Raw genomic sequence first — 72,089 nt, forward strand, 5'->3', positions numbered from 1 at the left:
TTAAAATTTCCTATTTTAAGATAATTCTATTCCTCAACATCATACATTATAGACTTTCGATAAATATTCGTTGAATGAATAAGTGACTCTATTAGTATTTATAAAATGGTGAATCTTTTTTCCTTAAAATGAGATTGAATTGCTTTTTCTTTCCAAATAAACATTCAACTAAGACTTTATTAAGGAAATGATTTGATACACTCCATCCACACATGACATTATATTAATTAGTATCAATACAGCAGCCAGAATTGGCATATTATTAACTTGGCTAATGTGTCTTGATATTTACTTATTGGAAGTAATCAGGCACTCCTTTAATTTGCTGAAGAAGTAAACTTTCACGTTTAGAAGATGCACTCATACACTTATCTTTAGAGGCACATACATTTATATTACCAGGTCTTAAAAAATTTGTTTTGGTTACCCCCTTTTTCAGTTCTTAAGTTATGTATTTCACTGGAAAACTTTCAAAAGTAGCATAACAATTAGAATTTATATAAAGGTCCACTTATTTACTTATTCAATACAATTTTTGGGTGTTCAATAAATGCAGTCTTACAAAAGACCATATATCCCAACCCACACATTTTGAGATAAAGAAACGGATCTAAAGAGTTTAAGTGACTTGTCTAAAGTCTCACTAAAAACTTATGGCAAAACTGGTGCTGGAACCCAAGTCTTTTGAACTAATTCTGTAACTTTTCCACATCATTATCTTTCATTCCCCTTAATTTGTTTTCTGACATTATTGTGGATGAAACTCTCAACTTTGGTATATTCATTCTTCTAATAACAATGAAAGGTCATTCTCTGCCATTATATTTGAGCTATATAATCTTGACTAAGTAGCTTGCTCTTTCTGGGTTCTATATTCTTCATTAATAAAATGAGCAACTAGGCTAGGAAAACTCTGAGGTTCCAGTTTATATATATATATATATATATTTCACCTTTATTGAAATATAGAAAATTAGTTGCTTGTATTTACATTGTACAATTTAATGATTTTTTCACTTATACTTTGCATACAATAATATACAAGTTTCAGTTGTATAGCATATGTTATGTGATCAGAGATCCACATAACTCACAAAGCGATCATCCCACTAAATCTAGTACACTTCTTCCCCCTTACATATTTATTATATTATTAACCATCATCTTCATGCTACACTATACACCTCCATGTCAATTCTGCAACTATCCATTTATACCTCTTAATCTCTTTGCCTTTTTATGTCTCCCAACCCCCTCCCATTTAGTATCCCTCTAAATATTCTCTGTATGAGTTTATTTCAGCATTTGTTGTTGTTGATAATGTTCTTTATGTTTCACATGTATGTGAAATCATGCAATATTTGGCTTTCACTATTTGACCCATTTCATTCAGCACAATAACTTCTAGGTCTATCAAGGCAATATCTTTTTTCTATCCATTCCTTTTAGTCTGTGCGTGTCTTTTAATCTGAAGACAGCATATGTAGGGGTCTTGTTTTCTTATCCATTCAGCCACTCTAACTTTTGATTGGAGCACTTAATTCTTTTCCATTTGAGGTACTTGTTGATAGAATGTAGTTAATACCATTATTTAATTCTGTCTTTGATACATGTTTTTTTCTTCTTGAAGAAGTCTCTCCAACATTTCCTGTAATACTGGCTTGGTGGTGATAAATTCCTTTAGCTTCTTTTTGTCTGGGAAGCTCTTTATCTGTCCTTCAACTCTAAATGATAGCTGGATAAAGTATTCTTGGTTGTGGATCCTAGGTTTTCATCACATCAGAAATTTTGTGCCAAACCCTTCTGTCCTGCATAGTTTCTTTTGAGAAATCAGCTACCAGTCTTATGGGTGTCCCAGTAGGTAATTAACTATATTTCTCTTGTTACTTTTAACGGTCTCTCTGTGTTTTTAACCTTTGGCATTTTAATTATGAAATGTCTTGGTGTGGACCTCTTTGGGTTCCTGGTTTTTGGGAATCGCTGAGCTTCCTGGGTTGTATGTTTATTTCTTTTACCAGGTTAGGAAAGTTTTCCATAATTATTCCTTCAAATAGCTCTTCAATATCTTGTTTTCCTTCAGGTACCCATATGACACAGGTATTTTTACCTTTAACAGTGTCCCATAGGCTCCTTATATTATTATTATAGTCTTGGCTTCTTTTTTATTACCATTCTGATTGAGTGTTGTTGACTCCACCATTCCCTGTGTTGGTAGTTCAATCTTCTTCTTTATTCACTCTGTTTATTTCATTTAATATACTTCTCATCTCAGATAATGTATTCTTCATTTCTGACTGGCTCCCTTTTATAATTTATATTTCCATTTTTATGTTTTTTATTAAAGTTTTCACTGAATTTATTTACACTTACCATAAGTTCATTGAGCATCTTTATAACCAGTGTTTTAGATAGCTCGATTCCATTATATCTGGATCTCTGTTCTGTTCTCTCATATGGTTTCTGCTTCTTTGTCTTCCCATTTGACTGCCTTTTGGTGTCTGTTTCTATGTACTAAGCAAAGCTCTTAAGTCCCCCAGTCTTATTGGTGTGGCTTTGTGTAGTAGATGTCCAGTGGCACAATCTTGAGAGGAGTACAGCTGCAGGACAAATTTAGCTGAAGCCTGTGCCTCTCTGAGGTGAACTATTAAGATCCAGGAAGCAATCCACAGATGCTGTGCTTATAGTTGCCTCAAAAAGCCACACCAGAAGCCGAGGCCTACTGCCTTTAGTGTGAGTCTAGACGCTGCTCAGCAAGGGGTACCTGACTTCCTGAGAATACACCTGGGTATGGCTTGGGTGGGGCTGAGAGTTAGGGGAGGTGGAGTTTCAAGGAATCCTCTGAGCAGAGTGACCTCCGTTATCCAGTTTGATGACGTCTCCACTGTGGCAGCACTGAGTCCATGCAGTGGGAGGAAAGAGGGCTCAACAGAGAAATAATGGATACCTCCAGCAGTTCAGTACAGAGTGAATCTTATCTCATGCCCTCATTCCGACAACTCAATGTCCCCCTGTAAATCTCTGGTGCCTCCTGCACAGATGAACTGCACTGGTACTCAGAGCGAGGAGGTCCATCACCACAAAAGTCTGCTTGTGGACATGGCCCCTTTAAGAGGCAACTGCAACTGCTAGCTGCCGCTGCCACTGATGCAGCCTCTTCCCCACTCAGCTGCTCAGTATCGGACAGCCTCGTGTCTTGCTGTGTCCTACCTTCTGCCGTTGCAGGGTGATTTCTTAGATTTTTCCCTAGTTGTATGGGTTGCTCATCCAGATCCCAGTTGATTTTTTTCTTGCTGTTTGCTCCTTGTTTCTGTCACCACTTTGATTTGGTTGCCAGAGGGATGACCAGAGCCTCTATTATCTATGACATTTTTTTGCCGCTCCTCTTTCCAGTTTTGAGATCTAACTTCCCATGTCTCTATGAGTCAAACCTATACATAGATAACTAATCATTCTTAATATCTGATGGGGGAATGCCGAAAGAGCAAATTTCTGTAGTTCCATGTAGTTCTAACCTACTCTGTTCTTTCAGCCCCACAGTGTCAGAAATTTCATATTTGATCTCTGCAAGGCACTAAGAACCATTGAGGCAAAAGCATGGAAGGAATATTTCCCAAACTTTTTAACTACCATAAAGCAAAAAGAGAAAGAAAGATCAGGTGAAGGAATCCAGGTATGTCACATTTAATCTTATGATATTTGACAAAGCACTCAACATCTCTTCCATCAACAGGACAAGTAATAACAAATGCTGGAGAGGATGTGGAGAAAAAGGAACCCTCATACACTGCTAGTGGGACTGCTAACAACTACAGCCACTATGGAAAACAGTATGCAAGTTCTTCAAAAAACTAATAATCTATCATATTATCCAGCAATCCCTTTACTGGGTATTTACCCCAAAGACTTGAAAACCCATATTTGAAAAGATTTTTGAACACCAGTGTTCATAGCAACCTTATTCACAGTGGCCAGGACCTGGAAGCAACTGAAGTGTCCTATAATAGATGACTGGATAAAGAAGCACTGGTACATATATACAATGGAATAATACTCAGCCATAAAAAGAGAGGAAATACTGCCATTTGCAACAACATGGATGGACCTCGAGATAATTATGCTAAGTGAAATAAGTCAGTCAATTCCATTATTTAAAGTAGAAATAATATCCTGAAAATTTACCGAATTTGTTTATTGCTTCTAATAGTTTTTAGTAGGGTCTTTAGAGTTTTCTATATAAAGAACTATGTCCAAGGGGGAAAAATGGCATAGGTGATAGAGGCTCTGATCATCTCTCTGGCAAACAAATCAAAGTTATAACAGAAACAAGGAGCAAACAGCCAGGAAAATCACCTAGGATCTAGATGAACAAGGCATACAACTGGGAGAAATCTAACGAATCACCCTACAATGGCAGAAGGTAGGACAGGGTGAGGAAATGAGGCTGCCCTGCCTGGAGTGGTTGAGTGGGACAGAGGCTGAGGCAGCCAGCAGCTGCAGACGCCTCTTAAAGGGGCTGTGTCCATGAACAGATTTCTGCAGTGATGGACCTGATTGCTCTGAGCACCAGCTCTGGTTCAGCTGTGCATGGAGCACAAAGGACTTAAAGGGAAATGCTGAGTTGTGAGTAGGGCACGAGACGAGACTAGCTCTGTACAGAACTGCTAACAGTATCCATTGTTCCTCTGTTGAGCCCTCCCCCGTCACAATTCATGGACTCAGTGACACCATAGGGGAGACATCAATAAACTAGATAACAGAGGTTACTCTAACCAGAGGATTCCCTGAAACCCCGCCTCCCCCAACTCACGGCTCCACCCAAGCCACATCCGGGTATATCTTCAGTGAGTCAGGTGCTGCTTGCTGAGCAGCACCTAGACTCACACTAGTCATAGCTGTCCTCGGTTTCTGGTGTAGCCTTTTGAGGCAACTTTAAGCACAGCATTTGTGGATTGCTTGCTGAATCTTAACAGGTGGCTCTAGAGGGGTAGAGGCTTGGGCTAAGTTTGGCCTGTAGCTGAACACATCTCAGGACTGTGTCACTGGATAGACATCTACTTCAGAAAGCCACACTAATGAGACAGAGAGACTTAGGAGCTTTGCTTAGTACATAGAAACAGACACAGAAAGACAGACAAAATGGAAAGAAAAAGAAGCAGAAGCCATATGAGAGATCAGAACAGAGATCCAGATATAATGTATTCAAGTAATCTAACAGATGCAGAGTTTAAAACACTGGTTATAAAGATGCTCAATGAACTTTTGGGAAGTGTAGAGAACACACAAAAAAAGAGATAAAAAACATAAAAATGGAACTGTAAATTATAAAAGGGAACAAGTCTGAAATGAAGAACACATTGCCTGAGATGAAAAGTATATTCAATGGAATAAACAAAGGAATAAACAAAGTGAATACAGAAAAAGATCAACTGCTCAATCTAGAGGATAAGAAAGCCAGGGACACACAATCAGAATGGCAAGAGATAAGATGCCAAGACTATAAAAATAATTCAAGAAGCTTATGGGACACTATTACGGGTCCAAATATCCATCTGATCAGCATAACTGAAGAAAATCAGAATGTTGAAAAGAAGTCCTAAGAAATAATGATGGAAAACTTGCCTAACCTGGTGAAAGAAATGGATATAAAATCCCAGGAAGCTCAGGGAATTTCAAAAATCAGGGATCCAAAGAGACTCACACCAAGACACATCATAATTTAAAAGCCAAAGTTTAAAGAAAGAATATTAAAAGCAGCAAGAGCAAAACATAATTATTTATAATGGAACAACCAAAAGACTGGCAGCTGATTTCTCACAACAAACTATGCAGGACAGAAGGGCTTGGGAAAAAAATATTCAACAGGGTGAAGACCCAAGATCTACAACCAAGGATACTTTATTCAGCAAAGCTATCATTTAGAATTGAAGGACAGATAAAGAGCTTCCCAGACAAAAATAAACTAAAGGAATTTATAACCACCAAGCTGGTATTACAGGAAATGTTGGAGGGACATCTTTAAGAAGAAAAATTACAAAAGATTGACTTCAGATTAAAAGACACACAGAAACTAAAAGAAAGAAGATAGAAAGATATTGCTTTGATGGACCTAGAAGGTATTTAAGTCAGACAGAGAAAGATAAACACTATATGATTTCACTTATATGAGGAATTTAAGGAAATAAAAAGAACAAACTAATCAAAAACAGACTCACAAATATAGTGGACAATTTGGTGATAGACAGAGGGGAGGTGGGTTTGGGGGGCTGGGAGAATGGGGTGAAGGGTTAAAGAAGTACACATTAGTAGCTGATGTATGATCATGAGGATGGGGACCACAGCATAGGGAATGCAGTTAGCAGTAATACATTGGCTAGGCGAAGGGTCAGGGAAGGGAGGGAGCAATTGTGAGGGATTGTTTTACGAACTATATAGATGTCTAACCAATGTACTATATACCTGAAACAACTTAAAAAAGCAAATTTAATAATTAAATAAATAAAGTAAAGAACGATATTGATGGACACTTCATAATGATATAGAGAATCATGAACCAAGAAGAAATAACACTTATTAATATCTATGTTCCAAATCAAGGAGCCCCAATTATGTAAAGCAATTACTAATAGAACTTAAGGGAGAAACAGACCAAAACCCTATTATAGTACGGGACATAAATATCCCACTGTCGGATATAGACAGATCATCCAAACAGAATATCAATAAGGAAATAACATCCTTAAAGACACATTAGATCAAATGGACATAATTGACATTTACAGAGCCTTTCATCCCCAAAGAGCTGCTTATACATTCTTTTCTAGTACACATGAAACATTCTTAAGGATGGACCACATACTGTGACACAGAGATAGCCTCAACAAATATAAGAGGGTTGAAATCATACCAACCATGTTCTCTGATCATAATGCTTTGAAACTAGAGATCAACTATAAAAAGAAAGTGGAAGGAACCACAAATACATGCAGATTAAACAAAATACCCCTAAAGAATAGCTGGCTCAGAGAAAAAATAAAAAGAGATCAGGAGATACATAGAAACATATGATAATAACAGTGCAACATATCAAAACTTTGGGGACATGGAAAAAGCGGTCATAAGAGGAAAGATCATATCATTACAGGCCTACTTCCATAAGCAAGAACAAGCCCAAATAAACAACCTAACACTTCATCTTAAAAAATTAAAAAAGGACGAACAAATGAAGCTTAAAATCAGCAGAAGAAATGAAATAATCAAAATAAGAGCAGAAATAAATAAAATTGAAAACAAAATAACAACAGCAAAAAAAAAATAGAAAAAGTAAATGCAACACAGAGTTTTTTTTTTTTTTTTTTTTTTTTAGAAGGTTAAGAAAACTGTCAAACCCCTGGCTAGAAGCAATAAAGAAGAAGAAGAAGAAAAAAAATATAAACTAAATCAGGAATGAAAGAGGGAGGGGAAATTATGACATACACCACAGAAACTCAAAGGAGCATATAAGAACACTATGAAAAAGTATATAAAAACAAAATTAATAACCTAGAATAAATGGATCAGTGCTTAGAATAATACAACCTCCCTAGACTGAATCAAGAAGAACTGGGAAATCTAAATAGAGAGATCAGCAGTATAGCAATTGAAACAAACATCAAAAACTTACCAAAAAGTAAAAGTCCATGACCAGATGACTTCACCAGTGAATTCTACCAATCATTCAAAGAAAATTTAATACCTATTCTCCTCAAACTCTTTCAAAAAATCGAAGAGGAGACAATACTTTCCAATACATTTTATAAGGCCAATAGTACCATGATACTAAGACCTGGTAAAGATAACACAAAAAGAAGAAAACTACAGACTGATATCTCTCATGAGCACAGATGAAAAAATCTTAAATAGGATACTAGCGAACCAAATACAGCAACATATTGAAAACATTATACACGATCAAATGGACTTCATCCCAGAGGCAGAGAGACAAGTCAACATATGCAAATTGATTAATGTGATATACCACATAAACGAATTAAAAACTAGAATCATATCGCCATATCAATAGATGCAGAAAAAGCCTTCAGCAAGATACAGCACCCATTTATGATCAAATTACTTAACAAAAGAAAGGTACCTTAACGTAATAAAAGTCATATATGAAAAACCCTCAGAGAAAATTATACTTAATGGTGAGAAACTAACAACCTTTCCTCTAAGATGAGGAGCAAGGCAAGGCCGAACACTATCACCACTGTTATTCAATATAATATAGGAGGTCCTAGTGAGGGCAATCAGACAAGTGAAAAATATAAAAAGTATCCAAATCAGAAATAAAGAAGTCAAACTGTCACTATTTGCGGATGACATAATTCTCTATATAGAAAACCCTAAAGACACCACAAGAACACTACTAGAAACAATAAGCAAATAAGGTAAAGTCTCTGGATACAAAATCAATGTTGAAAAATCCATAGCATTGCGATACTCTAATAACGAAGTGTCAGAAAAAGAAGTGGAAAAAATAATTCTTTTTGCAATTGCAGCAAAAAGAATAAAATACTTAGGAATAAATCTAATGAAATATGTGAAAGACCTCTATATAATGAAAACCACAAGGCACTATGAAAAGAAATCAAAGAAGATACAGAGAAATAGAAAGATATTCCATGTTCTTGGATTGGAAGAATCAACATAGTTAAAATGACCATATCACCTAAAGCATTATACAGATTTAATGCAATCTCCATCAAAATACCATTGTCATTTTTTAAAGAAATAGAACAAAAAATCATCAGATTTGTTTGGAAGCATAAAAGACCCTGAACTGCCGAAGCCATCCTGAGGAAAAAGAACGTGGCTGGAGGCATCACTCTGCCTGAGTTCAAATTATACTACAAATCGTCAGTAATCAAAACGGCATGGCATTAGCAGAAAAAAAACAGACGCATGGACCAGTGGAACAAAAGCGAGAGTCCAGAAGTAAACCCATATTTATAGGGGCAAATAATTTTTGACAAAAAAGCCAGAAATATACAGTGGAGAAGGAAAGCCTCTTCAATAAATGGTGCTGGAGAAACTGGAAAGCCACCTGCAAAAGAATGCAACTAGACTGTTGTCTATCACCGCACACCAAAATTAACTCAAAATGGATTAAGGATCTGAATATAATACCTGAAACGATAAAATGCATAGAAGAAAACATAAGATCTAAACTCAAGGATCTTGGACTTAAAGAGGATTTTATGTATTTGACCTCAAAGGCAAGAGAAGTAAAAGCTAAAATAAATGAATGGGACTACATCAAACTAAAAAAACTTCTGCTCAGCAAAGGAAATCATCAACAAGGTAAAGAGAGAACCATCCGGATAGGAAAATATATTTGCAAGCAATGCCTCTGATAAGGGCCTAATATCCAAAATATACAAAGAACTCATACAACTCAATAACAACAACAACAATAACAACAACGACAACAAAACCCACAAATGATCCAATCAAAAAATGGGCAGAAGACCTGAACAGACACTTCTCCCTAGAAAATGGCCAAGAAATATTTGAAAAGATGCTCAATATTGCTAGGTATTAGGGAAATGCAAATCAAAACCACCATCTCACACCTGTTAGAATATCTATAATCAACAGGAATTGTAATAACAAATGTTGGAGAGGATGTGGAGTAAAAGGAACCCTTATACTTTGCTGCTAAGACTGAAAATTGGTACAGCCTTGTAGAAAACAGTATGGGGGTTCCTCAAAAAAACACTAAGAATTGCTCTACCACATGATCCAGCGATCCCCGTACTGGGTATTTACTCCAAAGGCTTGAAAACTCATATCTGAAAAGATATTTGCTTAACGATGTTCATAGCAGTATTATTCACAGTGGCCAAGACATGGAAGCAACCAAGGTGTCCTAGATGATTAGCTAAAGAAGCTGTGGTATATGGAATATTACTTAGCCATCAGAAGAGATGAAATACTGCCATTTGTATCAATATGGATGGACCTCAAGATAATCATGCTAAGTGAAATATGTCAGACAGGAAAAGTCGAAAATCACTTGATATCACTTATATGTGGGATATAAACCTAAAAGCAACAAATGAACAGGAAAGCAAACAGAGACTTACGGACATGGTCTATAGACTAGTGGTTACCAGAGGGTAGGAGGTGGGTGAGGTTGGGGTAGGTAGATAGTTAAAGGGGCTAATAGGAGGGTGAAGTGGGTAAAGGGTATCAAATATATGGCAACTGAAGGAAGCTAGACTTTGGCTGGTAAACACACAGTAGAATATACAGATGTGAAATTATAATGTACACCTGAAAATTATGTAATTGTATTAACCAATGTTACCCCAATAATCTTAATAGAAAGATATTTAAAAAATATAAAAGTATCCATGTTATATGGATACCAGAAAAGAAACAAGATGTTGAAGAACTATTTCAAAAAATAATGATGGAAACTTCCCTAACCTCTCAAAAGAAATAGACTTAAAACCCCAGAAAGCTCAGAGAGTCCCCAAAACCAGTAACCGATAGAGGTCCACACCAAGATACATCATTAAAATGCCGAAGGTTAAAAACAAAGAGAGGTCGTTAAAAGTAGCAAGAGAAATATAGTTACTTACTAGGGCACCCATAAGACTGGTAGCTGATTTCTCAAAAGAAACTATGCAGGACAGAAGGGCTTGGCACAAAATCTTCGACATGATGAAAACCCAGGATCTACAACCAAGAATACTTTAGCTAGCAAAGCTATCATTTAGAGTTCAAAGACAAATAAAAGGCTTCCCAGACATAAATAACTAAAGGAATGTATCACCACCAAGTCAGTATTACAGGAAATATTGGAGGGACTTCTTCAAGAAGAAAAAAAAAAGCATGTATCAAAAACAGAATTAAATAATGGTAATAACTACATTTCTATCAACAAGCACCTCAAATGGAAAAGAATTAGGTGCTCCAGCCAAAAGATAGAGTGGCTGAATTGATAAGAAAACAAAATATCTTCATATGCTACCTACAAAAGACTCACTTCAGATTAAAAGACACACATAGACTAAAAGGAAGGAAATGGAAAAAGATATTGCCTTAATGGACCTAGAACTTATTGTGCTGAATGAAATGGGTTGGATATATAAAGACAAATATCACATGAATTCACATACATGTGGAATCTAAAGGTCTAAATCAACAAGAACAAAAACAAATGCGGGAATAAACCCATAGATACAGAGAATATTTAGAGGGATACTAGATGGGAGGTTTCGTGGGGAACACATGGGCAAATAGGTTAAGTGATACAAATAGATTGTTGCAGAATAGACATGGAGATGTAGAGTATAGCATGGGGATGGTGGTTAATAATGCAATAAATATATAATGGGGAAGAGGGGTACTAGATTTAGTGGGGTGATTTCTGTGAGTTACGTGGATCTCTGATCACTATCTTATACAACTGAAACTGGTATATTATTGTATGCGTATGCTAGCTATAACTAAAAAAAATCTCATTGCATTTACAATGTAAATACAAGTAACTAATAGTCAGTTATATTTCAATAAAGATGGGAAAATAAGAATTATGTCCTTTGCACAAAGTGATAATTTGACTTCTTTATTCTCAATTTTGGTGCCTTTTATTTCTTTCTGTTGACTGATTGCTCTAGCTGAGACTTCCAGCACTATGTTGAATAAGAATAATGGGAGAAGATATTCTTGTCTTGTTCCTATAAACAATGAAATTTCAGAAAAATAAATAAAATAATTTCCTTTTGCATTTGCAACGAAGAGAATAAAATACCTAGGAATAAACTTAACAAATGATGTGAAGGTTCTATACACTGAAAACTATAAGACATTATTAAAAGAAAATGGAAAGACATAAAGAAATGAAAAGCTATTTTTTGTTCATGGATTGGAAGAATCAACATAGTTAAAATGGCTGTATTATTGATTTAATGTAATCTCTGTCAAAATTCCAATGGCCTTAAAAAAATAGAACAAAAAATCATGAGATTTCTATGGAATCACAAAAGGATTCCAAATAGCCAAAGCAATCTTGAGATAAAAGAGCAAGGCCAGAGGTATCACTCTTCCTCACTTCAAATTATACTGCAAAGTACTAATAATCAAAACAGCACAGTATTGGTAGAAAAACAGATACACGGACCAATGGAACAGAATTGAGAACCCAGAAATAAACGTACAAGTATATGGGTAAATAATTTTTGATGAAGAAACCATACACATATAACAAAGAAAAGAAACCATCTTCAATATACGATGCTGGGAAAATTGGAAAACTGCATGCCGAAAGAATGAAACTAGACTGCTGTCTGTCACCATACACCAAAGTTAACTGAAAATGGATCAAAGACCTAAATATAACACCTGAAACAATAAATTGCATAGAAAAAAACACAGGTACTAAACTTATAGGCCTTGGTTTCAGAGAGGATTTTATGAATTTGACCTCAAAGGCAAGAGAAGTAAAAGCAAAAATAAATGAATGGGACTATATTAAACTAAAAAGCTTCTGCACAGCAAAAGAAAACCATCAATAAAGCAAAGAGGCAACCATCTGAATGGGATAAGTTATTTGCAAACAATACCTCTTATTAGGGGCTAATATTCAAAATATGTAAAGAACTCAGACAATTCAACAACAACAGTAAAAACGATCCAATAAAAAAATGGGTAGAAAACTTTAACAGACACTCCTCTCAGGAAAACATACAAATGGCCAACATACATATGAAAAGATGCTCAGTTTTACTAACTATTAGGGAAGTTTAAATCAAAACCACAAAGACGTACCACCTCACATCTGTTAGAATGGCTATTATCAACAAGAAAAATAATAATAAGTGTTGGAGAAGTTGTGGGGGAAATGAAACTTTATACACTGCTGGTGGGAATGTAAATTGGTACAGCCACTATGGAAAACATTATATAGGCTCCTCAAAAAATTAAGAATGAAATTACATGACCCAGCAATCCCTCTTCTTGGTATCTACCTCTAAAATTTGAGAACATTTATTTGTAAAGATATATGTGCCTCGATGTTTATTGCAGCATTATTCACTGTGGTAAAGACATGGAAATAACCGAAGTGTCCTTCAATAGATGATTGGATAAAGAAGAAGTGGTACAGTCTATGGCCATGCTACCTTGAACAAGATCAATCCTGTCTGATCTTGGAAGCTAAGCAGGGTTGGGCTTGGTCAGTACTTGGATGGGAGACCACCAAGGAAGACCAGGTGCTGTAGGAATGAAAAATAAATTTAAAAAAAGATTGTAAGCTGACAAGGTCCTTGCAATCTGTGAGATCAACCAAGGGTTGTCTTGCCTAAAAAATAAAAAAAATAAATAAAAATAAAAAAAAAGAAGTGGTACATATATACAATGGAATATTCCTCAGCCATAAGAAAAGAAAAGATGAAATACTGCCATTTGCGGCAACATGATCAATCTTCAGGTTATCATGGTAAGCAAAATAAGTCAGACAGAAAAAGTTGAGAACCATATAATTTCACTCATATGTGTAATATAAAACCGAAATCAACACATGAAGAAGACAAAACACAGACAACAATCTAGTGGTTACCAGAGAAAAGGAGGAGAGGAGGAGGTAGATAAGAGTAAAGGGATTCAAATATATAGTGATGAAAGAGGATTTGAGTTTGAGTAGTAAACACGCAATGCAATATACAGATGATGTATTATTGAGTTTTACAATTGAAACTTATAGAATTTTATTGTCACCCCAATAAATTTAATTTTTAAAGCTTGAAAAGTACAATGGAAATTATATTATTTAACTTGTATGCTTTGCAGATAAATAAGAGAAAATTTATAAAGTGCTTAACATATATTTAGCTACTTCAAAAATGTCATTTTTGTTTCTCCTTAAAAGTTTATTTTTTAATTTTATGATTCTGAACATATGAAATGTCCAAAATACACAAATCTGTGAAGACAGAAAGTAGATTAATAATTGCCAGTGTCTTGAGGAGTAGTGCAGGAATGGTAGGTATGAGTTGTTTTTTTGTTTGTTTTTTGTTTAGCTATATGATTCAGTTAAAATTTTTGGATTTACACTTTTAATATGTCTAAAACTGTTGACACTTATGAAACCAGAGACCTTATTGTTCTTTTAGTTTAATATCTACAATGATTTGATATTCCCATGTGTTTACAATTTTCTCACTCTTTGTTTATCTTTTAATTTTTGGTGATGAAAATGTTCTAAAATTAATTGTGGTGAAGGATGCACAATTCTGAATATACTAAAAATTATTGAATGTCCACATTTTCATATGTGTGAATTGTATGATATGTGAATTATTTGTCAATAAGATTTTAAAATAAAATAATCCTGATAAATACTGGCAAAAACAAATTCATTGTAGACTGGTCATCTTTGGCTGCATCTAAATCCTCTGCTGACCTGCAGCAGAAAGTCCTGGTAAGCACTGGACAATATCATTGATTTAAAAGTACTTTGAAAAATTTAATGAGAAAAAAAGTGTAGTCAAAGGAAATAATAAAATTATAATTTTATAACCCTAACCTGAGGTTAGTGTAAGGGGTAGGGAGAAATAAAGACATAAATATTGGAAAAAGGTACTTTGCTTCCAACAAATGTAAAAATATAAGAAAGATGAATATCTTGATATCAATGTATAGAGTTAGTACAATATCAATTAAAGATTCTACGGGTCATTTTACAGACCATGACAAATTTTATAGTAAAATTTATGTGGAATAATAAGACAAAAATGCTAAAATATACTATTTTAAGTAATGATGGTAGATAGCCTCTCAAATTTTAAACTTTAGTGTAAAGCCGTACATATAAAAAACTCCATTTGGCATTGGGTTAGAAACAAAGATTGATTAATGAAATAGCATATTTCAGAGAAAGAGAGTCAAACTCATAAAAACATGTACAGTTGGCTAAAAAGAACACACACACATAATGCAAACTGAAAGGAGCACTGACAAATAAATATTGTTTAGAAAACCATGTATCTGTAAAAAGAAAAGTGAATTTGGGTATGTACCTCACATCATATGCTTCAATAAATTCCAGACGGATCAAAAAGTTATTCATAAAAACTAAACTGTGAAACTAGGGGAAAAAAAAAACAGAAAAACATTGTTTATCTAGCTATTGCATCCATTGAAAAAATAGAGGGTAACATTAAAGCTAGGATGATGTGCTCAAATATATTACTAAAAATCTCCTACACACTGTACTACAATAAAATAAAGATCAAAAAGGAAACAACCAAAAGAGAAAGTATATGCAATTGAGCAGAAGTTTAAAACACACCAGTCAGAACATATAAATAAATAATGAAACATGAGATCAACATATAAAGCTCACTAGATTAGTAGTCAAAGAAAATTGATAACATTTATAGTAGGAAACATACTGAGTATATAATAACATAACAAAACATGTGACCTCAGGATAATATAATTTAAAACGCAGTTTCCCTCAGCTTGATAGGTATGTGTATAATAAAAATCACTATCAGGAAACAGATTTCCATGTAAATTTATGGTGGCAGTGTTTGTTATCTGTCTCACCAGGTAAATTGCTGGTGAAATTTCTGGAACACACTATAACAATGTATAACTGCTCTTTGCCCACGTAATTCCTTTTGCAGGAATATATCCCCAAGGATATAATCTAAAATAAATGAAAATAATTTATGAGAAACTTTCATTATATTGTTGTTTAAATATTCATCTACTATATGTATATCTGTAAATCACCAAGTTATATGATTAGGGGATTCAATTAAGTGTAAGATCCAATCTCTGCCCCCAAGGAGCCTATAAAATAGTAGGGAAGACAACTCTTAGTATAACATGTTCTTTCATGGAAATAAAGACAAGGAGCTACAGGAAAAAAAGAAGAAAAATCAATTTTGTTCAATGAGGGTGGAGCAGGGCCGGGGTGGGGAGAAGAAATGTATTATGGAGGAGAGAGCATTGACCATAGACCTTGAAAAGTAAATAGAGTTTGGTGCAAGAAGGGAGTAGTTAAAAGACATTCCATGGAAGATTCTAATTTCTCAATATCTGGGGGGTGGCTGAACACACTCTTGGGTATTAACAGGCTGGATGACTGTATAATCACTACAAACAACAAAAAGGAATATATTCGTGACATAACTTCAAGCCACATAAAACCATGATGTACCTGAAAAAAGTCAGATAGGCACACTCAGATTGCTGGATATCCGCAATGTTTGTTTCAGCAAAGGTGCTTATGTTCCATAATTTTAAAAAGTCAGCAACACTATATAAACATGAGTGTTAAGGAAATCAAGAAGCATTTTCTCTGATTCTAATCTGGGATTAAACTCTCAGAATCAGGAGTATTGTAAACACTAGGTTTCTGTAGTGTCTTCAGGAAAGCAAGAGTGGTAGGTGCTTGTGGTTACTGCAGGGACTTGGATCCCATGTTTCTTCTACTTTTACATCTTCTATAAACACAATTCATCTCTTTAATGTGCCTCTCCAACCTCTCCATTCTATCTCCCCCTTACATCATAACCTACTAAATACTTTTCTATTTCAACAAAGCAATAAAATGCCTAGTCTCCAAAATTCCTGAGTAATGGGACAAGAATTAGGAGGACTTAGAACATCTGTCTTGTTTTATTAAGTCTACTGACAGGGAAAAAGAAAAGCCCCCAGGATTGGGAAGCTTACTTTATGTAACTTTGGAATTTATCAGCTCTGATTTCTGCCTGCTACATTCTTCCCCCAAATCATTGTATGTTCTCTCTGTAGACATAAAATAGAAATGCGAAAAGCAATATAGAGTTACTGATTGAAATTTTTCAAGTCTAGGACCAAAGAAGATACACCAAAATAGGTCAGTTTTTATGGTATGACAAAAATCACTAGCTCTCAGTGAAAGAGCCCACCCCATTGTTTTCTCCCCTCCACTGTACATGCAGGGATTGCAAAAAAAAAAAAAAAAAAAAAAGCACTATGTCACTAAATTTATCTACAGCATCTTATTTTTATCAAGAGATCTTCAGCATTTCACTCATATTTCTCAACTTTTTTTTTTCTGTAAGGACTGGGGTTTTTAGCTTCTTGGACTTCTATCCATAGAAATAGCCACGCATGGGCCAACCGTATGGTATTCAACATAAGCAGTATACATCATATTATACAGAATCATTCTCCCCTGAGGGAATATGAGGCAGAGTACAAAAACACTGTGCTTGCCTCCTCTCAGGACCACATCAAAATTACAACTAAACTACACAACAACCATCATTGAGAATCACCTTCTGAAGTCTGGCTGAGCAAAAGTCCTACAACACAGGACATACAGAAGAGATCACCTCAAGACTAGTAGAAGGGGTGGAACCTGCTGGTCTCACACCCACATGTGGCAGTTAAAAATTGTGAGGGCTATCTCAGCTGCGGAGGTACCCCCTGAAGAATGAGGGGTTCCAAGCCCACACCAGGCTTTCCAGCCCAGGGTTCCAGTACCAAGAAGAGAAGTTCCCACAACTTCTGGTTGAGAAGACTGACAGAAATTGTGACAGAGTGAGGCAGGTTCCCAGGCATTCCTCTTTTTTTTTTAATGTATTTATTTTAATTAGTTTCAAGTATACAGCACATCGGTTAGACATTTATATAGTTTATGAAACGATCCCCCTAATTGCTTCTTCTCTCTTCTGGTTTTCCACCCAGCCAATATATTAATGCTAATTGCATTATGCCATTCTCCCCATCCTCATGACCCAGGCATTCCTCTTAAAGTGCCCATGCACAAACTTATTCACTGTCAGACTCACTCACTCTGAGCTCCAGCGCTAGGGCAGCAGCTCAAAAGTTACCAGAGACACACAGGGAGGAATTGAATTATCTGACTTTGGGGAGAGGGCTGGCAGAAGACATTATTGCTTTGTTGAGCCCTCCCCCAAACCAGTGTGCAGAAACAGGCGGACTCCATATCTGAGTTTCCATCAAGCTGGCTAACACCATTTACCTCACCTTGATGATTCCCTAAGATTCCACCTCATGCAATTTGCAGACCTACCCGAACCAGTTCCAGTGGCTTTTCCATACAAATGGCCTGTATTGGCCCATGCTGCAGACATTTATAAAATCTCTCATAGGTTCACAAACTCCAAGAAGCAGCATCTGTCCTCTGTTTGTCCAATATCTCTTGTTAAGCAGTTCCAAGCCTGGCACTAGTGGCAGCCAGCCTCAGTTCACAGCCTCTTCCAAGTACTTCCAAGCCCAGCACAACTGGCAACAATCTACAGATCGCTTTGGAGCTCATACCAAGGGGTCCCCAGGCAGAGCACAGAGAGTGGCTGACCTTAGTCTGCACCAGAGCTCTTCTTAAGAGGCCTCAGAACCAACACACATGGTGGCCAGCATCAAACCATACCAGAGCACCAACCAACCACCTCTACAAATGACACACTCAAAAGGCAGACTAGGAAGGCACCAGAGACTTGCTAAAGCAAATCCTGCTCCAAGTTCAGCCCCTGCACAATAGTTTCCCCACTGTAGTCATGACCAGTCCTTACAACTAATCAGCCTGAGTCAGTCTCTTGCATTGATGTGTGAACAGCAATCAAGGCTCAAGTAAAACAGAAGGGCACACACAACCCACAAAAGGGACACACATCTGGAATACTCGTCTCAGGTAACAAGGGAGATGGGGCCACTGGGCCCCACAGGATGCCTACTAAATAAGAACACTCTACTAAGCCTGGGAGATATAGCAGCACTACCTAATACATAGAAACAAACACAGGGAGGCAGCCAAAATGGGAAGACAATGAATCATGTCTCAAATGAAAGAACAGGACAAAGCTCCATAAAAAGAACTAAACAAAATGGAGACAAGCGATCTACCAAATATAGAGTTCTAAATATTGGTATAAGGATGCTCAATGATCTCAGTGACAACATCAATAAAGAGATAGGAAACATTAAAAAACAGAGACAGAAAACATAAACAGTCAGCGATGGAGAATACAGTAAGTGAAATAAAGAATACATTAGAGCGAATCAACGGTAGATTAGATGAAGCAGAGGACTGAATCAGTGATTTGGAAGATAAGGTAGCAGAAAACACCCAGTCAGAAAGGCAACAAGAAAAATAATCTAAAAAAAAAAAAATAAGGTCTATGGAACATCAAGCATACCAACATTCACATTGTAGGCATATCGGAGGAATTAGAGAGAGAGAAAGGGATTGAAAATCTATTTGCAGAAATAATAATGGAAAACTTCCTTAACCTGGCAAAAAATATAGTTATATATGAGCCCAGGAATCACAGAAAGTCCCAAACAAGATAACCTCAAAGATGCCCACACCAAGATACATCATGATTAAAGTGCCAAATTTTAAAGACAAAGAGAATCTTAAAAGCATCAAGAGAAAAGCAATTATTTACTTACAAGGTAGCTTCCATAGGACTGTCAGGTGATTTCTCAACAGAAACTTTGCAGGACAGAAGGTATTGGCAGGAAATATTCAAAGTGATGAAAAACAACCAAGATCACTCCACCCAGCAAAGCTATCACTTAGAATTCAAAGACAAATAAAGGGGTTTCCAAAGCATTTTTACAATAAAAGTTAAAAAAAAAACTTTAGAAGAAGAAAAAAGATAAAAATTAGAATAAAATACAATAACTACTATCTAACAACAATTACTTTGAATTTAAATGGATTAAATGCTTTAATCAAGACACAGTGTAGCTGAATGGATAAGAAAACAAGATCCTTACATATTCTGTTTACAAGAGACTCACTTCAGACCAAAAAGAAACACAGTTTGAAAGTAAAGGGATAAAAAATATATTTCATAAAAATAGAAATGAACAAAAACAAAAAGCTAGGGTAGCAATACTTATACCAGACAAAATAGACTTTATCACAAAGACTATAACTAGATACAAAGAAGGATCCAGTAATCTGGATCCTTCTATTTATCCAAAGAAACCTGAAACACTACTTTGAAGGGACATGTAAATCCATATGTCCATTGCAGTATTATTTACAATAGCCAAGATGTGGAGGCAACCTGGGTGTTTATCAATGGATGAATAAATAAAGAAGGGGTACTACATATTACTCAGAATATATCTCAGTCATAAAAAATGAAATCTTGAGTATTACTCAGTCATAAAAAAATGAAATCTTGTCATCTCCAACATCATGGATTGATCTAGAGGGTATTGTGCTAAGTGGAGTAAGTCATACAGGGAAACACAAATACCAGTGATTTCACTTACATGTAAAATCTAAAGAACAAAATAAATGGACAAACAAAACAGAAACAAATTCATAAATACAGAGAACATTTTGATGGTTGCCAGATGGGAGCTAGGTTGGTGGGATGAGTGACAAAGGGGAAGGGATTAAGAAACACAAATTGGTAGGTACAAAATAGTTATGGGAATGTAAATATAGCATAAGGAATACAGTTAATAATATTGTAATAATTGTGTATGGTATCAGATGGGTACTAGATTTATCAGGATGACCACTTCATTATATAAATATCTAATCACTACGTTGTACACCTAAAATTACTATAATATTGTACCTCAGCTGCAATTAAAAAATTAAAAAAAATATTTATAAAAAAGAAAGGTTACAGTGTAAATAGGCTCTCTTTCCCTATTCATATCTTATGTTTATGAAAATGTTAAAAGAAAAGACTCGTGCCACTATTTTTTTCATCCAAATCCCACTGAAATGTATTACTACAATTTTATTGTCTTAATATCCCTGTGAGATTAATAGGTCAGTGTTGGTGCACGCTTACATATCTAGGCTGCTTAGAATCAGGCCCTATCTTCAGGCTCAAAATTAGAAAGAACAATGAGCAGATTGTCAGAAAAGATGAACTCTGGCCTCAGCTCTGCCACTAACTAGCTGTTTGATCTCCCCGCTTTCTGGTTCTCAGTTTTCTTATCCGTAAAACAAGATATTGGACTGGATGATATATAGTTCTTTTCCACCTCTAAGATTCAATGAATTTTGGTTGAGACATATTTCAGAGGCAACCTACTGTGCACAAAAGTTAGAATTATAAAGTTGAAAGTATATTGGCTTTGCAGTAAAACAAACAAGTGTGAATCTTGGAATTATCACCAATTAGCAGTGTTACTTGGCCAAGTTTCCTTCTCTGAGCATCTTTTCTCTAAAAGGAGGTAGAAATACATCATATAATTATTGTGATAATTAAATAAGAAAACATAGGTAAAGCACATGACAAATGATAGCCTCTCAAATGGTAGTCATTATTAGCTGCTATATAGGCTAGTGCACTATAACTTTTACTTTAGAACATATTTGTACATTACTTATTTATAAATATTCTATCTTTCTAGCTCTCAAAATAAACATGCATCTTCTTCATGTTTCCAGTCAAAGAGTAGATTACTAAGAATGTAATTACTATATTAGCCACCTGATTTTACATATAAGGAAACAGGAGTAAAATGACTAGTCCAAAGTCACGCAATGAGTTAATGACAGAACTGAATCTAGAACCCGGTCAGTAAATTTTATGTATTCAACAGTTTGTGGTGTCAGACAAAAATAATGATAATCAGTTTTATTAATTCTATCACTTAGCTAATCTAGGCAAGAAAAGCAAAATAGAATACTGGAAATCTGAAGTAACTCAGGCGAAAACATTTTTATTAAATTTTGAAGTGAAATAGCCAAATGAAAACACTTGGGAAGTATCTGTTCAGGTCTTCTGCCCATTTTTTAAATTTGATTGTTTGTTCTTTTTGTTGTTGAGTTGTATAAGTTCTTTATATATTTTGGGTATTAACCCTCTTATTAGATGTATCATTCACGAATATCTTCTCCCAGTCATTCAGTTGTCTTTTTATTTTGTTAATGGTATCCTTTGCTGTACAAAAACTTTTTAGTTTGATGTAGTCCCATCTGTTTATTTTTTCTTTTCTTTCCCTTGCCCGAGAAGATATATCTGAAAATAAATTCTTGTTAGTAATATCAGAGAGTTTACTGCCTATGTTTTCTTTTAGAAGTTTTATGGTTTCAGATCTTACATTTAAATATTTAATCCATTCTGAGTCTATTCTTGTATACAGTGTAAGAAGATGGTTAGCTTCTTTTGTTTTGTTTTATTTTGTTTTGTTTTGCATGTATCTGTCCAATTTTTCCAACACCATTTATTGAAGAGATTGTCTTTACCCCATTGTATATTCTTACCTCTTTTGTCATATATTAAGTGAGCATATAGGCATAGATTTATTTCTGGACTCTGTATTCTGCTCTATTCATCAATGTATCTGTTTTTATGCCAGTACCATGCCATTTTGATTGCTGAATCCTTGTAGTATAGTTTGATATCAGGTAGTGTGATACCTCCAACTTTGTTCTTCTTTCTCAAGATTGCCATGGCGATTTGTTTTTTTGTTTTTTGTTTTTTTTTTTATGGCTCCATACAAATTTTAGGATTATTTGTTCTAGCTCTCTGAAAAATGCTATTGATATTTTGATAGGGATTGCATTGAATCTATAGATTGCTTTAGGTAGTATGGCCATTTTAACGATGTTGATTCTTCCTACTCATGAGCACGGTATATGCTTTCATTTATTTATATCTTTTTCAATTTCTTTTTTCAATGATTTATAATTTGCTGAAAACAGGTTTTTACTCTCTTGGTTAATTTGATTCCAAGGTATTTTATAGTTTTCGACGCAATAGTAAATGAGATTATTTTCTTAATTTTTCTTTCTAAAAGTTCATCATTGGTGTATAAAATTGCCACTGACTTCTGGATATTTATTTTATAACCCGCTACTTTACTGAATACATTAATCAGTTCTAACAGTTTTTTTGGTGGAATCTTTAGGGTTCTCTATATATAGTATCATGCCATTGGCAAATAACGAGAGATTTACTTCTTCCTTTCCAATCTGGATGCCTTTTATTTCTATTTCTTGTGTTATTGCTGTGTCTAAGACTTCCAATACAATGTTGAAGAGGAGTGGTGAAAGTGGACATCCTTGTCTTGTTCTTGATCTTAAGGAAAATCCTCTTAGCCTTTCCCCATTACGATGATAGCTGTAGGTTTGTCATATATTGCCTTTACTTCCACTCCGATCTTCATTATTTCCTTCCTTCTATTCACTTTGGGCTCTGTTTGCTGTTCTTTTTCTAGTTCTTTTAAGTGTAAGGTTAGATTGTTTGAGGTTTTTCTTGTTTCTTGAGGTAGGCCTGTATTGCTATGAATTTCCCCTCTTAGGACTGCTTTTGCTGTGTCCCATAAATTTTGAGTCATTGTGTTTTTATTTTCATTTGTCTCTAGGTATTTTGTTTTCTTCCTTGATCTTATTAATAACCCATTCATCGTTTAGTAGCATGGTATTTAGCCTCCATATATTTGTGTATTTTCCAGTTTTTTTTCTTGTAGTTGATATCTAGTTTCATACCACTGTGATCAGAGAAGACGGTTGATATGATTTCAACCTTCTTAAATTTATTGAGACATGATTTATGTCCTAACATGTGGTCTATCTTTGAAAATGTTCCATGTCAATTGAGAAGAATGTATATTTTGCTGCTTTGGGGTAAAATGCTCTGAAAATATCTATTAAATCCATCTGGTCTAGTGTGTCTTTTAGGCCCATAGTTTCCTTGTTGATTCTTTGCCTGGAAGATCTGTCCATTGGTGTCAATGGAGTGTTAAGGTCTCCTACTATGAGTATATTACTACTAATCTCTCCTTTTATGTCAGTTAATAATTGCTTTATGTATGTAGATGCCCCTATGCTGGGTGCATATAAGTTTACTAGGGTTATGTCCTCTTAATTTATCAATCCCTTTATCATTATGTAATGTACTTTTTTTTGTCCCTTATAGCCTTCGTTTAAAGTCTATTTTATCTGATATAAGTATTGCTTCCCCAGCTTTTTTTTTCATTTTCATTTGCGTGAAATCTTTTTCCATCCCTTTACATTCAGTCTGTAAGTGTCATTTGATCTGAAGTGGGTCTCTGGTAGACAGCATATGCATGGGTTTTGTTTACTTATCCATTCATTTACCCTATGTCTTTTGACTGGAGCATTTAATCTGTTTATATTTAAACTGATTACTGGTAGGTACATCGTTACTGCTATTCTTCATATTTGTTATTTCTATTTTCTTTTTTACCCCTTCTCTTTTTTACCCCTTCTCAGAAGACTCTTTAACATTTATTGTAAAGCTTGCTTGTTTGTGATGAATACCTTAAGCTTTTTCCTGTCTGGGAAGCTCTTTATCTCACCTCCTATTTTAATTGAAATCATTGCTGGGTAGATTATCCGTGGTTGTAGATTCTTGTTTTTCATAATTTTGAATATTTCCTGCTATTCCCTTCTGGCCTGCAAAGTTTCCTTTGAAAAGTCAGCAGACATTTTTATGGGGTACTCTTGTAAGTAAGTAGCTTCCTTTCTCTTTCTGCTTTAAAAGATTCTCTCTTTGTCTTTGATCTTTGGCATTTTAATTATGATGTGTCTTGTTATAAGTCTATTTGAATTCCTCTTGTTTGACACACTTTGTGCTTCCTGAACTGGTATGCCTAATTCCTTTGCCAAATTAGGGAAGTTTTCTATCATTATTTCTTCAAATAGAGTCTTAAAACCTGACTCTCTTCTTTTTCAGGTACTCATGATCTGAATGTTTTTATGCTTCATGTTGTTTCAGAGGTCTCTTAAAATATCCTCATTTTTTAAAAATTCTTTTTTTATTTTTGTTGTTCTCATTGGGTGTTTTCTGCTACCCTGTCTACCAATTTGCTGATTTGATCTTCTGCTTCATCTAATCTACTGTTGAATTCCTCTAGTGTATTCTTCTTTTCAGTTACTGTATACCTCATTTTGTTTTTGAGAAAAATATTTATTTATCTCTGCCTCTTTCCAGCAGTTCTGATACATAGTTGAGGTTTTTCAAATATACAAATATATAGCCCTGCTTTTCATTTAATACTATAATGCAAACATTACATTGTAAATTATTTTCAAGTATACAAATGTAAATGTTAATGTCTGGATAGTACTATCTCATGTGAAATTGATATCTTATTTATTTGTTTGTTTCTTTGTTTCTTTGTTATTATGCTGGCATTGGTTAACGAAATCCAATAAGTTTCAGCTGTGTATATTTTAACAGTAAAGGCAATGTGTGTGTGTGATGTGTGTGTGTTGTGTGTGTGTGTGTGTGTGTACATATATATATATATATGCATTATAGACGATATATATATGTTTTATAATATATACATACATTACACGTATATAGAGAAGAATTAAAAAAATACGTATATATATATATACGTATATATATACATATATATATACGTATATATATATATATATATACGTATTTTTTTGTGTGTATATATATATGTGTATATATATATACTTACACTGTGTGTTGACCACCCATAGTTAGATTTCTTTTAGTCACCACATATTTGACCTCTTTTAACCCTCTTCCCCCAACCGCTACCTTCTAGTAATCACTATTCTATAGCCCATGTCCATGAGTCTCTATTTGTCCTGTTCATTTACTTTTAGGTTTATATCCCACATATAAATGATACCATGTGATTTTCAACTTTTTCTGTCTGGCCTATTTTGCTTAGCATGATTATCTCGAGGTCCATTCATGTTTTCGCAAATGGCAATATTTCATCTCTTCTAATGGCTGAGTAATATTCCATTGTATATATGTACCACAGTTTCTTTAGCCAATCATCTATCATAGGAAACTTCAGTTGCTTCCATGTCCTGTCCACTGTGAATAATGCTGCTATGAACATCGGTGTGCAGATATCTTTTAGGATATTGGTTTTTAAGTCTTTGGGGTAAATACCCAGTAGAGAGATTGCTGGATCATATGGTAGATCAATTCTTAGTTTTTTGAGGAAACTCCATACTGTTTTCCATAGAGGCTGTACCAATTTGCAGTCCCACCAGCTGTGTATGAGTGTTCCTTTTCCTCTGCATCCTCTCCAACATTTGTTATTATAGTTCCTGTTGATTATACCTATTCAAATAGGTGTGAGATGGTTATCTCATTGTGGTTCTGATTTGCATTTCCCTAATAGCTAATAGTGATGTTGAGCAACTTTTCATATATCTGTTGGCTATTTTTATGTCCTCTAGGGAGAAGTGTCTGTTCAGGTCCTCTGCCCATTTTTTGATTGGATCATTTGTTTTTCTGTTGTCATTGAGTTGTATAAGTTTTTGTATATTTTGGATATTAGGTACTTATTGGAAGCATTACTTGAAATATATTTTCCCATTTGGATGGTTGTCTCTTGACCTTGTTGATGATTTCTTTTGCTGAGCAGAAGCTTTTTAGTTTGATAGACTACCATTCATTTATTTTTGCTTTTACTTCCCTTGTTTTTGAGGTCAAATTCATAAATTCCTCTTTAAGTTCAAAGTCCTTGAGTTTAGTTCCTATGTTTTCTTCTATACATTTTATTGTTTCAGTTCTTGTATTCAAACCCTTAATCCATTTTGAGTTAATTTTGGAGTGCGGTAATTGTCAACAGTCTAGTTTCATTCTTTTGCAGGTAGCTTTCCAGTTTTCCCAGTACCATTTATTGAAGAGGCTTTCCTTTCTCCACTGTATGTTTTTGGCTTTATTGTTGAAAATTATTTGCCCGTATAAACATGTCTTTACTTTTTGACTCTCAATTCTATTCCACTGGTACGTGTGTCTGTTTTTCTGCCAATACCATGCCATTTTGATTACTCTTGCTTTGTAGTATAATTTGAAGTTGGGCAGAGTGATTACTCCAGCCTCTTTCTTTTGCTCAAGATGGTTTTGGCGATTTGGGGTCGTTCGTGCTTACATGCAAATCTGATGATATTTTGTTCTATTTCTTTAAAAAATGCCAATGGGATTTTGATGGGGATTGTATTCAATCTGTATAATGCTTTAGATAATAAAGTCATTTTAACTATGTCGATTCTTCCAATCCTATAACATGGAATATCTTTCAACTTTTTGTATCTACTTCGATATTTTTAATTGCGTTTTATAGTTTTCATTATATAGGTCCTTCACATTTTTCATTAGATTTATTCCAAGATATTTTATTATTTTTGTTGCAATTAAAAAAGGAATTATTTTTTTCCACTTCTTTTTCTGACGCTTCGTTATTAGAGAATAAGAACAATTTGGATTTTTGAACATTGATTTTTTTAATCCAGAAATTTTATTATATTTTCTTATAGTTTCTAGTAGTGTTCTTTTAGAGTCTTTAAAATTTTCTGTATAGAGAATCATGCCACAAATAGTGAGAGTTTAACTTCTTTGTTTCCTATTCGGATGCCTTTTATAACTTTCTTTTACATGATTGTACTCGCTAGGACCTCCAATATTATATTGAATAACAGTGGTGATAGTGGATAGCCTTACCTTGTTCCTCATCTTAGAGGGAAGGTTTTTTAGTTTTACACCTTTAAGTATAATGTTGGCTGATGGTTTGTCATATATGGCCTATATTATGTTAAGGTACTTTTTTCTACACTGATATTGTTAAGTGTTTTGATTATAAATGGATGCTGTATCTTGTCGAAGGCTTTTTCTGCATCTTTTGATATGGTGATATGATTTTTTTTTAAAATTGTTTATGTGGTATATCACATTAATGATTTACATATGTCGAACCATCTCTCTGCTTCTGGGATAAAGCTCACTTGATTGTGGTGTGTAATCCTTTTAATATATTGCTGTATTCACTTCGCTAGTATCTTATTTAGGATTTTTATGTCCGTGTTCATGAGATATATTGGTCTATAATTTTCTTTTTTGTGTGTTCTCTTTACCAGGTTTTGGTATTAGAGTAATACTGTCCTAGTAAAATGAGTTGGGAAGTATTGCCTCCTCTTTGATTTTTTTGAAGAGTTTGAGGAGAATAGATATTAAGTCTTCTTTGAATGATTGGTAGAATTCACTGGTGAAGCCATCCGGTCCTGGACTTTTGTTTTTTGGTAAGTTTTTGATGATTGTTTCAATTTCCATACTTCTGATTGGTCTATTTTGATTTTCAGTTCTTCTTGATTCAGTCTAGAAAGATTGTATTTTTCTAAGTACTGGTCCATGTCTTCTAGGTTATTAAATTTGGTGTTATACACTTTTTCACAATATTCTTATATGATCCTTTTTATTTCTGTGGTGTCTGTCATGATTTCTCCTCTTTCATCCATGATTTCATTTATTTGTGTCCTTTCTCTTTTTTCTTTAGTGAGTATAGCCAGGGGTTTGTCAATTTTATTAACCTCAAAGAACCAGCTCTTTGTCGCATTTTTCTATTTTTTTTTATTTTCAATTGTATTTATTTCTGCTCTAATTTTGATTATTTCTTTCCATATACTGACTTTAGGATTCATTTTTTCCTTCCTTTTCTAGTTTTTTAAGATGAAGCATTAGGCTGTTTATTTGGGCTGGTTCTTGTTTTTGGAGATAGGCCTGTAATGATACGATCTTTTCTCTTATGACAGACTTTGCTGTTTCCCAAAAGTTTTGATATGTTGTACTACCATTATCATTTGTTTCTATGTATCTCTTGATATTTTTATTTCTTCTCTGAACCAGTTATTCTTCAGTAGCATGTTTTTTAGACTCCATGTTTTGTGGTTCTTCCTGCTTTCTTTTTGCAGTTGGTCTCTAGTTTCAAAATATTATGATCAGAGAATATGATTGGTTTGCTTTCAACCCTCTTATATTTGTTGAGACTATCTCTGTTTCTCAATATGTGGTCAATCTTTGAGAATGTTCTAAGTGCAGTGGAGAAGAATGTATAAGTAGCTGTTTTGAGATGGAAGGCTCTGCAAATGTCAATTATGTCCAGTTGGTCTAATATGTCTTTTAAGGATGTTATTTCCTTATAGATTTTTCTGTTTGAATGATCTGTCCATATCCAACAGTGGGTATGTTGATCCCCTACTATGTTTCTCCCTTTTGCTTTACATATTTCAGGGCTCCCTAAATGAGATCATAGATATTATTGTTATTTCTTCTTAGTGCATGATTCCCTTTATCATTATGAAGTGTACCTCAGTATTTTTCTTTATCTTTTTTTTAAATTTTGAAGTCTATTTCTCTGATATTGGTACCACTACTCCCATTTTCTCTGAATACCATTTGCTTGAAATATCATTTTCCATCCTTTTAGTTGGAGTCTATATTTGTCTTTGGAGCTGTGATGTGACTCCTGGTGGCAGCATATGTTGAGTTTTGCTTTGCTTTGTTTTGTTTTGATCCAATCTGAAACTCTGTGCCTTTTTATTGGTGAGTTCAGTCCATTTACATTTAGGGTGATTATTGAAATACGAGGTCTTCTTATAGCCATTTTATCTTTCGCTTTATGGTAGCTCAGTGTTTCCATTTCACCTTGTCCTTGTGTTTTCTGTTTTCTTTATTTTGATTGGCTTTTGTGGTTTTTGCTTCTGGTTCTTCTTGTTTGTTGTTATATAATTTAGTTCTGAATCTTTGGTGTGTGGTTAACACCATTACAAATATGTAAAGCATAGCTATACATACAGTCGTCCAATTTCTCCTGTGCCTGCCTTATCTCTATTCCCCTTTGTGAATTTGGATCTTTAAATCTTCCCCTTTTCAGTCATCGTTATCTCAATTTGTCCTTATGTATGCTGAGTGTTCATTACTATCTTGCTATAGCAATTCTTTTCTTATTGTTTAAGCTTATATTGCCCTGTTCTTAGTAAGTGTTGCACTTCTCTGCTTCTATTTGCCTGATAGTCACCTTACACCTAATTATGTATTTTTTGTTTTGTTTTTATATTAAGTGAGCTGATCCCTTTCAGTATTTCTTGTAATGCAGGCCTCATAGTAGAGATTTCCCTCAATTTTTGTACGTTTGGAAAGGTCTTAATTTCTCCTTCATATCTAAAGAAGAGCTTAGCTGGATACATTATTCTAGGCTGGTAGTTCCTTTTTCTTAATAGTTTAGGTATTTGATTCCACTCCTTTCTGGCTTGCTAAGTATGTGCTGAGAAGTCCGACGATAATCTAATGGGTTTTTCTCCATACATTACCATTTTCTTCTCTCTGGCTACCCTGAGAATTCTTTCTTTCTCATTTATTTTATTAATTTTAATACAATGTGTCTTAGTGAAGGCTTTTTTTGGGTTGAGATAATTGGGTGTTCTGTTGACTTCTTAGATTCCAAGCTCTGACTCATTCCTTAGATTTGGGAAATTCTCATCAACTATTTTTCTGAAAATGCTTCCTAGTCCCTGTTTCTTTTCCTCGCCTTCGATAATGTCCATTATTCTTATGTTTCCTCTCCTGATATTGTCTGCTAGTTCTTATATTTCTCTTTCATTTCTCTCCATTTGGTAGACTCTATTTTCCAAGCTTGCTATTTCATTTTTCAACTCTTGCAATGTGTCTTTTATCTCCAGAATATCTGTTCTGTTCTTTTTCAGGGTTTCAATCTCCTTGCTCTGCTCATCTGTTTTTTTCAATTCCTGAAATTGTTGTTACGACTCAGTTTGGAACTCACTGAGTTTATTCAGAAGTACCATCCTGAATTCTCTGTCACTTAGTTTGCATATTTCTGTGTCTGTAAGCTTATTTTCTGGAGATTTTTCTCTTTTTTTCTCACATGCCTTGTCACCTTGGTTGTTCATGGTTATTAATGGACTATTACTCCATCTGGGCATTAATAGAAACACATTCTGCCTTTTTTCTTTAAAGACAATTTATTATATAATGATCTCTCTTTAGCTGCTTGCAAAGAAGGCGCTTTTCTTTCGGTTTCTAGTTGTTCATGTCTAAATCTCTAGGATCCTTGCTTTATATAAAGCCTTAATAATGCCTTTTTTTAATTCTTGTAGATTTTTAATCATGCTCGCTACCCTCAGTCTCGGTCCCTGTCAGCGTTAGCAACAATTTCGGTAGTATTTGCTCAGATTGGGGCTCTGTAGTGTTCAGTCTCAAAGAATATGGGGGCAGTATCCCTCTGGATTGGGGGTTCGGGGCTGTGGATCAGCCTCGGTTTTCTAACTTCGGCCATTAAAAATCTACTGTTGTTTCTCTGCCATCCTGCTTCTCTACTTTCTGTCCTGATGACTGGGCCCTGCCGCCAGCTGCGTGGAACTCACAACTCTCACGGGTAGGGCTGTTCAGGAAACTCACCATAACTTCTCCTCTTCCCTCTCCTCCTCCATGGAGCTTTCGCAGCTGCAAGAGGCAGCTTTTTTATTTTCCCCAGTCCGCTGCCAGACACCCAGAGTTCTGACCTGCGGTAGCTCTTATGTGCAGATCCCACACTCAGATATGCAGTTTCGGTGTTTTTTGTTGAGGTTTTGATGTTCAGCTTATTGATGTCTGTAGGGGAGAGATCTGGGAACATCTCTCAATCTGCCATGTTTCTTCAAAATATATTCCTCATATTTGTCTGGCTCTTTTATATGGTTTCTATGTCCTTTTCTATGCTTACTATCTCTCTGTTGAGGTTCTCACTGTGCTCATCTATTCTCCTCATAATTTTTTTTTTTAGCATCCTTATAACCATTATTTCGAACTCTGTCTCTGGTAGGTTGCTTGTCTCCATTTCTTTTAGCTATTTTCTGTGGTTTCTCCTATTGTTTCATTGGTGGCATATTTGTATTCTCATTTTATTAGCCTCTCTTTGTTCATTTCTATGTATCAGAAATATTTGTTTCATCTCTCAGCCTTGACCAGATGGCCTAATATTGAAGGTGTCCTGTGTGGCCCAGGGGCACACTCTCCCTGATCCCTTATGCCAGGGACTCTGGGCGTAATCTTTGTGTGGGTTTTGTGTGATCTTCTGTTGTTGCCAAGCCTTTAATGCTGTTAGTAGATCAGTGAATGAAATTAATGCTTAAACTGACTAATCGTGGGAATTGGCTGCACCCACAGGGTAAAAGTTGTTGTGTGGGAGTGACCCCAATGAGTGCAATTTACCCTAGCAGGATTGTGTACTTGTTGCAATCACTCTTTGTGTATATCACTAATAGGACTAGTCTGGAGTTGTTCTGTTGTGGTCGGGTGCCAGCCTCAGTCATGCTGCAACTTTTGTAACTGTTCCATGAGTTTCTGCATAAGTCCCAGATGACAGCAAGTTCAGCTGCTGTCTGAGACTGGCCCACAGGATCTTGATATCTGCTTAAGTTTGTGTTGGCAGCAGTGATTTCCCTGATCCTGTCTTGGAAATGCACCTCATAGAGCTGGCCGCCAGCTGGGAATGCTTAGCCCTGAATTGGTGCAGGGCTTGGCAGCCATCCAGCCACAAATGCCACTGGCATTCTACAGATTGGGTGAGACGGGCTGATATCCTCTGACCAGAGCTTTCTAAGGGCTCTGTGGGAGGGGTCTCCATAGTCAAGCTGGGGGGTCCATAGATTACCCTGTAGTGGGGCGCAAATTAAAGCACAATGGTGGCTGACCTTCCAGCCCTTGTTCTGGTGCCAGGTAATGCAGACTTTCTCAGAATGAATCCCAGGCAAGCCTCTGACCCCACAGCCAGTGTCCCAAGTGAGTGTCCACAGGTCAGAAAGCCTGCGTGTAGGTCCTTCAAAGGGACATCTAGAGATTCAGTCTCCTTTCATCTCATCCAGATGGCTGGAATCCCCTCTGGTTTCTACAGACAGAGTTATTGGAATCTCCTCTTCCCTGGGCTGGTACCCTGGGTTGGAGAGCCCTCACATAAGACCTGGAACCCCCTCTACTTTAGGAGATCCTCTGCAGCCTCGCTTTCCCTCCCAGTGATCCTCCACCACCTGCAGTGTGGGTCCAGACCGATTTGCAACTTTGCCCCTCTTATTGGCTTCGATATGGCTCCTTTATATTATCATATGTAGGTGTTATGATCAGCTGGACTTCGGGTGATTCTCCACATTGATTCTTTTATAATTTGGTTATTATTTTAATGTGGGCCTGGGAGGAGGCGAATCCTGCTTTTAACAAGGTCATCATCTTCCCCCCTCACTCATGTCCATTTTTATCTTCTGAGTCACTAATTATTTCATATTTATTACATTTATTGAGATTACTTTGGTTAATAAAATTATATAGCTTTCAAGTGTACAATTCAATAATACATCATCTGTATAATTGCATTGTGTGTTCACCGCCCAAAGTCAAATGTCCTTCTGTCACCATATATTTGACTCGTTGGGTAATTATTTCATTTTTTGACTAATTTGCTATATAATATTTTCTTTTTGCCACAATCACTATTAGATGTTATGACTACAAATATTTTTTCAAATCATAAAACATGTAAGATTAATTTATTCAACAAATATTTACTGAGTGTTTATTGTGTCCTAGTGAACAAGACTAATGATACCTAGTGGACAAGATAGATAATATCCCTATTTTCATGAAGCATACATACTTGTAGATAGAGACATGTAATAAATAAATATACAGATATATAACATGAAATGCTACAATAAATATGTTAAGTGTCATGATGGCAGATAAAGAAGAGATTCTAGTTAAATGCAGTGGATTAGATGTTCATGTTTATCTATAAATGACATAAAAAGACTATTTTAGAGGCATAAACCCATGAAGTAAAAGAAAAACAGGAAAGAGTATGAGAACAGCAGCATTTTAGGAAAAGGAAAAACAGAGAGCAAACACTAACTGATTAGCAGACCCTAGTAACCTAAATCATAAACCAGCAGTGAGAAAATGAACAATACAATTTGTATCACTGAACTCTGAAGAAGCTCAGAAATTGGCAGCATCAGTCACATCTTTAAATGAGAGTTAAAGTAAAGCCCAAAACATGGAAATGTGAAAGAGGGTTTATGAATCAATTAGGACTCCAAATCCCCTCCTTTGTTCTTCACTTCTGTCTCACAGAAGACTGGAGACTTATTCTCTGATAATTAAAATAAGGCTTTTGGACTCAGTGCCTCAGAACTGAGTTGGAGATTAGATGAATGTCTAGCTATATATTGTTTGTTAAGACCACCAGTCCTTTTTTTCTACTTGGTTCCCAGAAACCTGGAGCCAAGGCTTGTGTCCCCCAGGTAGAATTTTGGAAGATTATTTTCTGAAAGTATCTGACCAGCATAATAGAAAATTACCTAAAAATAAATAGAAGTTCACCAATAGAAAGGATCCAGCCAAATCATCTGGAAGCACGGCCTACCATGACAAAACTTTTAATCAACCTTTTTGTGTTTTATTCAAATATAACCAAACATCTAAGGATCCTAAAATTTAATTTAAAAAAAATGCATATCATGGAAAGAAGAGATAAAAACAAACAAGGAAAAAAACTTAATGGACACAAATTTCAGGTAAATGAGAACTTTAAAAATCATTATCATCAGAAATATGAAAAAAATGTAGTTATTAAACAAGAACAGGATACTATAAAAATGAGCACTAAATAAAGAGCTTTGATTATTTTAAATGACAACAGGATGAAACTTCAATAGAAATAGTGGAAATGATGCTGAGAAATTCTCAAAAAAATAGACAAAAAAAGAGAAAATTAAAAAAATAATAATTTAGGAGATCAAACCACAAGGTCCAACATAAGAATAATAGATTTTTCTAAAAGAACAGACAAAATGGAGAAGAGGAAATTGTCAAAGAAATCATTTAAGGAAAAGCCCCAGAACTAAAGAAATAGTTTCCAGATTAAAATAGACAATCAAGTACACAGCAAAATTAATGAAAGTGGCCCTACACTAAGGCATGACATTTTGAAATTTAAGTATACTAGAAGCCAAGAAAAGATTATATTTGAATGACAAAAGTTGAATAGAAAAACAAAGATGAATAGAGGCTACAGAGATGATCATAGCCATGGCATTACATGCAACCACTACATCCAACCCATAAAACACTGCCTGTTCTACTCTAAAAGGACATCCAGTATTCAAAGACTTCTCTCTACCTCCAGTACACCATCTTAGCACAATCAATTATTCTCTTTCTCTTGGAGTACTGCAATAGCTTATAAGTAGGTTCTCTGCCTTTATTCTGGCCCCCTATAGCCCATCCTCCAGACAGCAGCTATAAGCATCTTTTCAAAATGTAAATCGGACCACCTTTCTTCCATTTTTAAGCTCCTTAATGGCTTTCCACTGCATCCAGAATTAAATCCAAACTCTTCACAGTAGCATTCTGGATACCCTCTCTCATAATATGGCCCCTGAATATCTTTTGACATCATCATCTCTCTCTCACTACTTCCAACCATACTGATTTTTTTTCTTTATGTTCTATGTATATGCTCAGGACATTTCCATCTTAGGATTGTTCCACTAGTTTCTATCTGCAATTCTCTAGCTTATTTTTATCACTAATCATTTAAGTCTCAGTTCATTTGTCACATCCTCAGAAAAAGATTTCCTAATCATCTTATCTAAAGCAATCACTGACCTAGCAATTCTCTACTCCATTTTATTCATAGAAGTTATTGCCAGATAAAATTTTGTTTTTAAAATTTATTCTTCTATATACTTATTACCTAGCTTCCCCAATTAGACTATAAGTACTATAAGGGCAAAAAATGAATTTGTCTTTCTTTTCAATGCTGTTTCTCAGTGCCTATAGCACAACCTTGAATACTCAATAAATATTGCATGAATTAATTTGTTAATGTATTAACCATCAAGAGTTCACAGTTCTTAACACAGTAACAGAATAGAGTTGCAAATACACTCGGTGGCATGGTGGCCATATATTATGGAATCCAAAAGGTAGTCCATGGCTGAGGAAAAGATAATAAACAGGCTCATCAAGGTCATACCTGAAGAGAAACCAATAATTTTAAACTCTGCTATAATGTCTTCCATCTTCTTTGTTTCCATGACTGAGGAGTAGCAAATATGAAGAAAAGATACACTAGTGAGGAAGGAATACACAAATGGTGTAAAATGGAGTGTACATGTGCAAAGGGGAAGGGTGCAAAGGTGCATAATCAAGCCCAGTTCCTCACTATAACAATGGAACAAATAATTTGTATTGCACCATAAAGAGACTCCTTAATGTCCAGGCTAATGGATTCTCAAGAACATAAACTCACATTGGTGCTATTTTATTTTATTTTTTTATAGGTCTCATGACAGGCTCTGTTTAGCACTGTAATTGTCTATTCTTCTTAGGTAGCCATAACAAAATACCACTAGGTGGCTTAAACAACAGAAATTTATTTTTTTATAGTTCTGGAGGCTGTAAGTTCAAGATCAGAATGCCTGTATGATAAGTTTCTGGTGAGAGCTCTTTCTCTGGCTTGTAGATGACCATGTTCTCACTGTGCCTCACATGGCAGAGAGAGCCAGCAAGCTCTCTGGCTATCTCTTTTTTTTTTCTTTTTAAGTTGATAAAATTAAGTTGAAATTTCACATCATGTTGAACACATAAAACACAAACAAGTAGTTAAGAAATTAAATCTTAACAATATCACAGAGGTCTCTTTGTCTACTCCATCACTACATTCCCCAACCAGTAATTAAAACTATTATAATTTTTAATACCATTAATTAGTTTCCGTTTTTGAATTTTCCATAAATGGGGCCATACAGTACATATTTACTCTGTTATGTCTGACTTCTTTGGCTTGGCAAAAAATTTGTAAGATCCATCCTCCTCTGGTGTCTCTTCTTAATGAGGATATTAATGCCATCACAATCAAACCCCACTGTATGACCTCTTCTAAACCAAATTCCCTCCCAAAGGTACCATCTTCAAATACCATCACATTGGGAGTTAGGGCTTCAATATATTAATTTTTTTCAGGGAGGAATACAATTCAGTCCATAAAAATAATGAAACTTAAAAGAGGCAAAGTGTCAGGAAGACCTGCTAGATGATACAGTTGAATGAGTAAAGTCTACAATCACATTTCCTTAATATTTATCAATTGATGGATGTCACTGAATAAATTTTACATTTCCTTCAACTCCCAGCACTCCCCTCTCTACCCTACTACCCTTCTAAACCACCATGTGGTAAATATAAAGATTGTTGAATTCTAAAGTCATCTGATGGAATCAAGTTACATAGCCAGGAAATAAATTCCTTTGTGTTTAATAGCTAATAAATCCAATATTAAGGAAGTAATATGGTCAAAGTCACACTGAAAATAAGATTTCAAGCTAGATTTAGGACTTAGAATTCTTGTCTCCTAGCAATAGGCTTTCCCCTCTGAAGACTTGTCTATTATTCCAAGAGACTCATGACTCAGGTTGGTTCTGAGAGAATTCAACAAACTTTTAAGGGCTGCTAAAATTCTGGGTCACTGTGACCCTTACTCTGCAATTCACTTTTCAATTCCATCTTTCTGGCCACCCTAAGTAACTGAAAACCTGAAAGATCCCCATTCTCCATCGACCTTGAATCTCATTAGAGAAGTGCACTGTGTACTTGCTCCTTTGGCACTTCAGGTTGCAAATTTTATACTTTCCTAGGCCAATTAGAAACTTTCAAGCACCTTGTTCCCTCACCAGCTGTCTTCAAGAACAGTGTGCCCCACAAGACTCACATGACAGTAAATATTACAAAAGTAGGCCAATAATTCCATACAACAGTTGAAAATATCAGGGTTACTGCTGAGGTTGAAGCATTGACTAGAAAGAGATTTCCAATGATCTCCTGATTATGAAGAAATTATGGGTGTGGGAACTGTCACTTTACCAAAATTTATGTTCTTTAGGAAACCTTTTATGATAACCCACCTAACTCTGATTACTTAATTACTCCACTTTGTATTCTATGGCTTGCTCTTGTTCAGTTGTTGCTTTGAAAACACATTTTGGGATGCAAAATTGTCATTTTACAAGTGCTCTTCCAAACTTGTTTCATATAGCTGCTTCTCAGTGTGAATTTGATTACCTGTGCTTTATGTGTTCTAAATTTCACTTTCCTGCATTTCTTTTCTCTGACACAATTATCTAACATTATGGGGAAACACAAGAGCTAAGGGTTGGCAATATGTGGCTCATGTACCAAATATAGCATGCTGAATCATAAAATGTAACACCATCTGCTATGATTCTCTACAACGATAGGAGCTACGTGTTTTAATTTTGATGCCCAAATAACCCTCTCCTGATCTTTCAGTAATTCCCATATGTCTCAGTGTATCCCTTATGTAGCTGCCAACAAAACCTTGATAAAACTGATAATTGGATGGAGCAGGAACAGTGTATTAATCTAGTCCTTGCTCTCTCACTCCTCTGTGTTTTTTTTTTCTGTTAAGGATGTTTGTGGGAGAGAAAGAAAAGGTCAGAAAGGGAGTTGCCAAATGAATTAGAGAGGAGAGAAGATACCTATGGTCTGCTTCTCTCACTTTATATTATTTTCCTCAGTCCTGAAGAAGAGCTTTAATACTGCTTTGTTCTCCCATTAGTGAAACAATGAATGAATGGATAGTCTGCAGGTCCACCTTGAAGGGGTTGCCAATGAGGGTAAAAGTAGAGATTGTCTTTAATTTAGTTGACAAGCTGAACTGTTCCTAGTGTTTTTCAAAAACTTTTATTATACAGATTACTTAAAGATATGCTTAATCTTTTTCTCTCCTTTCTCCTGTTTCCTCATCTCAAACTGGAGCTTCCCTCTACCACCACCTCCAGATGACCTCTCTTAGCCAACACACTTATCTGTAATAAGTCCCCTACACCCCCACACACACAACATAAGTGAAATGATTAGGCAGAATGTAATTTTATTGTCACACACTCTCTCGAAGGCACAAATTGGGAAACTTCATGAGTTATACATGAAAACACATACACAAAACCTCTTGTGTTAGTTGAAAAGAAATTGTACTATTTCTATTATCCACCTTCTAGCCATATACGAACACATTTCCACCACAAGATGTATAAATGTACCCAATTAGAAATCCTAGAATTATCAAATGTCAGAGTAGGAAAGGAGTGTAGAGGTAATCTAGTTTAACTCCCTCAGTTTACAGAGGACTTTCCAAAGGCCACTCAGTTGAGAATAGAAGTGAGATTAACCATGGCCATATTTATGATCCTCTTTGTCAAAACTAACAAACATTCATACAAGAGTTTAAGGGTATATGGATCCATCCTTCAGATTAAGAAGAATCAGTCTTTCAAAGCAAAATTTGCCCCATTCATTATGTCTGAATGTCCCTGCTCTTTTCTATACAGCTTTAATGCTGTTGTCAATTCCCAGGATGCTTCCCTTCCCCTGCCTCTGAACAGCCCACATGAATAAGCAACTCCTAAATACATTTGCTATGACATTTGCAAAGGCAGCCACTCAGAGAAAAGTTCAATGTCATTGTACTGTTTCCAAATACACCTCTTATAAATTAGACATTACAATACTGAATTGCCTAAAGACTTACAAGTTTCCTCTAGGAAAGTCCAAGACTCTTGAAAAGTGAAAATCCCAGTGAAAGTTATGATGTGATTTATCAAACTGAAAAAAAAAATACAAAAGTGGCATGAAGAGTCACCACTTTTCTAATGACAATGGGAATTGTGCTTATGGGTTTGCAAGAGGGTGACACAGCTCATCATCCCTCTGTCTTTATACAACCATTTTTCTAGTGCCTTGGAAATTTAGGCAGGCCCCATACATACTCTCTGATTAGTAGAAATAGAGGGTCAGTTCTCTAGGGAGGCTTTGGAAAGAGAAATGGAATCATAAAGGAAAATAATAATTATTTATGGCCATTTTGCTTTGTATATCTGATGTTAGTCTTTCCCTGTCTAAACTCTGAATTTCCCACAGAACAAAATTACACTTACTGTTCCTCGTAGATGCTGCCAAACATCATTAATCAGATGGCACACACAAAGACCTTCACAATCTTACCTAACCTACTATCTTCTGGTCTCAACTTCTACTACTCTCTTCTGTACTACAGCCACACTGGACAACTATAAGTTACTGCACACATTTTGGATTTTGAGGCCTCACATTTTTTCTCTATATCTTTACAAATGGTGTTTCAATTTGCTAGAATGCCTCCATCATCCTTTCCATTTCTCAAGACTCATTTAAAAAGTCATTTTCTCTTTAAAGTCTTCCATGAGCCCTATTGCCACCCCAAATTAATTGTTCTACATATAATGCCTATTCTTCTATTAATTCAATCATTCACTAATTATTCAGTACCAATTGTAATGGAATTTCTTTAGTTTTTATTAAATTTATTGGGGGTGACATTACTTAATAAAATTATGTAGGTTTCAATAATATGCCAATAATATGCCAAATGTATATTGCATTGTGTATTCACCACTCAAAGTTAAATTTTCTTTCATTGCCATATATTTCACCCCATTTACCCTTATATATCTCTCCTCTCCTCACTTTTTCTCTGATAACCACTCAACCCTTGCCTGTGTCTATGAGTTTTTGTCTTGTTTGTTTGTTGCTTATAGTTTTACATCTCACATATGGGTGAAATCATATGATTCTCAACTTTTTATGTCTGACCTATTTCACTTAGTATGATAATTTCAAGATCCATCCATGGCAGTATTTCATCTTTTCTTAATTAGGTTCTCCGCCTTAAATATATCTCAGATGTATTCACATCTCTCTGTCATGCTATTCCAAGTTATGATCATGTTTTTGCATCTGCTTTTGTTCCCTCTAAAGAGTTGAATAGGTGGTGAGAATCTTTGCCAGGATTTGAAGGGAGGAAGAATGATAGGAAGGAAGTTTAATAAAATAATTTTTAGTCAAGTTCTTATAATACCTTTTTTTCTAGATCTCCCCCCATGATTACTAAAGGATTGTATAATTCAAAGGTTAAGAAAATGGGATCAAGAACAACAGTTTCTGGTAAGAACCTTGGCTCTACCAGCAACTAGTTGTATGACATTGGGCAAATCACATTTTTTTTTCATTTTTAGTTTTCTCATCTATGAAAGAGGGATCACATTTTATCTACCTCATAATTTTATTATGAAAATAAATTAACTGAGTTAATATGCATGAGGGGCTTAGAACAGTGCCAGACACATAATAAGCATTCTGTAGTGTTGCCTTCATTATTAATGCTCTCTAAATATCACATGAGTCAGTTTGTTATTGCATTATGTGGAGATGCAAAAGGAAACAATTATGTATGAAGCTTATCTTCAAAAGTTGATATTGATATTTTAATTTTAGTTTTCTATCTAGAGTAAAAAATACAAGAGGAAACAGATATATATATACATACATATATATATACACATATATATGTGTGTATATATATACACACACACATACATGCATACATACATATACATACATACATACACACAGAACAGCTTTATATTTTGTTTGTATTTTATACAGTGAATAGCAATATATTCCATTAGGGAGGACTTGGTCCATAAAGGATATAATTATGAGTGGTTTCTAATAAGGAAACTAGAGGATTGTGTCCTGGGCCCTAGAGTGATTCTTTTCTAAGTCCATCAGCAAAAACAACACCACCAGCAGAGATTTTCAGTTCTTTTCCACCCCCCCTTCTCTGTCTTTATATTTTAGGAGGAGAAAAGGTTCACATCTGTGGCTGGAAATATCACTAATCAGCTTTAGAAATAACTACAAAACATCTAGGCAAGTTCCACAGGAAGGGAACCCCCAACTCAAATACACAAATGTTTGCTCACCATGTTCACTGCAAGAGTATTGTTCCAAATTAGTAATTTGGATATAAACATTGAAAGACTGAAGATATTTATGTGCTTCATTGTAAAATACAATGACAGCTTGGGGAGAGTATTATGAGTTCTAGTTAAATGGAACTAGCCAATATGGTGCCTAGAAGGTCAAATAAGAAACATGGACTGTCAAATTTTGCATTAGTGAAAAGCCTAGATTACATGTACATACTAATATGCCAGCTTATTTTAAGTACATTCCGTACTTATGAAATGGCTAAATGTTGCCTAGCCATTTCCCACCAGACCTGATCCTGCCTGATTTATAATTAGCACATTTATTTGTTAATATGCAAATGAGTACCACTCTAGTACTTGAGGAAAATGTGTTGTTAGGTAAGTGCAACATTCCTCCTGAAATTTTGCTACAACTATTCATTAGTGCTGCCAAACTCATTTTTTTAAGAGAGTACAAAGTTAAACAGCAAACAAGCAAAAGTACATGAATTTATAAAAGGGAAGCCCAGTTGTGTTAAACTAGAAAGGTGTGAAGACATGGCAGATCTCTGAGTCAGTGTAAAATATGTAGAATGGCTCTCACAGTAGCACAGATAAGGTAACTTGGAATAAGCAAAGACAACGTTTCCCATTTATAAGCCTATGTACTATCACTTGGACTTACACAGATATGGCAAAATACTTTGGCATCAAGATTCAAAGCCAAGTTCCACTACTTATTAGCTTTGTGACTTTGTCTGCACAAGCTCTTATGTGCCTAGAACAAAGATGATGCTCTTCATAAACTTGAATATATAAGCAATATAGTGACAATATATCATAGTGGTTAAGCAAGAGAGCTCTAAAGTCAAAATAACTGAGTTGAGAAGTTTGACTCCATTACACTAGCTATATATTACCTTTATCAAATTATTTAACCTCTTTAATCCTTGATTTCTTCATCTGTAAATGAACTAACATTTATCTTCCTATTGCTTAATTCAGTGAACATCCCCAAGTGACTCTTCAGCAGTTGTAATGTAGATGACTAATTTCTTCTTGTAGAAATGTGAAAGCTGAGAAGATTTCAGGAAGTTGTAAGAAAGATCTAATGACTTAAAAGATAAAATTTTGGAGAAATGGCACCTCTGTCTCTAGAACACTAAAACATGATCAGCTACTATAAGAAATGTTAAGGAGACTTCTGTAAAAAGAAGAAGGGGGAAAACTCATAAATGTGAATAATAAAATATGAGTAATATAATAATAAAATAACAACTATGTACCTATCAATAATCATTTTAAATGTAAATAGATTAAATGCTCCAATCAAAAGACATAGGGTAGCTGAATGGATAAGAAAACAGGACCCATACATGTGCTATTTAAAAGAGACCCACTTCAGATCAAATGACACACAAAGATTGAAAGTAAAGGGATGAAAATAGATATTTCATGCAAATGGAAATGAACAAAAACTGGCGTAGCAATTCTTATACCAGACAAAATAGACTTTAAAACAAAGACTATAATAAGAGCCAAAGAAGGGCATTAAATAATGATAAAGGGATCAATACAACAAGAGGACATAATCCTAGTAAACATATACACACCCAACACAAATGCACTTACATATATAAAGCAATTATTGACCAATATAAGGGGAGAAAACAACAATAAAACACTCATAGAAGGAGACTTTAACACCCCATTGACACTAATGGACAGATATTCCAGATAGAAAATGAGGAAGCAGTGGGCTTAAGTGACACACTAGACAAGATGAGCTTAATTAATATTTTCAGAGTGTTTCACTTCAAAGTAAGAGAATATACATTCTTATCAAGTGCACATGGAACATTTTGCAGGATAGACCACATGTAAGGACACAAAACAAGTCTCAATAAATTTAAATACTGAAATCATATCAAGCATCTTCTCCAAACACCATGATATGAAACTAGAAATTACAAAAAAAAAAAAAAAAAAAAAAAACACATGAAGGCTAAATAACATGCTACTAAACAATGGATGGGTTAACAATGAGATAAAGAAAGTATGCAAAAGATACCTAGAGACAAATGAAAAAATAACACAATGACTCAAAATCTATGGGGCATAGTGAAAACAGTAACAAGAGAGAAATTAATAATATAGGCCTACCTTAGGAAACAAGAAAATTCTTAAATAAACAATTTAAACTTACACTTAAAAGAACTAGAAAAAGAACAATAAAAAAAAAAATCCAAAGAGAGTAGAGAAAGAAAATAATGAAGATCAGAGCAAAAATAAATGATATAGAATCTAGAAAACAATACAAAATATCAATGAAACCAAGAGCTGGTTCTTTGAAAGGATAAACAAAATTGATAAACCTTTAACCAGACTCACCAAGGAAAAAAGACAGAAAATTCAAATGAATAAAATCAAAAATGAAAAAGGAGAAGTAACTATGAACTCAGAAATAAAAAGGATTATAAGAAAATACTATGAGCAATTACATGCCAACAAATTGGATAATCTGGAAGAAATGATACATTCCTAAAAACACAATCTCCCAAGACCGAGTCAAAAAGAAACATGAAATTTGAACCTACTGATTACCACCAACAAAATCGAATCAATAATCAAAAAAATCTCCCAAAAAACAAAAGTCCTGGATGGCTTCGCAGGTGAATTTTACCAAACATTCAAAGAAGAATTAACACCTATTCTTCTCAAATTATTACAAAAAATTCTAGAGGAGAAAAGGCTCCCAATCTTATTTTATGAGGCCATTATTACCCTGATTTCAAAACCAGACAAAGACAGTACAAACAACAACAACAACAAAAAACTATAGGCCAATATCCTTTATGAACATCAATGCAAAAATCCTCAACAAAATATTAGCAAACTGAAATCAGCAATACATTAAAAATATTATACACCATGATCACGTTGGATTTCTTCTACCTGGATTCAATGTTGGTACAATATTCATAAATTGATTAATATGATACACCACATTAACAAATTGGAAGATATCATATGATCATATCAATCGATAAATATATTTCAACAAAATCTAGCATCGGTTTATGATTAAAATCTCTCAGCAAAGTGGGAATAAATGGAACATACTTCAACATAATAAAGACTATATATGACAAACCTACAACCAACATTATATTAAATGGGAAAGGCTGAAGTGTTTTCCTTATATCAGAAACAAGATAAGAGTGCTCAACTTCACTTCTATTCAATATTATATTGGAAGTTCTTGCTACAGCAATTAGAAAAGAAAGAAATGAAAGGCATCTGAAGTGTAACGGAAGAAGTAAATCTGTCATTATTTGCAGAAGACATGATACTATATATAGAGAACCCTAAAGATTCCACCACAAAACTGTTAGAACTGGTGAATGAATTCAGTAACAGGATATAAAATTAATATTCAGAAATCAATTGCATTTTTATACACCAATAATGAACTATCAGAAAAAAAAATTAAGAAAATAATCCCATTTACAATAACAACGAAAACAATACAATACCTAGTAATCAAATTAACCAAGAAGGTCAAATACCTGCATTTGCAATATTATAAGTCATTGTAAAAAGAAATTGAAGAAGATATAAATAAATAGAGGGATATACCATGTTAATAGGTAGGAAGAATCAACATCGTAAAAATGGTCATACTATCTGAAGAAATTTATAGATTCAATGCAATCCCTATCAAAATACTAATGAGATTTTTGAGAACCACAGCAAATAATCCCAAAATTAATAAGAAACCATAAAAAATCTCAAATATCCAAGGCAATCTTGACAAAAAACAAAGTTGGAGGTATTACACTGCCTGATATCACTATACTACAAGGATACGGTAATTAAAACAGCATGCATTGTACTGGCATAAAAATAGACACATAAATCAATGGAACAGAATAGAAAGCCCAGAAATAAATTTATGCCTATATGGTCATTTAATCTATGCTAGGGGGCAAGACTATACAATGGGGTAAAATTGGACACCTCGAAAAATGGTGTTGGGAAAACTGGACAGATACATGCAAAAAATGATACTGGACCAACTTCTTACTCCATATCCAGGAATGAACTCAAAATGTATTAAAGACTCCTATGTAAGACTCAAATCCATAAAGCTTTTAGAAGAAAACATAGGGAGTTTGGAGAAACATGGCAGAATGAGAGACATCTCCAGATCTCTGTCCTTGAAACACCAATAAGCTGAACATTTAAAACTCAATATAAAACACCCAAACTGCACAATAGCATATCTGAACATGGGATCTGAGCATAAGAGCTACCACAGGTCAGAACACCAGGTGTTGGGCAGTAGATTGGGAGAAACAAAGAAACTGCCTCTCACAGCAGGAGCTCTCTGTAGGAAGATGGGGAGGGGAGAAGGTGCGGGGAGTTCCCTGAACAGCCATGCTTGGGAGAGCTTTGAGCTCCACGCCACTGGTGGCAGGTCCCAGTGCTTAGGGCAGAAAGCAGAGAAGTGGGGATGGCAGAGAAACAAGAATTCATTTTTACCAGCCACGGTTAGAAAACCGAGGCTGAGCTGCAGTCCCCATACCCCATGAAGAGGGTCCCACCCCCATTATCCTCCGAGACCGAGGAGTCTCAGGAGAATCTGAGCAAATGTTACCGAAATTATCACTAACACTGACAGGGATCGAGACAGGATAGCGAGTGTGATTAAACATCTATATAAACAAAGGCATTATTAAGGCTTTATATAAAGCAGGGATCCAAGAGGCTTAGACGCCACCTACCAGAAACCAAAAGAAAAATGCTTTCTTTGCAATAGGCTAAAAAGAGACTTTTATATAATAAATCTTTCTGGGACAAAAAGCAGAATATACTTCCAATAATGTCCAGGTAGAGAAATAGTCCATAAAAACCATGAATAAACAAGGCGACAAGGCATCTGAGAAAGAAAAAAAAATAAGGGAAAAATCTCCAGAAAATTATCTTACAGACACAGAAATATGCAACTTAAATGACAGAGAATTTAGGATAGTACTTCGGAAAAAAACTCAGTGAGATCCAAATGATTCATATCAACAATTTAAGGAATTGAAAAAAAAAAACAACTAAATGAGCAGAATGAGTTTTTTTTTTAGCAAGGAGATTGAAACACTCAAAAAGAACAGAATAGATATTCTGGAGATTAAAAACACACTACAACAGCTGAAAAATGAAATAGCAAGCTTGGGAAATAGAGTCGACCAAATGGAGGAAAGGATCATCGATACTGAAAACAGAAATCTAGAAATAAATCAGAAGGAAGAAGGGAGAAACTGAAGAATGAAAAATAATGAAAGAGAAATACAAGAACAAGCTGATACTATGGAGAGGAAACATAAGAATAATGGGCATTCTCAAAGGGAAGGAAAAGGAGCAGAGATTAGAAAGCAGTTCTGACAAATAGTTGATGAGAATTTCCCAAATCTAAGGAATGAGCTGCAGCTTGGAATTCAAGAAGTCAAAAGAACGCCCAATTACATAACCCAAAGGCCTTCTCCAAGATACATTGTATTAAAATTATTAAAAATCAATGACAAAGACAGAATTCTCAGGGCAGCTAGGGAAAAGAAAATTGTAACCTATAAAGGAAAACCTATTAGATTATCATCAGACTTCTCAGCACAGACCTTACAAGCCAGAAAGGAGTGGAATCAAATATTCACACTATTAAATGAAAGGAATTACCAGCCTAGAATAATGTATCCAGGACATACAAAAATTGAGGGAATTCTTCACTACAAGGCCTGCATTACAGGAAATACTGAAAGAGGTCAGCTCACCTAAAACAGAATGACGGACAAGAAATACATAATTAGGAGTAAGGTGACTAGCAGGCAAATAGAAACAGAGGAGTGCAAACCTTACTAAGATCAGTGCATTATAAGCTTAAAAAATAAGAGATTTGCTATAGTATGCATAATAATGAACATAAATAGGGACAAACTGAGACAACAGTGATTGAAAATGGGAGGATTCAAAGATCGAAATTTGCAAAGGAGAATAGAGATAAGGCGAATACAGAAGAAAATGGACAATTGTGTATATATATAGCTATCTTTTACATATTCGTAATGGTAACCACACATCAAAGATTCAGAACTGAAACACATAACATAAAACAAGAAGGACCAGAAGAAAATCCACAAAAGCCAACTAAAATAAAGAAAACAGAAACGCAAGGACACGGAAGAAATGGAAACACTGAACTATCAGAAAGCAAAAGATAAAATGGCTATAAGAAGACCTCATATTTCAAGAATCGCCCTAAATGTAAATGGACTGAACTCACCAATAAAAAGGCACAGAGTTGCAGATTGGATCAAAAAAGAAAACCCAACCATTTGCTGCCTCCAGAAGACACATCTCAATTTCAAAGACAAATATAGACTCAAAGTGAAAGGGTGGAAAATGATACTTCAAGCAAATGGCATTCAGAGAAAAGTGGGAGTAGCGGTACTAATATTGAACAAAATAGACTGCAAAATAAAAAAGGTAGGAACGAAAAAAATAGCGTAGATGATAGAGGCTCTGTTCATCTCTCTGGCGACCAAATCAAAGTTGTGATGGAAACAAGAAGCAAGCAGCAAGGAAAAATTGCCTGAGATCTAGATGAATAAGCTAAACAAATATGGAGAAATACAACGAATCCCCCTGCAACGACAGAAGGTAGGACAGGTCAAGTACGCAGGGATGTTCTGTCTCGAGCCACTGAGATGGAGGTTGCAGCAGTGGCAGTGGCAGTGGCAGAAGCCTCCTAAAGAGGCTGCAACCATGAGCAGATATTCCTGGTGACAGACCTACTCACTCTGAGCACCAGCGCTGATTCGGCTGCGCACAGGGGTCACCAGGAACTTATAGGGAGACGATGTCAAAGGGAGGGTTGTGGCGAGATCCGCTGTGTACAGAAGTGCCGGCAGTATCCGTTGTTCTGTTGAGCCATCTCCCATACCAGCTCCTCAGACACAGCGCCCCATCACTGTGATGTAATCAAACTGGATAATAGAGTTATTAGCGCCCCATCACTGTGATGTAATCAAACTAGATAATAGAGCTCGATCCAGAAGATTCCCTGAAACACCGCCTCCCTCAACTCAATGCCCCAACCAAGCCACATCCAAGTGTATGCTCAGCGAGTCAGGTGCTCCTTGCTGAGCAGTGCCTAGACTCACATTGGAGGCAGCTGGCCTTGGTTTTTGGTGTGGCCTTTTAAGGCAACTATAAGCACAGCATCTGTGGATTGCTTGCTGAATCTTGACAGGTGGCCCTGGAGGGGCAGAGGCTTGGGCTAAATTTGGCCTGCAGCTGAATTCTTCTCAGGTGTGTCACTGGACAGACACCTACTTTACAAATCCACAGTAATAAGAACAGGAAACTTAGGAGTTTTGCTTAGTACATAGAAACAGACATGGAAAAACAGCCAAAATGGGAAAATAAAGAAGCAGAAGCCATATAAGAGAACAGAACTAAGATCAAGATATAATGGAGTCAAGTAACATAACAGATGCAGAGTTCAAAACACTGGTTATAAAGATGTTCAATGAACTTTTTGGAAGTGTAGATAAATTCAGTGAGAACTTCAACAAAGAGATAAAAAACATAAAAATAGAAATGGAAATTATAAAAGGGAACCAGTCTGAAACAAAGAACGCATTATCTGAGATGAGAAGGATATTAAATGGAATAAACAAAGGAATAAACAAAGTGAATAAAGAAAAGGATCAAATGCCCTATCTAGAGGACGGGAAAGCCAAGGACATGCAATCAAAATCGCGTGAGATAAGATGCCAAGACTATAAAAATAATTTAAAGATCATATGGGACACATTTATGGGTCCAAATATCCATCTGGTTGACTTAACTGAAGAAAATCAGGGTGTTAAACAACTGTTTGAAGAAATAATAATGGAAAACTTTCTTAACCTGGTGAAGGAAAGGGACAGAAAACCCCAGGAAGCTCAGAGAATTCCAAACATCAAGGATCCAAAGAGCTCCCCGCCAAGACACATCATAATTAAAATGTCAAAGTTTGAATACAAAGAAAGAATATTAAAAGCAGCAAGAGAAAAACAGATAATTATATATAAGGGAACATCCATAAGACAGGCAGCTGATATCTCAAAGAACGATGCAGGAAAGAAGGACTTGGCAAAAAATATTCCACAGCATGCAGATCCATATATCTACAACCAAAGATACTTTATTCAACAAACCTATCATTTAGAGTTGAAGGACAGATAAAGAGCTTCCCAGACAAAAAGAAGCTAAAGGAATTTATCACCACCAAGCTAGTATTACAAGAAATGTTCGAGGGACTTCTTTAAGAAGAAAAAAATACAAAAGATTCACTTCAGATTAAAAGACACACAGAGACTAAATGAAAGTGGATGGAAAAAAAGATATTGCTTTGATGGACCTAGAAGGTATTTAAGTCAGAGGAAGATAAACACTATATGATTTCACTTATATTTGGAATCTAAGGAATAAAAATAACAAACTAATCAAAAACAGACTCACAAATAGAGTGAACATTTTGGTGACAGACAGATGGGAGGTGGGTTTGGGGGACTGAGAGAATGGGGTAAAGGGTAAAGAAGTACATATTAGTAGCTGATGTATGGACACACAGATGGGGAGCACGGCATAGGGAATGCAGTTAGCATTAATGTGTTGGCTAGGTGGAGGGTCAGGGGAGAGAGAGAGCAATTGTGGGAATCGTTTTATGAATTATATAGATGTCTAACAAATGGAAGAAATGGACCAGTACTTAGAAAAACACAACCTTCCTAGACTGAATCAAGAGGAACTGGGAAATCTAGAGGCCGATCAGCAGTATGAAAATTGAAACAATCATCAAAAACTTACCAAAAAGTAGAAGTCCAGGACAAGATGGCTTCATCAGTGAATTCTACCAAACATTCAAAGAAGATTTAGTACCTATTCTCCTCAAACTCTTCAAAAAATTAAAGAGAAGGCAATACTGCCCAACTCATTTTATGAGTCCAATATTACTCAGATACCAAAACCTGGTAAAGATAACACAAAAAAGGCAAACTACAGGCCAATATCTCTGATGAACACAGATGCAAAAATCTTAAATAAGAGACTAGCGAACCAAATACAGCAACATATTAAAAAGATTATACACCATGATCAGGTGGGCTTCAGCCCAGGGGCACTGGGATGGTTCGACATAAGTAAATCGATTAATGTGATACACCACATAAACAAATTAAAAAATAAGAATCATATGATCATATCAATAGATTCAGAAAAAGCCTTCAACAAGATAAAGCATCCATTAATGATCAAAACACTTTTCAAAATCGGTATAGAAGGAAAGTACCTTAACATAATAAAGGCCATACAAGACAAAGCCTCAGCCAACATTATACTGAATGGTGAAAAACTAAAAACCTTCCATCTAAGATCAGGAACAAGGCAAGTTTGCCCACTATCATCACTGTTATTCAATATAACTTTGGAGGTCCTAGAGATTGCAGTCAGGCACGAGAAAGATATAAAAGGCATCCAAATAGGAAACGAAGAAGACAAACTGTGGCTATTTGCAGATGACATGATTCTCTATACAGAAAACCCTAAAGACTCTGCAAGAACATTACTAAAAACAATAAGTGAATACAGTAAAGTTTCTGGATACAAAATCAACGTTCAAAAATCCATAGCGTTCATGTACTATAATAATGAAATATCAAAAAAAGAAGTAGAAAAAATAATTCCTTTTGCAATTGCAACAAAAAGAATAAAATACCTAGGAATAAATTTAATGAAACATGTGAAGGATGTATAAATGAAAACTATATGATTCTACTAAAAGAAATCGAAGAAGATACAAAGAAATGGAAAGATATTCTGTGTTCTTGGATTGGAAGAATGAACATCGTTAAAATGATCTTATTACCTAAAACATTATACAGATTTAATACAATCCCCACCAAAATCTCATAGGCATTTTTTAAAAGAAATAGAACAAAAATGGATCAAATATGTATGGAAGCACAAAAGACCCCGAACTAGCAGGGCCATCCTGAGAAAAAAGAACAAGGCTGGAGGCATCACTCTCTCTGACTTCAAATTATACCACAAATCGACAGTAATCAAAACATCAAAACAGCATGGTTTTGGTAGAAATACAGATACACGGACCAATGTAACAGAATGGAGAGTCCAGAAGAAAACCCATATTCATGTAGGCAAATAATTTTTGACAAAATTGCCAAAAACATACAGTGGAGAAAAGAAAGCCTCTTCAATAAATGGTGCTAGGAAAGCTGGATGGCCACCTGCAAAAGAATGAATCTAGACTGTTGTCTATCACCACATACCAAAATTAACTCAAAATGGATTAAGGACCTAAATATAAGACTTGATACAATAAAACGCATAGAAGAAAACATAGAAACTAAACTTATGGTACTTGGACTTAAAGAGAATTTTATGAATTTGACCTCAAAGGCAAGGGAAGTAAAAGCTAAAATAAACAAATGGGACTACATCAAACTAAAAGGCTTCTGCTCTGCAAAAGAAATTGTCGACAAGGTAAAGAGACATCCACCCAAATAGGAAAATATATTTTCAAGGAATGCCTTCAATAAGGGCCTAATATCCAAAATATACAAAGAACTCTTATGACTCAATAACGTAAACAAACAAACAATCCAATGAAAAAATGGTCAGAGGACATACAAATGGCCAATAAATATATGAAAAGATGCTCAACATCGCTAGCTATTAGGGAAATGCAAATCAAAACCACAATGAGATACCATCTCACACCTGTTTGAATAGCTATAATCAACAGCACAAGTAATAACAAATGCTGGAGAGGATGTGGACAAAAAGGAACTCTCATACACTGCTGGTGGGACTGCAAATTGGTACAGCCACTGTGGAAAACAGTATGGAGGTTCCTCAAAAACTACAAATTGACTAACCGTATGATCCAGCAATCTCTCTACTGGGTATTTACCCCAAAGTCTTGAAAACTTATATCTGAAAAGATATTTGCATACGGAAGTTCATAGCACCATTATTCACAGTGACCAGGACATGGAAGCAACCGAAGTGTCCTACGATAGATGATTGGCTAAAGAAGCCGTGGTATGTATGTATGTGTATGTGTGTGGTATGTATGTGTGTGTGTGTACATACAATGGAGTATTATTCAGCCTTAAGAGATGAAATACTGCCATTTGTAACAATATGGATGGACCTCGAGATAATCATGCTAAGTGAAATAGCTAGATGAAAAAAGTTGAAAATCACATGATATCACTTACATGTGGGATATAAACCTAAAAGCAACAAATGAACAGGACAAACAGAGACTCATAGCCATGGACAATAGACTAGTGGTATTAGAGGTTAGGGGAGAAGTGGGAGAGGGGAGGTAGATGGGATAAAGGGCGTCAAATATGTGGTGACACAGAGAAATCTAACTATGGGAAGTGAACACACAGTGTAAATATATATATATGCCTTAATGTTAAAATGTACAACTGAAACTTATTTGATTTCATTAACCAATGTCAATTTAAAAAGTAAATAAATAAATAAATTTAAGTTAATTAATTAATTAATTTTTTAAAAAAAGAATACATAGGCAGTAATCTCTGATTTTGTTACTATCAATTTCTATTTGGGTGTAAATCCTTGGGAAAGGGAAACAAAGAAAAAATAAACAAATGGGAGTATATCAGACTAAAATGATTTTGTACAGCAAAGAAAACTATCAACAAAATGAAAAGACAAGCTACTGAATGGGAGAAGATATTTGTCTTTGATATATTTGACAAGGTTTAATATCCACATTTTATGACGTACTCATACAACTCAACAACTAAAAAACAAACAATCCAATTAAAAAATGGGCAGAAGACTTGAACAGGTATTTCTCCAAAGAGGACATACAGATGGCCAATAGACATATGAAAATATGCTCAAGATCACTAATTATCAGAGAAATGTCAATTAAAACCACAATGAGATATCATCTCACTCCTGTCAGAATTGCTATTATCAATAAATCGAAGAACAAGTGTTGGTGAGGATGTGGAGAAAAGGGAACTCATAGACTGTTTGCGGGATTGCAAACTGGCACAGCTACTATGGAAAACATTCTGGAGGTTTCTCATAAAATTAAAAATGGGTATTCCTTTTGACCCAGCAATTGTACTTCTGGGTACTTAGTCAAAGGAAACCAAAATAATAATTTGTAAAGATCTATGCACCCCCATGTTCATGGCGGCACAATTTACAATAGCCAAGATATGGAAGCAACCTAAATGCTCATCTATAGACAGTTGAGTAAAGATGCTGTAGTTCATATATACAAGGGAATATTACTAGGCAATTAAAAAAATAAAATCCTACCATTTGCAATGACATGGATGGACCTAGAGGGTTTTATGCTGAGTGAAATAAGTCAGACAGAGAAAGATAAATACCATATGATTTCACTAATATGTGGAATCTAAGGAACAGAAAGAACAAACTAATCAAAAACAGACTCACAAATATAGATGACAATCTGGCAATGGCCAGCGGAAAGGAGAGTCAGGGGACTGGGAGAAAATGGTTAAATGTTAAAGAAGTACAAATTAGGAGTTGATAGATGGTCACTGGGATGGGGAGAATGGCATAGGGAATGCAATTAGCATTAATGTGATGACTAGGTGGAGAGCCAGAAGAGAGAAAGAGCAATGAGGGGAATCATTTAATAAACTATATAAATGTGTAACCAATGTACTGTATACTTGAAACTAATAAAATAAAATGTAAAAACAAGAAGTCATAGTATATATGTATATACTTACATACATACATACATACTTACATACATACATACATACATACAATGGAATATTACTTAGCCATTAAAAAATGAAATCTTACCATTTTCAATGACATGGTTGGACTTAGAGGGTTTTATGCTGAGCGAAATGAGAAATAGAGAAAGGTAAATACCATATGATTTCCTTTGGTATCATAGGAAATCATATGGTATTTACCTTTCTCTATTATACGCTGAATCTAAGGAACTAAAGAAATGTACAAACTAAACAGAAACAGACTCACTGATACAGAAAACAAACTGATGATTGCCAGAGGGGAGTGAGGTTGGGGGGCTGGGTGAAAAAGGTGAAGGGATAAAGAAGTACAAATTAGTGATTACAGAACAGTCCCAGGGATTTCGAGTATAGCATAGAGTATACAGTCAATATTATTGTTATGGTTGTGTGTAGTATCGGATGAGTGCTAGGGGAATTGGGGGCATCTATTCATGGATTGTATAAATGCATAACTTTTAAAATTTAAAATAAAATTTAAAAAAGAAAATAATAATTAAAATGATGATATTGAATATCAATGATAATTGAGAAATAAAAAAACAACAACATAAAGACATAGTCTTAAAAAGTATAGTTTACAGACCCAAATCACAAAACTATTTGTTACTGAGAGATAGAGGTGACATAAATTTAGAAATTGAGATGAACATTTATAAACAGAGCAATTTCACATTGCCATGAAACTTTTGTTTTACAAAAGTATTAGTCTACAAAAATTTGACAGTGTAAAAAATCTAGAAGCACTAGAATCTTCTCCCTCTTCTCCTCCTCCATCTCCTTTGTCTTCTTTAACATAAAATCTTAAGCAAGATTCTGTATGATGAATAAAATTTTTAGCCAATGCAATCAGGATCTCATATTGGTTAGTTAATATAAGAACTCATTTAAAGGAAAGAATCATTAAACACACATGTATACACTTAACACTTTACTTTTCAGAATACTCTATTTTGACTTATTCCATGTAGAAATATATATCTTAGCTAATTTTTTTAAATTAAGTTTATTTGGGTAACAGTTGTCAATACAATTATATAATTTTCATGTGTACATTATAATTTGATTTCTGTATATTCTATTGTGTGTTTATCACCCAAAGTCAGGTTTCCTTCAGCCACCATATATTTGATCTCCTTTACCCCATCTACCTCCTCCCTCCTCCCCCAAACCCTACCCTCTGGTAACCACTAGTCTATAGTCCATGCCTCAGAGTCTCTGCTTGTTTGTCCTGTTCATTTGTTGCTTTTAGATTTATATCCCATATATAAGTGATATCATGTGATTTTCAACTTTTTCTGTCTGCCTTATTTTGCTTAGCATGATTATTTCAAGGTCCATCAATGTAGTTGCAAATGGCAGTATTTCATCTCTACTTATGGCTGAGTAATATTCCATTGTGTATATGCAACACAGCTTCTTTGCCAATCATCTATTGTAGCATACTTCGGTTGCTTCCATGTCCTGGCCACTGTGAATGATGCTGCTATGAACATCGGTATGCAAGTATCTTTTTGGATATGAGTTTTCAAGTCTTTGGGATAAATACCCAGTAGAGGGATTGCTGAATCATATAGTAGGTCAATTCGTAGTTTTTTGAGGAATCTCCATACTGTTTTCCATAATGGCAGTCCTACCAGCAGTGTATGAGGGTTCCTATTTCTCCACATGCTCTCCAGCATTTGTTATTACTAGTCCTTTTGATTATAGCTATTCTAACATGTATGAGATGGTATCTCATCATGGTTTTGATTTGCATTTCTCTAATAGCTAGAAAAGTTGAGCATCTTTTCATATATTTGTTGGCCATTTGTATGTCCTCTAGGAAGAAGTGTCTGTTCAGGTCCTCTGCCCATTTTTTGTATTGGATCATTTGGTTTTTTGTTGTTCTTATTGAGTCATATGAGTTCTCTGTATATTTTGAATATTAGACCCTTACCAGATACATTCCTTGCAAATATATTTTCCCATTTGGATGAATGTCTCTTTACCTTGTTGATGGCTTCTGTTGCTGAGCAGAAGCTTTTTAGTTTGATGTAGTCTCATTCATTTATTTTAATTTGTACTCCCCTTGCATTTGAGGTCAAATTCATAAAATCTTCTTTAATATCAAGGACCTTGAATTTTATTCCTATGTTTTCTTTTATGCATTTTATTGTTCAGTTCTTATATTCAGATCCTGAATCCATTTTGAGTTAATTTCGGTGTGTGATGATAGACAGCGGTCTACTTTCATTCGTTTGCAGGTGGCTTTCCAGTTTTCCCAGCACCATTTATTGAAGAGGCTTTCCTTTCTCCACTGTATGGTTTTGGCACTTTTGTCAAAAATTCTTTGCCCCTATAAATATGGGTTACTTCTGGACTCACTATTCTGTTCCACTGATCCGTGTGTCTGTTTTGCTGCCAATACCATGCTGTTTTGATTATTGTCGCTTTGTAGTATAATTTGAAGTCAGGGAGAGTGATGCCTCCAGCCTCGTTCTTTTTTCTCAGGATGGCTTTGGCAATTCAGGGTCTTTTGTGCTTCCATACAAATCTGATCATTTTTTGTTCTATTTCTTTAAAAAATGCCTATAGGATTTTGATGGGGATTGCATTAAATGTGTACAAGGATTTAAGTAATATGTTCATTTTAACTATGTTGTTCCTTTCAATCCAAGAACATGAAATACCTTTCCATTTCTTTCTATCTTCTTCGATTTCTTTTAATAGGGTCTTACAGTTTTCATTATATAGGTTCCTCACATGTTTTGTTAGATTTATTCCTAGGTATTTTATTCTTTTTGTTGCAATTGCAAAATGAATTATTTTTTCTACTTCATTTTCTGACGTTTCATTATTAGAGTATAGGAACGCTATGGATTCTTAATGTTGATTTTGTATCAAGAGACTTTACTGCATTTCTTTATTGTTTCTAGCAGTGTTCTTGTGGAGTCTTTGGGGTTTTCTATATAGAGAATCATGTCATACACAAATAGTGACAGTTTGACTTCTTTGTTTCCTATTTGGATGTCTTTTATATCTTTCTCTTGCCTGATTACATTCTCTTGGACCTCCAAAGTTATATTGAATAACAGTGATGATAGTGGACAGCTTTGTCTTGTTCCTGATCTTAGATGGAAGGTTTTTAGTTTTTCACCATTCAGTATAATGTTGGCTGAGGCTTTGTCTTGTATGACCTTTATTATGTTAAGGTACTTTCCTTCTATACCGATTTTGAAAAGTGTTTTGATCATTAATGGATGCTTTATCTTGTCGAAGGCTTTTTCTGAATCTATTGATATGATCATATGATTCTTATTTTTAATTTGTTTATGTGGTGTATCACATTAATCGATTTACTTATGTTGAACCATCCCAGTGCCCCTGGGCTGAAGCCCACCTGATCGTGGTGTATAATCTTTTTAATATGTTGCTGTATTTGGTTCGCTAGTCTCTTATTTAAGATTTTTGCATCTGTGTTCATCAGAGATATTGGTCTGTAGTTTGCCTTTTTTGTGTTATCTTTACCAGGTTTTGGTATCAGGGTAATATTGCACTCATAAAATGAATTGAGCAGTACTGCCTCCTGTTTGATTTTTTCAAGGAATTTGAAGAGAAGAGGTATTAAATCTTCTTTGAATGCTTGGTACAATTCACTGGTGACATCTGGTTCTGGATTTTACTTTTTCGTAGGTTTTTGATGATTGTTTCCATTTTCATACTGCTGATCGGTCTATTTAGGTTTTCCAGATCTTCTTGATTCAATCTAGGAAGATTATATTTTTCTAAGTATTGGTCCATTGCTTCTAGGTTATTATATTTGGTGTTATATACTTTTTCATAGTATTCTTGTATGATTTTTTGTATTTCTGCGATGTCAATCGTAATTTCCCCTCTTTCATCCCTGATTTTGTTTATTTGTATCTTTTCTCTTTATTCTTTAGTGAGTCTAGACAGGAATTTGTCAATTTTATTAAAGTTCTCAAAGAACTGGCTCTTTGTTGCATTTATTTTTTATTTTTTTTGTTTTCAATTTCATTTATTTCTGCTTTACTTTTGATTATTTCTTACTTCTGCTGACTTTAGGCTTCATTTATTCTTCCTTTCCTAGTTTTCTAAGATGAAGTGTTAAGTTGTTTAATTTGGCTCATTCTTGTTTTTAGAGATAGACCTGTAATGATATGAACTTTCCTCTTATAACCACTTTTGCCATGTCCCAAAATTTTTGATATGTTTTACTATCATTATCATTTGTTTCTATGTATCTCTTGATCTCTCTTTTTTTCCTCTTATAACCACTTTTGCCATGTCCCAAAATTTTTGATATGTTTTACTATCATTATCATTTGTTTCTATGTATCTCTTGATCTCTCTTTTTATTTCTTCTCTGACCCAGTTATTCTTCAATACAATGTTGTTTAATCTTCATGTATTTAAGCTCTTTCGGATTTCTTTTTGCAATGGATCTCTTGTTTCAGAGCGTTATGATCAGAGAATATGGTTGGTAGAATTTCAACCTTCTTATATTTGTCGAGGCTATTTCTGTGTCCCAGTGTGTGGTCAATCCTTGAGAATGTTCCATGTGCACTAGGGAAGAATGTATAAGTAACTGTTTTGGGCTGGAAGACTCTGTAAATGTCAGTTATGTCTGGTTGTTTTAATGTTTCATTTAAGGATGTTATTTCCTTATTGATTTTCTGTTTGGATGAACTGTCCATATCCAACAGTGGGGTATTTAGGTCCCCTACTAAGATAGTGTTTGGATCTGTTTCTTCCTTTAGTTCTGTTAGTAATTGCTTTATATATTTTGAGGCTCTGTGTTTGGGAGCATTTATATTAATAAGTGTTATGTCTTCTTGGTGCATGATTCTCTTTATCATTATGAGGTGTCCCTCAGTATCTTCCTTTACCTTTTTTATTTTGAAGTCCATTTCATCTGATATCAGTTCTGCTACTCTCAATTTCCTCTCAATGTCATTTGCTTGAAATATCATTTTCCAACCTTTCACTTTGAGTCTATATTTATCTATGGAGCTAAGATGTGTCTCCTGGAGGCAGCATATGGTTAGGTTTTGTTTATTTATCTATTCTGCAACTCTTTGCCTTTTTATTGGTGAGTTCAGCACATTTACATTTAGGTTGATTCTTGAAATATGAGGTCTTCTTATAGCCATTTTAACTTTGGTTTTCTTGGTGCTTGGTGTTTCCATTTCTTCCTTATCATTGTGTTTCTGTTTTCTTTATTTTGGTTGGCTTTTGTGGGTTTTCCCTCTGGTTTTTCTTGTTTTATGTTATATATTTCAGTTCTAAATCATTGGTGTGTGGTTACCATTATGATTACGTAGCGGGATGAAGTTGGCGAGCTAGTAAATACACACAAACACACACACACACACACACACACACACACTGTCTATTTTCTTCTGCACGTGCCTTATTCCATTTCCATTTTTGTGAGTTTGGATCTTTGAATCCTCCCCTTTTCCATCATTGTTATCTCAATTTGTCCCTATGTATGCTGAACATTCATTACTATCTTACTATAGCAATTCTCTTCTTATTCTTTAAGCTTATAATGTCCTGTTATAGTAAGGATTGTACTGCTCTGCTTCTATTTGCCTGATAGCCCTTCACAGTGGTCAAAGAAATCTGTGCTAACAGTATCACAGAGTTCAATTAATTTAAACATGCCTCTAAAAATGACATTTTATGTTGTTATTTTAAATAGAAAATTAATACTCTTGATTTGAAATCTCACAGGTTAATCAGAGAAAGCACACCTTAGACTCTAGTGTCTAGAAGTCCTGGATCAAAGTTGTTCATGAGAATTCCATATGCTGATACCAGAACCCCATACTGGACCTACTTTCAGAATCTCTGTGGGTCCTCATCACATTATTTTCATTTATTTGGAGAACAATGAGCTTTATCGGAGTATAATTTTCATCCAAAATTCACTCAATTAAGTGTACAGTTGAATGAGTAGAGACAAATGTATATACTTGCATAACTGCCGCCCAACAATTAAAATATGGAACATTTACAACATATTAGAAATTTCCCTCCTGCCTCATCTCAGTCAATCTATCCCATCATTGGCACCAGACAAATACTGTCTTAGAATTTTACATAAGTGAATTCACACAGTACCTAGAACATTTTTTTAAAGTTCACACAAGTGATTCGTATGGAAAGTCAATGTTGGGAACCACTGGTATAGAGGTTTTCATAAAGGACAAAGTCAAAGATGTCCAGCATGAGCTGAATATAAGCCAAAGGTTTTGGATTCTAGAAGCATATGTTTACTTAAATTATGATATGAAAAATGATCTTTATAAAATCCTGTGCCATGCAAAATTATTGAATAAAATGTAAATTTATATTTAACTTTAAACTTAATAGAACTAAATTTATATTAAATTTATATTAATAGAATCTGAAAATCTATTGTGTCAAATATTACATAGTTAAATGACACATCTATTTCTCAGATTCTTTTTCAAATGCAACCCTGCTCTTAACTTTAAAAAACATTCTTCCTCAATAGGAAGTCATCCAGGTACCAAATACATTTAGCAGTATATGACTAGAGCTTGGTAGGGGAATGAAGTCTGTGGTTGAGGATACATTTTAATAGACTAAGTTATGAGCACCATAATAGAACTTGCTGGCATGAGGTGAATCAGTATGTGTGTACACAAGACCAATTACCCATTGTCATGGAGCAATGGTCTGCACTCTGCCACTGTCTTCATGGGTATCTTTGCATCTTTGTTCTCAAGGTTCCCCATTTACAAATGTCATTAAACAAGATTCTTTCAAAGGTCGATTTTGACTTCAACATTCCATGAGTCTCTTTTAATGAATTCCTTGAAAAAATTATGCCTATCACCAATGCTTAACATTAGTTTATAATAGTTGCAAGAGGAAACTTTAAAAATCTCATTGGAACAGTTTGTGAGTTCAGATTATCCTACCTCCTAGGGTGACCTATGATAGGGATAAGACTTCAATGTGGGTTCTTTATTCTTGGAGCTAAATGTGTTCTTTGAACATTATGTTGTATATTATTTTTAATATTACTTTGTGAGTTTACAGAAATCCTATCAAAATGCCAAACTTTATTTGAAGAAATTATATTGTCAGTTTCCCTAGCTTTTTACTATGCAAGAAAGGAAAGATCTACAGAATTAAATTAGTTCAAAGTTTTGAACATGTATAAGCAAGAGCATTTTTCTCTCTTCCCCCTTTATGAACTACTCACATAGGCATTTTAAATCTAAATCTAGGTTAACTTAATAAAGATCTTCCCAGAGTATCCATAAATTTACTGGGTCACGAAATTCACATACAAAAGAAAGCCAATGTAACCCACAAAATTGTATCACTATTTAGACAGTGTTCTCAGAGATGTGTGTTCAGGGCAAAATAAAGAGCTAATCTAGAGAATGTGCTAGCTTAACTAAAGAAAAAAAAACTTGTATATGCTTAAATCACAATGCAAAAAGTGCATATTAATTATGGTGGTATTAAAATTATTGCTTATATCCATACTGATAAGAATCACTCACGACCCACTTAAAACCAAAAAGAATGCCTGGTGGAATGTATTCCAAAGAATGCTTTGTGGCAAATCAAAAGAATATAGTCCAGAATTGATTTATCATATGATCCAGCAATCTCTCTACTGGATATTTACCCCAAAGACTTGAAATCCCATATCCAAAAAGATATTTGCACACCGATGTTCATAGCAGTATTATTTACAGTGGCCAGGATATGGAAGCAACTAAAGTGCCCAATGAGAGATGATTAGCTAAAGAAGCTGTGGTACATATATACAATGGAATATTAAGCCATAAGAAGAGATGAAATACTGCCATTTGTGACAACATAGATGGACCTCGGGATAATCATGCTAAGCGAAATAAGCCAGACAGAAAATGTTGAAAACCACATGATATCACTCATATGTGGGATATAAACCTAAAGCAACAAACAGGACAAACAAACAGAGACTCATGGACATGGACTATAGACTAGTGGTTACCAGAGGGCGGCAAGGAAGGGGAGGTACATGGGGTAAAAGGGATCCAATATGTGGCGAAAGAAAAAAATATCTAACTATGGATATGAACAGAGATTGCAAGCTAACAAGGTCCTTGCAATCTGTGAGGCCAGGCAAGGGTTGCCTCGCCTCAACGAACCCTGCGGTGTTTCTCCGAGACAGAGAAGTACACTTACAGCCGTGAACAGACAGAACGGCAAAAGTTCATAATAGAATGTGGGTTAGGTGATTGTGCCAAAGATGATCTTATCTTAGCTAGCTCTTTTATAAAAGCAGCTTGCGAAAATAAAACTGCATCACTACTCTATCATCAGTGGATAGTGGTCCTCCTAATCCCATCTTTGTCTTTCTCTTTCTTTTCAGCATCTACACTGTTCCCACTCAGGTATCAAGCAGGCTGCACTGGATGCGACAGGTGGAGCTCAAACAGGGACCTGAGTACGGGAAGACTCAAAACAGGTAAGTGAGGAGACTTTCTCAAGTAAGTATACACATAGGGTAGAGGGAGAGTTTAGAGACTAGTCTATGAGTTTATGATAGGTGCACTTAAAAATTGAGAAAATTAGACTAGTACAGTCAGGAGTAAAGGTCCAAGGGCCGCAATATTTTTGTACAAATGCTTAAAGTAAAGCTTAAGGCTCGGAGATGTGGTATGTGCACTCATTGAATTCAGCAAGTTTTAGATTTTGTTCAAGAAACTTGTTCTTGATTTCCAGAGGAAGGCACAGTAAATTCAGAGACTTGGGAGAAGGTGGAGGTACGCTTGAGTGACCGCTTTTCAGCTGAAGGGCCAAAGGACTTTCCTATTCCTACCTTTGCTTTATGGGGTTTTGTAAGGGACACATTAGATCCTACTCTTTCAGCTAGTTGTCTCCCTGCTGCTTCCGTACCAGGAGAGATGGCACAGATGTTAAAATGCACAATGGAGGAGTATGAAGCACTGGAGAAGTCAGGGAGGGAGCCTACTGCTCCTAGGTTGGAGGACCCCTTCCTCCAGAGTATGAGCAGGAATTAGAAAGAGAGGCCAGGAAATATCATCATCCAGAATATTCAGATGAGGAAAAGTCCGAAAGTGAAGGGGAGGACTCTGCAAAAAGATTAGTTATATCGCACTAGCTAAACTTTCAAGCGACGCTCCTCCTGCTCATTTAACTCAACCGCCTAACTTGATATCTAAGAATCACCATTCTGGAGTGTTGTATTCCCTGGTGCAAAAAGGAATCCAGAAAGCTAGAAAAGGAGGGGAAGATATGGGAGGTTTTCAGGTTTTCTCCCATAACAGAAAGACTTAACAATCAGGGACAGATTGTCCGAGAGCATTCAGCCGTTCCTTTTAAGGCATTGAAGGATTTAAAACAGGCCTGTGCAACCTATGGTCCTACTGCTCCTTTTACTTTGGCATTGCTGGAAGGACTATAATGTGAAATTCTGCTGCCCTATGACTGGAAAACAATTGCTAAGGCTTGTTTGTCGGGGTGGGGGAGATTATCTATTACGGAAAAGTGAATGGTATGATCTCAGTGAACAGCAAGCCAGGTGTAACTCAGCTAATGTTATTTCTATTACAGTAGAAATGTTAACTGGAGAAGGACAGCATCTAGATCAGTCATGGGCATATCAACAAATGAACATTTGTGCTATGAAGACTTTGCGCAGTTTGCCTACAGCAGGAGCCAGGTCTGAGGAACTCAGCAGCGTGCGGCACAGGCCGAACGAGTTATACCAGGACTTTGTTTCCCATCTCTTACAGGCAGTGTCTAGAACAGTGTCTGATGCTGAGGCAGGAGAAATAATAGTAAAACAGCTTGCTCATGAGAATGCCAATAAACTCTGCCAAACAGCACTTAGACTGCATAGGAAGACGGGTAAGCTATCTGATTTTATTAGAATATGTGCTGATATTGGGCCAGCTTATGTACAGGGAGCTGATTTAGCTGCTGCATTAACTCAATCCTTAGGAAACTTAAAGGGCCTACAGGGCAAAGGAGGAAAAGGTGGAAGAACTTGTTTTTGCTGTGGCGGAGTTGGACTCTTTGCCAGGGAATGTCCTACCAGAAGCTTGGCTGAGGGCCAAGGAGGCCATCCCACCCCTTGGGGTAGTGAGGTGGACAAACCTAGGGTGCCTGGAATTTGCCCTACATGTCAGCGAGGAAGGCATTGGGTTAATGAATGTAAATCACATCGTGACGCCCAGGGCAATTTGCTGCAGGGAAACTGGCCGTGGGGCTGGCCCCGGCCTCGTCAAATAATGGAGACTCTTATTACCAACCCATCAGTAGTTCTTTCCCCCAATGTGGAACGGCTACCCCAGAAAGAGCTGCAATCTGCTATCCTGTCTCCAGGGGACCAGATAAACCCACCGTTCAACAACTCTGCTGCGCTAAGCCAGGAAGTGTAGGACTGGACCTGAGGTCCCACCACCAGATACCTATTGACTCCTGAAATGGGGCCTCAAGCCAACCCTACAGGTGTGTGTGGTCCTATTCTTCCTGGAACTGTAGGTCTTATATTAGGTAGAAGTAGCATAACTGTAAAAAGATTTCAAGTGTTGCCAGGAGTCATAGATGAAGATTATACAGGAGAGATTAAGGTGTTGGCTCAAACAACAAGAACTATTGTTCAAACATTGTCCACTGATAAAATTGCTCAATTAGTGCTTGTTCCCCATGTAAAGACAGGGAAAATGTTAACCTCTAAAGAAAGGAGAATCTGGATTTGGGTCTTCGGATATTTATTGGGTTCAGCAAATAAAACAAGAGAGACCTACAATGACTTTATTGATAGAGGGGCAAAAGTTTTCTGGTATTTTAGATACTGGAGCTGATGTGTCGGTTATTGCTGATAAGCACTGGCCTTCCAATTGGCCTACTGCCCCAGCTTTAACCGAGCTACAAGGCGTAGGACAGGCTCAGGGACCCCTGCAAAGCTCAAAAATAATACAATGGACAAATCCTGATGGTCAGAAAGGTTCTTTATGTCCTTATGGTCTTCCTGGTTTGCCTGTTAATTTGTGGGGGAGAGATGTTTTATCACAACTAAAAATTATGATTTTTAGTCTAAATCCTCAGTTTTCCAATATGATGTTTAGACAAGGATATATCCCTCTTAGTGGACTAGGTAAGGAACAACAAGGCCATATGCAGCCAATACAAGACCAACTAAAAAAAGATCGCACTGGGCTCAGATATCAAAATTTATAACTGGGGCCTTGGTAGCTCCTGCTACCCTCTGGTAAAGTTACTGCTGGAAAAATCTCTTGGAAATCAGATGATCTCATTTGGGTAGACCAATGGCCCCTAACTCAGGAGAAGTTGTCCGCAGCTCAGCAGCTGGTTAATGAACAGCTTAAGGCTGGTCATATTGAGCCTTTTATCAATCCTTGTAATACTCCAATTTTTGTTATAAAACAGAAATCAGGCCAATGGTGATTGCTGAAGGATTTAAGGGCAGTTAATTTAACTATGGAAATTATGGGTGCCACTCAATCTGGCCTCCCTACTCCTACTATGATTCCTTGGAATTTTCATCTTATAATTATAGATTTGCAAGACTGTTTCTTTACCATACTTTTAGATCCAGAAGATAAGAAACGTTTTGCCTTTAGCCTCCCTTCACTTAATTTTAAAGAGCCCATGAGAAGAATACCAATACCAATAAAGAATTCTTCCTCAGGATATGGCTAACAGTTCTAAACTGTCAAAATTTTGTTGCTCAAGCAGTTTTGCCAGTTAGAGAAAATTTTCTGGATTCCTATATCATCCATGGAGGATATCTTGCTTGTGCATGCAGAGGAACGAGTATTACAGCAGATGTTTGCTGAATTACAGATATCTTTACAAAATTATGGTCTTTGTATTGCACCAGAGAAAGTTCAGATGTGTGCGCCTTTTTCATATTTAGGAACTATAATTTTGCAGCAAACCACAAAAGGTTCAAATTCAATTTGACTCATTAAAGACACTTAATAATTTTCAAAAATTGCTTGGAGATATTAATTGGCTTAAGCCACAATTAGGAATCACCACAGGACAACTACAGCCTTTATTTGATATTCCGAGAGGAGATTCCCATCCTTCTTCTCCAAGAGAATTAACTCCTGCTGCTAAACAGGCTTTACAATTAGTAAATGGGGCTATACAAAATACACAGGTCTACCACATAGACCCCTCTTTACCTTTGATATTAGTAATTTGTCCAACTAGACCTCTTCCAACTAGAATTATATGGCAAAAGTCAGGGCCAATAGAATGGTTACATTTGCATAATTCTCCTCCAAAAGTTCTTAACCCATATTACGAGTTAGTCTCTATCCTTATGAATAAGGGTCGAACCCGGATGAGACAGCTCTTAGGAAGAGATCCTAATACTATAATTATTCCTTATAATCAGAAGCAGCACGCATGGTTGAATTAATATTCTGATTCATGGTCATTGTTTTTAGCTCAGTATAATTCAACCATCAATTGTCATTATCCACCTGATAAGCTAATACAGTTTTTAATGCAAATACCTGTTATTTTTCCAAAGGTGATTTTTCAGATACCTATCCCTAAAGCTATTACTGTCTTTACAGATGTTTCCAGTAATGATGTTGCTGCAGTACATACCCCTACTCAGACTTATTCAAAACAAACTAACATGACTTCGGCTCAGAGAACTGAATTATTGGCTTTAGTTTGGGCATTGGAGCTGTTTACACAACAACCTATAAATATTTATTCAGACAGTGCTTATTTATACACTGTAAGCCAGGTTATTGAAAATGCCTTAATTGGACATAGGGCAGATGAAAGCCTTTTTCATTTATTTATCCAACTTCAAAAGCTTATTCAAGCCAGGAATGACCTATGCTTCATTGGACATATACGAGTACACTCGCAGCTTCCAGGGCCACTAGCCAAGGGAAATGAACATGCTGATCACGCTACCCATGCTAATGGAGCTGTTCCTATTTACTTTTTGTTAGCTGCAGCACTCTCTACCACTACGCAGCTGGCTCTAGAGAGTCATCAACTACACCATCAGAATGCATCTGCCCTGCGTAAGCAATTTGGATTAACTCGGGAAAATGCCCATCAAATAGTTAAGCAATGTCATCAATGTCAAATTCATCTACCCGCTCCGCATTACGGAGTTAATCCGCGAGGGCTATTACCTAATTATATTTGGCAGATGGATGTTACTCATGTTGGGTCTTTCCAAAATACTCCATATGTACATACCATAGTAGACACCAGTTATGGTTTTATATATGCCATCACTCGTTCAAGTGAAAGTACTAAACATGTCATTAGTCATTGCTTGCAAACTTTTGCAGTCCTTGGCCTTCCTAAGCAAATCAAGACTGATAATGGGCCTGGATATACTCGTAAAGCATTTCAACACTTTTGTAAAAAATTTCAGATTGCACATGTAACAGATATACCCTATAATCCTCAAGGGCAAAGCGTTGTAGAATGTGCTCACTGTACCCTCAAGGTATATTCTTACTATTTAATTATATACCTGAAACTTACTGGATTTAGTTAACCAATGTCACCATAATAAAAATAAATAGATAGATAGATGATAGATAGATAGATAGATAGATAAAATTTAAAAAAGAATATGGTCCTGTTGGAAAATTGGTGACATATGTATAAATTTAAATTTATTAAAGTATTAAGTATGTGAAAGGAAGGACTTTTAGAAACATTGTGAAATAAGATTTCCCAAGTAAAGAGATCCCCCAAATCATAGAAATTTCACTATAAATGTGGATATCTAACATGTATGAAATGTGAACCAAAGAGAAGGTTAAGGGTAGCTTCCACTTATATGAGAAAGAAAGTAAGGCAGGCATTTTACCTTGAAAGGCACCCCCAACTTTACCCTGATACACTGGGAAAAATTTAACATGCCACAAAGGGAAAACAAGGCCTCTAAGGGAGAAGGAGTTAGAAGAAGGGGCCCAGGTAAGAAGATGCAAGTATTCAGTACTGGCCGCAGGAAATATCATGACTCTGGGCAGGTGGTCTTGGTACCTATTACCTCTGGCATCTCTACCTGGCCACTCATGCTCAGCACTCTCCTAGTGAAACTCTGCTCTTAAGATAAAACCCCTAGATTATTCTCACTATAGTACAAAGACTAATCCCAGCTGGGTATATGGAGAAGGGAGGTGGATAGTGTGAGTGCTAATAGAGGTGACACCAGTGGATTCATTAAAAGAGCCTAGTGCAACTGAGAGAAATTGAGGCAAGGTATCTTCCTTTTCTTTCTCCATCTGGATAGAGCTATGCCTTGTGACCACCACTCCTTAAAAAATATTCCATTGTAAACAAGTGCCAATGTCCTTGTGACACTAACATTAGCTAAGTAATGCAGTGGACAAAGCAAGGATGCCCTTCTTGGCTCAGACTCTCCTCAACAATGATAATTTGCCACATCAACAATAATAATTTGCCACATCAATGAGGCAAGAGTCCTTGTCTTCTCATACACATACCTTCTTACCATAATTTTACTTTGGTATATTTCAATAGTTCATTGAGAATCCAGTATTATGATATAAGCATAACAGTGAAGTACTCTGGCATGTATGTTATTTTTTTTTTAAATTGCTCTTGTTGCAGAGTAGAAAATAGATTTAGAGATAAGGGCAGCATCAGAGGATTAGTTATTAGAAGAAAAACATTTTATTACTCATTACAGCCTGCAATGTAAAATGTACAGAGATGCAAAGAGTATTGATTTCACCATTAAAGTAGATGTTATTGCAGCTTTGGGAGAAAATGCAATTATTTTCCTTTCTTTCAGAGTTTTTACACTCACCTAGAGATAAGAGTACCTTATTCAAGTGGCCTAACCTTCCTTTGAATGATACATGTGAATGATCTTCCCTGACCTGGGGGTGGAGGGCTGGTCCACGAGTCCTCAATGCTTGAGATGCAGGTTCACCAAGGGCAGAGGTAATTAGATAGCACTGAGTCATTGTCACTCACATACTAGTCATAGGAAGAGGAAACTTTACAGAGAGGAAAGTGAACAATCCAGGCAGAGTCCACCCATTTTGCCAATGGCCAGAACCCACTCAGGCCATATTGCCACAGTCTTCATCAGTGCTCTGCTCCAAGAGAGATATAGTGGGTTTCCCTATAAAACTTCACCATTTGGCTCTCTTTAACTCCAGCTCTTTCCCCATTTGCTCGCCACTACAGAGAAATAGAAAATTGTAGCTCCACTTACACCATGGGTCCTCAACCCCAGGACCGCAGACCAGTATCAGGCCATGGCCTGTTAGGAACCAGACCACATAACAGGAGGTGAACTGTGAGTGAGTGAGTGTAGCTTCATCTGTATTTTCAGCTGCTCCCCAGTGCTAGCATCACCACCTCAGCTCTACCTCAGATCATCAGACATTAGATTATCATAGGAGCACTGGTCCCTGGTGCCAAAAAGGTTGGGGGCCACTGACCTACAACTAATCAGAGCTCCTTGGCTGTGGACAGATCTCTCAGCCAGCTTGGTCGTTGAATGAAATTGGCTCAGGTGGCAATTTGTCTTCCTGCACAATTCATGGAGCTTTGTTCTAGCCACTGGGCTGATCATAATTTCAGCCACTGATTCAAGCCCTCTTCCTCTCTGTTTCAAAGAAGAAACCAACGAAATAGTGTAGAAATCTTAGTGCAATCTTGTCTTCATAAATTCAGGATCAACTGTCTGAAAATGACTCATTGACAGCATTTGGCATCCTGAACAATCACATCATCTCCCAAGAGGGATATCCAGAATAGACAAGGCATGCCGGTCCCACAACTACGTGTGGTATTTGAGAATTGGGAGGGTAATCTTGGCTGCAGAGGTTCCCCTGGAGAAGCAAGGAATCCCAACTCCACACTGGGTTCCCCACCTTAGAGTTCCAGTGCAAGAAAGAGAAGTCCCCACAACCTCTGGCTGTGAAAACCAGCAGAGATTGTAGCTGAATGAGAGGAGTTTCAGACATTCCTCTTACAGGACCTGCACAGACTTACTTGGTGACAGACTTATTTGATCCGAGCTCCACTACTGGGGCAGCTGCTCAAAGAGTGCCAAGGACACACAAGGAGGAACTGAGTTGTCTGCCTTTAGAGCAAGGTCTGGAAGGGTGGCTTTCTCCTGCACAGAAGAGCTGGAAGTATGCATTGGTCCTTTGTTGAGTCCTCCCCACTCTTGGTGTTCTGAAGCAGGTGGCCATCATATCTGAAGCTCCATCAACCTGGCTGACAAAGGTCACACTACCAAGATGATTCCCTCAGACCCTTCCCCTCCAAACATGCAGGCCCACCCAATCTACTTCCAGTGTCTTTTCCATATAAACAGCATGTCTTGGATCATGCTGTGGAATTTCCTAAAATCTCTCAAAGATTCACAAAACCTAAAAAAGCAGCATCTAGTCTTGGCTTATCTTTTACCTCTTACTGAATAGCCCCAAGCCTGGCACTAGGGGCAGCAGGCCTCAGTTCTTGGCTTGGTCTCTCGAGGCATCTCTAAGTCCAACATGGGTGGCAGTCATCTGTGGATTGTTTGGTGACTCTAGCCAGGTGGTCCCAGGCAATGTGGCTGAATGTGGCCTGCAGCTGGGCCCTTCCCAGGAGGCACTTGGGCCAGCACACCTGGTGACCTTCTTTGACCAGAGCCAGAGCTAAGTAACACCCAGGGCTGCATCTGAGGAGGACACACCTGAAAGACAAACTGGACATGAACCAGACCTCTGCTAAAGTGAGTCCCGCTCCATAGCATCTGTTCCTCAATGGCCAGTCCTCACAATTAGTCCAAGGGTCGGTACCTCCCATCGACATGCAAACAGCAACCAAGTCTCAAATACAACAGGAGGGCATGCCCAACTCACATAAAGGACACACCTGGAGCATCTCACTCAGGTGACCATAGAAGACTGTGTCATTGGGCCCCACAAAACACATACTGCATAAGGCCACTCTACTAAGACAGAGATTTAGGAGGCTTATGTAATGTAGAAACAAACACAGGATGGCAGCCAAAATTTGGAGACAAAGAAACATGTCCTAAATGAAAGAACAGAACAATGCTCCAAAAAAGAACTAAACAAAATCGAGACAAGCAATCTACTAGTTGTAGAGTTCAAAACACTGGTGATAAAGATGCTTTTATTCTTAAGAATTTTATTATTTTTGTTGCTATTGTGTATAGGATTGTTTTCTTAATTTCCTTTTTGAATAGATTATTGTTTGAGTATACAAATATGACTGATTTTTGGATCTTGATTTTGTATCCTTCCACTTTAATGAATTTGTATATTAGTTCTAACAATTCTTGGTTGTTTTTTTTTTTTTTAGTTTTTAGGATTTTTTGCATATATAATAATGTCATCTACAAACAAATATAATTTTACCTCTTCTTTTCTTACTTGAATGCATTTTCATTTTTTTTTCTTGTCTAATTTTTCTGGCTAGGGCAGCCAACACTATATTGAATA

The 72,089-nt window shown here is 35.8% G+C and overlaps 1 pseudogene; it reads left to right on the top strand.

The window, feature by feature from the left end:
• Positions 1–13,152: 13,152 nt before the first annotated feature.
• Positions 13,153–13,271, top strand: LOC120604330 (uncharacterized; annotated as a pseudogene).
• The last annotated feature ends 58,818 nt before the right edge of the window (positions 13,272–72,089 follow it).

Source organism: Pteropus medius, unplaced genomic scaffold (genome assembly GCF_902729225.1).
Source record: "Pteropus medius unplaced genomic scaffold, Ma_sr-lr_union100, whole genome shotgun sequence".
NCBI lineage: Eukaryota > Metazoa > Chordata > Mammalia > Chiroptera > Pteropodidae > Pteropus > Pteropus medius.